Raw genomic sequence first — 55,006 nt, forward strand, 5'->3', positions numbered from 1 at the left:
AAAAAAAAACCTTCATGAATTTGTTTTGTCTCAAAGGTATTGAAAACTCTAGAGGTAGGATGGGTGGCGGGTTTGGATCCACAATCGCTTTCTTGATTAGCATTAGCGTCGAGCACTGCTTCTTTTTCTTGGCTTACAAACCCAAACCCCAATCTTGAACCGAAAAGGCAGAGCCCATGACCTTTTCTTGCCCAACCATTGCCCTCTGTTTCTTGGTTTCCAATTCCAAACTCCAATCTTGATCATCCACATCTCCAAATCTTGGTCTCTTTTGAACAGCAACGCTCTTGACCTGGGTAAAGATTGGCTTCTTGAGAGCCTTCTCTTGTATCAATCTTGCAAACTAGTCAAATTTCTCTATTTCTACAGATGCAACATCAACCAAGGCGTCAAAAGAGGACCAAATGGGAGCAACAGGATTAGTATGACCCTCCATGTCATGAATTATGAGTGAGGCAGAGCAGGAGTGAGGAGGCTTTTTGGGTGGGATTATTTTCAACCGTTTGATCTTGTGGGGCTTTGGATTTTCATTAAGATCAGAACCCACATCCAAATGGGGTTTAGCGTTAGCAAGAAGATCTGGCAGAAACCCATAATCCCTCTTCCTCTTGAGATTCAAAATTGGAATGTGGGGATCAGAATGGGATTGAGATTGGGGTTTAGAATTAGATGCAAAGTTTGATCTTCTTCTATAGGCACCCCAAATGGGTTTGAAATTATACCCAGATCTGAACCTGGATTGGGAGTCGATGAACGGAATTCTGAGCAAAATTTTAGACACCAAAATTTCTTTTTTCTCCATCTCCAGAGAGAGAGAAAAAAAAAAAAAAAGGAAATTTGATTGACAAAGAGAAAGAAAGCAGAGACACAGAGGGAGAGAGGGTTTGTTGAATGAATTATGAGTGTTAGTGAGAAGCAAGAAAATGTAAAAGGGGGGATCATCGTATATATATGATTATGGGGGCTGAGGCCGGTGGCACTCTGTCAGAGTAACGGCTAGTTGAGTTTGAATGAAAAGGGTTGCGCTGGGTTCAAGTCCATCCCAGTTTCTCCAACTCTGATGAGTCTGAGAAAACAAAACAGAGGGAGTTTTATTTATAAATTCAAAAATCCAAACCCTAAAAACTAACGGTTAGTTGGTATTTGGGAAGTGCTTCTCACTACTCTCAGCCTATTAAACTCGGTTTCTTTAGTTCTCATTAAGTTTTCTAAATGAAAACACTTTTCTTTTTCTTCCTTTTCTTCCCCATTTTACCCCTCTTTTTTACTTTTATTTCTCATACTTGCCCTCTCCCTTCCTGACATTCTTTTTATCTTTTCATTTTATCAATTCAAATATTAATTTTGTTTATTTATTTATTTTTAATTCAATTACTATTTTGTCTATATATAAATAATTAAAAATCAAAGTCAGGAGAAAATCTAAATAGATTGTAATTAAAAATTAAAAAAAAAATGTAATTTGAATTCCAATTGTAATCTAATTTTGTGCCATGTGTCTCTTATCTAAGTTTTAAAATAATTTTTTTTCTAAATGAGTTAATGTTGTACAAAAGACAAAGAGTTTAATATAAATAAATCATTAAAACTCAAAAAGAGTAAACTCGTCTATATCCACAAAAAAAGGAGTCTAACTCATGTATAAATCTATGACTTATAAAATGCATATCTTTTACATTAGGTATAATTTGAACTCATATATATATATATATATATTTATATATATATATATGTAATTGTGATTGTTTTTTATTCTATCATGCATATGCACAAGTTATACACTAGTATATAGTAATTAAAGCCAAAGTTGAGAAAAAATCCAATTAGATTCTAAATTGGATTATAATTGTTGACTAATTTTGTGCTATGTGTCCTATCTAAGTTTTTAAAATTTTTGTTCTAAGTGAGTTAATATTATGGCAATTATGCAAAAGATGAAGAGTCTAATATAAATAAACCATCAAAACCCAATAAACCAAAAAAAAAAAAAAAAAAAGAGTAAAAATAGTAAACTCATGTGTATATCCAAAAAAAAAAAAAAAAGTAAAACCTATTTATGACTTAAAAAATGTGTAACTTTTATATCAAGTATAACTTGAACCCATATATGTATATAATTATGATTGTTTTTAATTGTACTGTGCATATGCACGAGTTATATATTGGTTTGTATAATAATAAAAAGAAAAATTAATAAATGATGGTGATTGTTTTAAGGTTTAATTTTTTGGGAAATGCTAACGAGTGCTCTTAGGACACTAGTTAATAATTCATTTAAAGAAAGTTTTTATGGGAAAAAAAAAAGTAATTAATATTTTGACAGCTTTTTTTCATTTTCCATTAAAATGGTATCAAAAATTTCCTAAAATGATTTATTAATGAGTGCCCTAGCATGACCCTAATTTTTTTTAGGGATAATTACACATAACCCACCTGTGGTTTGGGCGAAAATCACTTTGCCTACCCGTGGTTTGAAAAGTATCACTTAACCCACCTGAGGTGTGTTTCCGTCACTCTCTGTAACCCACCTCAGTCTCTGCCGTTACAAAAACACCTTTTAACCCCAAAACAGAACATAACGCGAATCAAAACCCCCAAAACTCAAACACTTTTTGAGAGAGACACCCAAGGTGCAATCAGGCTTGTTCTTCGCGGTTTGGAGCGTGTGGAGAGGGAGAAAGCACTTGTTTTGCATCATCGAACCTGGGCAAGGTATGTGTGATGTTTTTTCATCTGCATTTGGGTCTGTTCCTGATTTAGGGTTTCAGATTTTGTTCAAGTGTGAACTTACTGTGTGAAAGTCTAAATCCAGGAATCGTGTTATGTTGAGATGTCTTCATCAAGTGGTAATTTCTCGGGTTCATGTGGACATATGTGCAATGAGCAGACTTGTGTTTTGAGAACAAGTTTGAGTTTGCACAATTTTGGGAGGAGGTTCTTGGGTTGTAGCCGTTATAAGGTTGGTCCTAAGTGTCCTTTCTTTGTTTGGATTGATAACCCAACCTGTCCTCGTGGGAATGAAGCTGCACCTTTGGCTCTAGAGAAGATGTCTAGGTTTTAGACTGCTCTCCAACTTGCAAATGAGAGGGAAAGGACAGCTCTGGAAATGGCAAAAGAAGCTAGGCAAATGGAAGAAAAGGCTCTTGAAGAGGAAGCCAAAGCCAAGGAGAGGGAGAGAAAGGCTCGAGCTGTCTGTGCAAAAGCTAAGAAAAAAGCCATTCTTGCTGAAGAGAAGCAAAGAATGTGGAAGTCTACATGCATTTTGTCATGGATCTTTTTTGTTATTGTTATGTTGTTGTGTTTTGGCTCAATTGAGTTCTCTGGAGTGAAGAGACCTAGATTGTTGCCCCTGAAGTAGTTAATTGGTTAGTAGAGATAGTTATGGCAATGGTGTTAATGAATTTGCATTGTAATAGTACTAGCCTACTGATGTAATGTTTTGATGTGTCAATGAATGAAGAATTGGTCAATTCTTGAGTATTTTGTGCATATCATAACAACCATTCAATGGAAGAAGTAATGGTCAATTATCAATTTGGCTGTGCATACCATAACAACCATTCCACAATAAAAACTTTCATACACTGTATTAGAAAAATATACTTGGACATAATTTGTAGTAGCAATAAATAAACTTCCATATAATTTGGCTGTGCATACCATAACAACCATTCCACAATAAAAACTTCCCATACACTCTATTAGAAAAATATACTTGGACACAATTTGTAGTAGCAATAAATAAACTTTCATATAATTTGGTTGTGCATACCATTCTACAATAAAAATAATATACTTGGACACAATTTGTAGTAGCAATAAATAAACTTCCATATAATCTAGTTTGGACAAATATTGTTCCATACAAACTGTAATATCACAACTTCCATATAACAACCTGGAGTGTATTGTACCTTAATTACAAAAAAGCACATTCCAAGGCCAGCAGTGATTGTTTTTTACACTAATTAGTAATTACAAAAAAGCACATTCCAAGGCCAGCAGTGACTGTTTTTTACACTAATTGATAATTACAAAAGGCCAACAGTGGTCTTCACAAAAAAAAAAAACCAAAAAGGCCCACATGTTCCCACTAGCTTTACTCCCAATGCTGGCATGCGTACCCACTAGCTTCATTCATTTCTTGCCTTTACTCTTTCCTCTTTCCACCCACTGGATTCATTTTTGGTGGCCTTTGTGCAGCAAGCTGTCCTCTAGTCCTCACACCACCAGTGCTCCCACTTGCATGTGAAGGCTACAAAATAAAAAATAGATCCACTTGTTAAAAAATATCCCAAGCTACACAACCATCCAGGACTAAGTTACCTGTGAAGAACTTGGTAAGGTATCCCAGGTCTCCCTAGGTGTGTGAAACTCTGGTTGTGAGGAAGAGAACCATCCTGCTCTCTTGTGAGATGGCCTAGGTTGATTTCCTTGCTGTGAGGATGAAGGCTGAGTGGCAGACATCATGTTGTAGGTCTGGGTAGGCTGCTGGGATGGTGGCTGAGGTGCAGGCTGAGGTGCAGATCTAGGTGCAGGCACCCCTTCCCTTGCCTGCAACAAAACCCAGTTTCAATACAGTGTCTATTGTAAGTTTAAAAACAAGTTTTTTTTGTTTTTTGTTTTTTGCCATTTAAATCCTAATTACTTACAGCTTTTTCTCTTTGAAGTCTCTGTCTCCTCTGCCATGGTGTCTCCCCAGTGATGCCAGCCTTGCACCCTCTTGAGTTATGCCCTTCCTTTTTGCATTTCCCACATCTTACAGGTCTGTTCTGTCTACTTGCTTTGTAAGGGTTCCTAGGCTCATCAGAAGCCCTCTTTCTTTGCTTGGGTGGTCTGCCTGGTGGTTTGTATATGTGAGGTGCCAGGGGAGCAGGCTGTCCAGTCTCAGCCCATTCTGACTGGCCAGGCATGGGAGGAAGTACCTCCTTGTATATCTCCATGTAAGTTTCTTTGAAGTAGCATGGGTGGGTATAGTCTTCTGGTGTCTCAATGTTTGTATAAATGGCTGTTATGGCATGTTTGCAGGGAATGCCATTTAAATCCCAAGACCTACAGCTACATGTCTTCTTCACCAAATCAACTACATGCCTCTCATACTGACTGCCTACCTCATAAAGGAAACTACCAGCTGGGGTAGCACTAAATGCCTTACTTTCAACCTTCAATTTCTCCAACCTATCTTGTATGCTTGGACACAACTTTCCAGCATACTTCTGTATCCCTTCCCTTTTTGTGTAAAGTCTAGTCATAAGTCTAACCCTAATCCACTCCAACATTGCCAAGATAGGCTTGTCCCTAGACTTCAATATCATTGCATTAAAAGACTCACTCAAATTATTTACCAAACAATCTGTTAAGGCCCTAGGAGTGAAGTGTGACCTTGTCCACTGTGTAGGTGCAATGTTTGCAAGATACTCATATGCCTTTTCATCCAAATCCCTTATGTACTGCATGCATCTCTCAAACTCCCTTACTGTTGTGGCAGCAGCACACCTCCACAATGCATCCTTCAGCTCCAATCCCTTGTGATCAACTTTGAAATTGTTGTAGATGTGTTTCACACAGTATCTATGCTCCACGGTAGGGAATAGTGTCTCTATTGCAGGTATAAGCCCCTGTAAATAAGCAAGCAAACAAACAAACAAAACAAGTTAGTTCAGCAAACAAAGTCAACTATTCAAGTGTAACTGAACAAAACAAAACTTGCATACCTTTTGCCTATCAGAAATGAAGACCAACTGAAGCTCCTCTGGCCTCCCTATATCATCAGCAAAAATTTCCAAAAACCATATCCAAGACTCCCTGGTTTCTTGTTCCACAACAGCCATGGCTACTGGAAAAATGTTGTCATTTGCATCCTTGGCAGTGGCAGATAAGATTTGCCCACCAAATCTGTGCTTTATGTGACAACCATCTAAACCTATAAATGGCCTGCATCCACCTAAAAATCCTACCTTCTGAGCATTGAACCTAACATACATCCTCTTAAATTTTGGCTGGGAAGTCTCCTCAGCCATTTCTGTCTGCAATATAACCCTACTCCCCTTGTCTACAGTGGTTATCATTTGTGCATAGTCCCTAAGGACACCATATTGCAGTTGCTCATCTCCATTTATCAAATCCTTTGCCTTTCTCTTTGACCTATACACTTGGTTTACACTTAGGTCAACAGATAAATTTTGCATCACATGGTTGTGTACACCACTCACCTCCCAATTTGGATTTTTGCTAAAATCCTCAATGAACCTCTTAGCAACATAAGCTGATGTTGCTTGGCTGTTTTTGAAAGACTTGGGACAAGTACAGTCATCAGTCAAGGTCTTAATTTGAAATGTTAGCTCTCCACTTATTTGAGATGCATAACATCTCCACCCACACCATTCTTGCAGTGAACTGATATCTTGGTCTTCTCATTAAGCTTGAATTTGATGTCAATAGGTTTTTTGATTGCATACTCCCTCAAAGCAGCTCTAAACACCTTTGCATTAGGGAACTTCATCTCCTTCTTCAGTACAACATTTCTCATGTCACTCTTAGCATTAAACTCTACTTGCTCAGGTATCTGCTCATCATCAGACCCATCCATGCTTACCAGGTCATCCTCAAGGGCTGGCTCAGCCCACTCAGGGTCTGTGTGGGGTGCATTGCTTGATTCTGGGGCTGTGTGGGGTGCATTACTTAATTCTGGGTTTGTATTGGGAGCAGAACCTTGTGGAGCTGAGTTTTGAGCAGCAAATACATCATCACCAAAGCCATCCCCCTCTAGGCCTTCATTTAGCCAATCATCATCATCATCATCATCATCTCCTTCAACATTCTGTTCTTCATCTCTTGCATCAATGTCAACATCCTCAACATCTTCTTCATCATCACTCTCATCATCATTCTCATCATCTTCATCATCATCACTATCCAATTCTATTTCAACCCTTGTTGCATCACCACTTACATCACCACCTGCATGACCACCTACACCATCTGCCACTCCCCTTGCATCACCACCTACACCACCTGCCACTCCCCCTGCCACTCCCCCTGCATCACCACCTACGCCACTATCTGCCACTCCCCCTGCATCAGGATACTCAACTGCCAATGGTTCCACATCTATGTCAGTATAGATTATGATTTTTTCAGCATACCATGCCTTATGAAGGTTAGTCATGTTTACGACATCTGTATCTGTTTCTATGTCTCTTAAATCATGCTATAGATCACCATCAGGAATTAAATACTTATATCTCTGTGTTCCTTAGGAGCACCAACTAGATGGCATAAATCCCGAATTTCAAAGTAACTCAACTTGCCAGGGTCAATCTCTGTCAGTAAACGTACAGACCCACCCACATATTGTATGGTTGGCTCCTCCACAAAACATCCGCCAACATGAATTTCAAGGTCAAATGTGACATCATCCATCTGCAATTAAAATAAGTATTTTGTTTACACACACTGACATGCAGAAAGTGAGAAGAAGCCAAAAGAGACAACAAGACAACAAGCCAACAAATTGACAACAACACACGGACAAAGGACCACATAAAACACATGCAAAACCAGATTCCCAACAAATTCATAGGGACCACACTACCCACACTTCACAAACAAGTGCAATCATTGACAAATAAACTTGATTCCTTCAGGTTTATGAATTATAGAAACAACAATAGCAAAATGCATATCCTAAGCGATTCTACACATAAATAGCAAAATGCTAATTTAACATACAAAAAAATTTTTACTGTGCAGATGAACAGCAAAACCTAACTACGTGAGTGGGTCACCATAAAAAAATGACATCAAGAACCCAAATGCAGATGAAAAAACATCACACATACCTTGCCCAAGTTCGATGATGCAAAACAAGTGCTTTCTCCCTCTCCACACGCTCCAAACCGCGAAGAACAAGCCTGATTGCACCTTGGGTGTCTCTCTCGAAAAGTGTTTGAGTTTTGGGGGTTTTGATTCGCGTTATGTTTTGTTTTGGGGTTAAAAGGTGTTTTTGTAACGGCAGAGACCGAGGTGGGTTACGGAGAGTGACGGAAACACACCTCAGGTGGGTTAAGTGATACTTTTCAAACCACGGGTAGGCAAAGTGATTTTCGCCCAAACCACAGGTGGGTTATGTGTAATTATCCCTTTTTTTTAAGAAGGGGGTTTATTAATTTTGATTCTATGGTTTTATCACTTAATAACTCATTTAGCACAAAAAATTATCAGAATTAAATTGGACTCTTTGATTTTCGTAATGTAAGTAAATAGTTGCAGAAAATTTAAGAAATTATATAGGACATATGGCATAAAATTATACTCCAATTTTAGATTTAATTTGATTCTCTCCCACCTTTGGTTATATATTTTTAGATTTAATTTGATTCTCTCCCACCTTTGGTTATATATATGATTATTATTCATTAAATTTTATCTTATAAAGAGAAAGAATAATATTTTGTATAACAAACTTTAAAACTCTCTCTCTCTCTCTCTCTCTCAATTAGATTTTTGTTCTCGTTGAGATACTATCTTGTTAAATACTTGAATAATATTATTCAGTTATTGCTGAAAACTTGTTTGATTTGAAGAGATAAATTTATTTGTAATTTCAATTTTTAATTATATTTATATTAATGAGACAAGTTTTATTAAAAAAATTGTAATAGTTGTAAGGCAAATTATAATGAAGTAAAATTTTACAAGATGGAGCCCCAATGAGAGGGGATGGAGTAAGGAAGTTTTCCATGTCACTAATCACTATTAAGACTAACTAGGGAAAATATCTTCTGCACCAAGCTTATGCACCCACTCTCTCACTAACAAGTGGATCCCACATGCATATGAAAATTTTGCAGTTTAGCCATCATTTTTTCCTGTTTTTGCAGCTTCATGTCCAAGAGTGGCCGAATACACAGGTTTGATCGCCTTTAAGAAACTGATCATAACAACAATAGTTCCTCGTGGTGGACTGACTATTAAGGAGGCAAGTCTGGATTTGTAGTATTTTCTCTTGCAAACAGATGAGTCATAATTTAGTTTGATTTACAACTCTTCTCAGACTAAGCATTCCATATTTGCCTTTTCTTATAGAATTTTCTCGTTCTTGGAAGCAGGCTTGGTGTACTACCACTTGAGCTTAAGAAGCTGCTCTAGTTATCGTTGTCTTGTCAGTGGCATTAACTCCATTGCTCAATGATGTTGGAAGAATGGCTGCTGAATTTATTATGGACAACTTTGATGCAGAGAATGTATATATGTTACTACCGAAGGCCTCAGCAAATGGTTTAATAAACATAGAAATCGTGTTAGTGTTAAAATGTCTATTTTACACCCTCACCACGTTCAGAAACTTAGAAAGAAGTCACCATTTTATTTCAAAAAACTGGGTGTATACTATGTGTGTGTGTGCGCGCAATAGACATTTAATGTATCTTGATTCTTGTCAATGATCAGTTTCTTATTGTCCCCATTACGGTCTAACTACTATGGCCGACGAACTAGAAGCTTTATGGCAAAAGTTAACTTTCACAGAGGAGGAAGATGAGAGCTTAATGCTGGGAAACAGCTGCACTAAGGCAGCAACAGAAAGAGGAAAATATTGCCTGGTCATGAGAGTGCTTTCTCGCAGATGCATTATTCTTGACGCGTTAAGAAAGAACTTGAGAATCCTCTGGAAACCAAAAAGAAATGTTAAGGTTTCAGAGATAGAGGAGGATTTATTTCTTGTGGAGTTTGACGATGAGAGAGACAAAAGGAAAGTTCTAGATATGTGTCCGTGGAATTATGAGAAAAATCTGGTACTCTTACAGGAATTTGAAGGCGACAAGGTTCCTAAAGACCTAGTGCTGAAGTGGTCTCCTCTTTGGGTGCAGATCCATAGCCTACCTCTTAAAAGTAGAACAAGGGAGACTGGTTTGGTTATTGGTGCCAGTCTCGGCGAAGTCCTTGAGGTGGATGTAATGAAGTCTGGAGTCCAGTGGAGTAAATATCTCCGAGTCCGAGTAAAAATAGATATTTCAAGGAAGCTGATTAGGGGGAAAAGGATTTCCATCGAGGAAGGTACGGCAAGGCGGGTCAACTTTAAGTACGAGCGTTTGCCCAACTTTTGCTACTGTTATGGCATGTTAGACCATGACCTGAAGGACTGTCTGGTTAGAAAGGAGAATGGTATTATTCCAGCCATTGAAGACCTTCAATACAGCACTTGGATGAGAGGTGAACCTATAAGGAAAGCAAGAGGGGACTCCACCAATTCGAGAAACAAGGAGAGGTTGGAAAACAGAGAAAGTGCAGAACCTAATAGAGGAATGAGGACGGCGAAGGAACCTCATGTGTCGCAGGGGACCTCGTTAGTCGGGGTGACGTCAAGGTCAAACCTTTTGGGCTTGGGAGACCATAACATAGAACATACGACAAGGGAACTAGACAAGTTAGAAAGTAAATCTGAGAATTATCAGGGGAATGGAAAGATCGATTTGTGTGAGGAAATCCCAGAAAGTTGTATGCTTGTTTTGGGAAAGGGGGATGCAGACGTGGTGCAGTGTCCAATTAACAAAGGCGAAAGTATGTACTGGGAGAAAGCGACCCATCAGGAGGAAAGTCCGAGGTTCGAATTTGCTTTGGCGCCAAACTTTAAGACAAGCGAAAATAAACAAATGGACTGTTCTGAGGTGGGCCCGATGGCAATGTGTTGTGATAAGGAGATGGGTTGGGTCACTGAAAAGTTGGGCCCAAGCAGCAGTCACTGGAAGAGGATTGAAAGAACGGGCAAAGCTAAGGAGAAAGTGGTTGATGCAAGCCCAACAAAGCTAAAACGGGAGGGCCCAACCCCTATAGATGAACTAGACACAAACATCATTGATCTGAAACGCAGGAAAGGGAAGACTTAGGTCTTAAAAACCCCAAAAGGGGAAAACGTATCGGATGGCAGAGAGGCGGTGGCTACGAGGCAGCACCGTCGAGCTCAATGAGCTTACTCGCTTGGAATTGCCGAGGATTGGGATCAACCTCGGCCGTTCGTATCCTCATTGATGAGGTGAAGGCAAACGATCCGACCCTTGTCTTCCTAGTGGAGACAAAAGCGAGCACGAGCAAAATGAAAGGGCTTCAATGTAAGCTTGATCTGACCCAAGGAATCATTATGCCATACGATGGACGAAGCGGCGGTCTGGCCCTATTGTGGAAAGAAGGAACGAATGTGGAGTTTAAGAGTTGCTCTCACTCACATATTGATGTGGTGATTCACAAAGGGGGAGGGAAACCACCATGGCGAGCAACAAGATTTTACGGCCATCCCGATACAGGTATGAGACACACTTCCTGGAAACTTCTTGAAGCTTTACGTAATCAGTGTGAGTTACCTTGGATTGTGTTTGGGGATTTCAATGAAATCACCCATTTGGATGAGAAAATTGGCTAGCTTGAGCGAGACTTTTGGCAAATTGAAGGATTTAGGAATTTTTTGTCTAAGTGCGGGCTCACCGATCTAGCTTTTGTAGGGCTGTGTTTCACATGGTGCAATGGCCATGAAGGGGAGCAAAAAACTCTTATACAGCTGGACTGGATGGTTGCCAATGAGAAATGGTTGGAGTTATATCCCGAAGCCAAGGTCTATCACAATTCAATGTCGACATTGGACCATTGTCTTCTATCTTTATGGCTAAGGAAAAGACAGCCTTCAAGACCAATAAAGAAACGGTTCTTCTTTAAGGCAATGTGGACTAGAGACGAGCGGTGTAGAGGGGTGATAGAATCAACATGGGACCCGTTGAATGGGAACCCAAAGGTTTCGTTTCAGGATAGATTAAAGCAATGCCAATCTCAGCTCCAAACTTGGAATCGGAGGGTCTTTGGCAATGTTAACAGAGAGCTGAAATTAAAGCAAAGGCACCTTTAACATTTGGAATCCTTGAACCAACTCCATGAAACAGCGAAGGAAATCCAAGCACTTAAGAGGGAAATTAATGAGATTCTTTTCAGGGAGGAAATCATGTGGAAACAGAGGTTGAAAGCACTTTGGATAAAAAGCGGGGACCGGAATACGAAAGTTTTTCATGCAACAGCTAACCAGAGGCATAGAAAAAACAGGATTGAAAGGTTGCGGGATGGTGATGTTCGGTGGAAAGACGAGCCTGAGGATGTAGAAAAGATAATCCTAAATTACTTCTCGAACATTTTTAGCACTGACCACCTCGAGGACTTTGAGGCTAGCCTAACTGCAGTGAACAGTCGAGTATCCAATGAGATGAATGATTTCCTTCTCAAGGAGTTCAAGGAAGATGAGGTTTGGAGCGCTCTAAAGTAAATGCATCCCACTAAATCCCCCGGCTTGGACGGTATGTCTCCAATCTTTTTTCAAAAATATTGGGATATGGTTGGCTCTAGTGTAATTAACTGTGTTATCCAGACCCTCAAAACTGGTATCATGCCTGGTGGTCTTAACAATACTTATATTTGTTTGATCCCAAAAGTAAAATGCCCCCAAGAAATAACTGAGTTTAGACCTATCAGCTTATGCAATGTGGTATATAAAATTGTATCAAAAGTGTTGTGCTTTTGTTCCAGGGAGGCAGATTACCGACAACGTTCTAGTTGCCTTCGAAACTATGCATCGCATAGACCAGAGGAGGAAAGGAAAAAAGGGTTTGATGGCTATCAAATTAGACATGAGCAAGGCGTATGATTGGGTCGAATGGTCCTTCTTGGAGGGGATGATGCGAAAAATGGGTTTCCATGAGAAATGGATCTCCTTAATGATGATGTGCGTGACGACGGTGTGTTACTCGGTCCTCATCAATGGTGAGCCAAAGGGCACAATAAGACCCTCAAGAGGTATTAGACAAAGGGATCCAATTTCCCCCTATCTTTTTCTCCTTTGTGCGGAAGGATTATCGGCAATGTTTAGAAGGGAAGAGAATAAGGGCAGAATCCGGGGTATCTCAGTGTGTCGTAAGGCCCCTCAGGTTTCTCACTTAATGTTTGCGAATGATTGTATAATTTTCTGCAATGCTACGAGGGAGGAGGGTGCTAGAGTACTTCAAATCTTGGAGGATTATGAAAAGAATTCAGGCCAGAAACTCAATAAAGACAAGACGTCTCTTTTCTTTAGTAAGAACACCAGTAGTGAAACGAGGGAAGCCATTAAAGGAATGTTTGGGGCACATATTATCTAGCAGCACGAGTGATATCTCAGGCTGCCTCCTTTGATAGGGAAAGGGAAAAGGAAAGTGTTCAACAGAATAAAAGACCAAGTGAGCCGAAGAATTGCAGGGTGGAAAGGAAAGCTCCTGTATTCTGCAGGGCGGGAAATCCTAATTAAGGCTATTGCTCAAGCAACTCCCACTTATACCATGAGTTGTTTCCGGCTCCCGGACTCTTTATGGAAAGAATTGAATTCCATGGTTAGTGGTTTTTGGTGGGGTCAAAGAAATAAAGAGAAAAAGATGGTGTGGGTAGCATGGGAAAAATTGTGCACTCCAAAATAGAAGGGGGTATGGGGTTCAAGGACCTCAAGGCATTTAATCTTGCTTTGTTGGCTAAGCAAGGTTGGAGAATTCTCACTAATCCAAACTCTCTCAGCCATAAAGTCCTCAAAGCAAAATATTTTGCCGAAAGCAACTTCATGGAAGCTCAGCTTGGACATAAACCATCGTACACCTGGAGAAGTCTGATGGCTGCTAAGGAGGTGATTGGCAAAGGTCTGCGTTGGAACATTGGTAATGGTAGAAAAGTCAATATTTGGGCTGACAAGTGGATCCCAATTCCTGAATCTTTCAAAATCATTAGCCCTCGCCCCCCTAACACGTCATGTGAACTAGTTGCTAGCCTAATAAACTCTGAAACAGGTGGCTGGGATATCCTAATGGTGAAGGAAATTTTCATCCCTCATGACGTGGACACGATACTAAGCATTCCAATCAGCCCCTACCTACCGGATGACTCGCAGATTTGGGCTTGGACCCAAAATGGAAACTTCACTGTAAGAAGTGCTTATCATGTAGCTCGTAAATGGTTGCTGGAAGGCCATAATAAAGCTGACAGGGGAAGTACATCAAACAGCAAAAAGATGAGTGAGCTGTGGGGTCCATTTGGGGATTGCAATGTCAAAACAGAGTAAAACAATTTATGTGGAGGGCACGTAAAAGTATTCTTCCAACAAATTACAACCTCAAACTCAGAAAAGTGACCACAGAGGATAAATGTGTAGTTTATGGCAAACCTGAGTCTTCGGGTCACATTCTTTGGGATTGCGTGTTTGCGGCTGACGTTTGGAAGGAAACTAGGCTCAATCTCCCAAAGTTTCAGAACCCCCAGCGTGACTTTATTGATGTGGCTTGGAGGTTGAGAGATGTTCAAAGTGAGGTGGTTTGGGAAATCATTGCTACCATGGCTTGGTGCCTTTGGAAAAACAGGAATTCAGTCAAGTACGAAGGGAAGGGAAAACCAACAAAGGCAATAGCAAGGGAGGCAAAAACTGTGGTTGAGGAATTCCATATGTTTAACTCCACAATGAGTCAGGAATCCAATTCCAGGAGACGTTACTGGACACCTCCTTTGTCCGATTGGTACAAGGTTAATGTCGACGAAGCAGTATTCAAGGAGATCAATAGCTATAGCATTGGAGTTGTGATTAGGAATGATAAGGGTCAGTTGATGAGGGCCATGAGCAAAAAACTTGAACTGCCCTTGGGTGCGCTGGAAGTTGAAGCAAAGGCGGTGGAAGAAGGTGCCATGTTGGCAAAGGATCTCGATCTTAGCCACATCATCATTGAGGGAGATGCTCAAACGGTTATGTCAGCCCTCGCAGGCCATACATCTCCTCCAAGCACAATTCAAAACATCATTGCAAGAGCAAGACAACGGACCTTAAACTTCTCTACGTGGAAAGCGACCCATGTTCGAAGAAATTGTAACCAAGCAGCTCATTTGATGGCAAGAAATGCCAAGTTTATATCTGAGAGTATAATATGGGTGGAGGATACTCCCCCAGTTATTGAGACTCAAATTGCTTTTGATGTAAGATGGTTGGGTAGTTGCCCAAGTTAATGAAATTATGCACAAGTTCACTATCCAAAAAGAAAAAAAGGTACTAGTCTTTATTCGAGTGGGGAAAAAAATCCCTCATTCCGCTATAGGATTTTTTCTATTTGTTCTCTATAATTTTGGCCATACCATGTGATGGGCGCATTGAATGATACTGTGCATTCTAATATTCTATGGACACGTTTGGAAACACTGGCCTTATAAGAGCTACTAATTTGAACTCCAAAATCTAAAAGCAACCCCAAAACAGAAACTACAGGCGTTAATAAACTACAGAAGACAATGCCAAAGTGATCAATCATGAAATCCTGTATCCAAATATCAGGTGCATTGAATTCTTGCTTCTTGTTCTGGTCCAATAAAGTTCAATATATCATAAAAATGTCACACGCAGTGCACAAAATTCCAACTTTTATAGAGGTTAGCCTTATTGTGTCCTATCATACAATAAGTATAAAAAATAAAAATAAAAATAAAAATAAAAAGTGATTAAATAAGTAAAAAAACCATATTGAATGTCCATATCGAGCCTTCAATATCACCCCCAAGAAATAAAAATAAAACATCCTCAAAAGAAAATGAATGCAAAAAGATTAGAAGACAAATCACAAGACAATATGAAGTAAGAACTCAAACACTACTTTGTTGTTATAATTGGACACCTGGATCTTGTCACTTCCTGCCACAATAAAACAAGAAGCAGTCTTTTTCCCATCAAAAGGCCCTAATGTCATTCAAAACTCTATTCAGGTTGCGTCTGGCAGCACATTTACCCTAGTACTCCTTAGATCTTAGTCCACTGATGTGCACGGAAAAGCTCGCAGTTTTTTCATTTTTTTTTAATTGATGCATCCTTTTAAATGTTCATCCCTTTATCCCCAGGTGATGACGGATCAGTTCCTAAAAGATATCAATCCATGTGTCAGGGACACCAGGTAAGCACTAGTGCATGGAGTCCTGAACCCAGATTGCCACTGCATCCTTCTTTCCCGGTCAAATTTCTGGGTGTGCATCTGCTCTGAACTCACTCAAATGAGTCTGGACAAGCCATTGAATCTCTGTGCCCTGCAAAACTTATCAGATGATTCAGATGTCTTGCTTCTTTGTTCACATCATTGTTTTTGGGATCAAACCACAGGTAAAGCTGCCCAGGTATCAGTAAAAGGATGCGGAAGAGAAAAGAAAGACTCAACTTTTTTCTTTTCATTTTTTCCGTTGGAAAAATGTTAACTTTAACAAATGTACATATTGATTAAATTTCAAGCCATGACAAGAAATCAAGATTTGGCTTGAAATTTTTATCTATACCAGTTTAAGACGATGGCAACTTGAAAGAAATTATAGCCTACAGGTATTGGGAAAGTGCAGGCTTCTTGAATGATTTTAAAATTGACATGATCAACATTGGTATTGCAAAACAAATTGAAATGGTAGTTAAGAGCATTTTCAAAGGTTGAAACTAAACTTTTTAGTCTAAATTCCATGTCTATACACCGTAATCTCCCACAAAGAGAGAACAAAGTAAGCAAAATTTAAAGCAACCAAGTCCAAATATGCGTGTTTGAAAACATGCAATTCCATGAGAAAGCACAAACAAATAACCAAAAAAAAAAAAGGCCACTCTGACATTTTCACAAAGCACTTGTTAATGCACTTGAAATTTCAATTTTTAGTTAGTTGCAACCAGATTTACACCTCTTCCTTTAAAAAGCAATTGCTTTTGACTTTTTCTTTCCCCTTCTTTCCTCCAACGACCTAGGCAACAGGGAATATTGTCATTTATCAATCAAGTAAACGAAAAGTCATATATTGCAATCAACTGGAAAACTAGAAAAATCTAATAAATTTAATAAATAAATAAAAAAAGAAAGGGGTTTGCAAGAGCTCTAACGACTGAAGAGCCAAAAACTTATTTATCTAGTTTCCGAGTTTATGCTTAGAATGCTATAGAATGGTCCCCTCCTTTCTCAGATTCTATTACATCGTGCGAGTTGTGATGGAAGAACAGCTAAAAAATCCTTGATTTTCTACTTCTAGTCTCTCTATACTTCCTCTCCCCTTTCTTTATTTTCTCTATGTGCTTGAGTAGACTAGATAGCAATCCCTCGATTTTGCCGGCAGTCCCTGGATTTTCGTTGGAAATCTCCTCATACTAGTCTTTCTTACTTTCTAGACTCTATTTCTGTGTTCTCTATATCTATTGCGAAAAAGTGTGAACGAAAAGACAAAACAGTCCCCCACTCCCTTTAAGTGTAAATACATTTCTAGACACAAACATCTTACCCTTTAAGCTTAAAATTAACCTTATCTCTCATGTAGTATATAATAAGAGATTTATTACCTTCCTCATCTAATCCCCACTCTTTGTCTCTAGGGTTTTCCTTTTGGTGTTTTTATGTTCTGCTATTCTCTTCTCTCCTACGGTTTGTACTCTATCAAATGTAACCCTTTAATTTGATTACACTTATCTCAAAATTTAGGATGGAGTAATAATTAGGAGTTTTTGGAGCTCAAATTCAATTTTTTTGTTGCTTGCCGTTGTTCTATTTGTCTATCCATTCCCGATTAGTTGCTATGGTCAAGAAAGATTCGGCGAAGTCTAAACGGTTGAGGGAAGAAGAGGAAGATGGTGAAAGAGAAATATTGTTTTGCTGGAAGCTACTAGAACTATCATTCTTTGAATGACAGAGATTAAAAGTCTTTAATCAGGCTCTTAATATGGGTGTTATGTGTGCCAACCATATCAATGTAAGTTTCATATCATCCTTAATTCAAATTTGTACGTCTTTGGTGGTGTTAATTCGCTTTCTTTACCTCCGCATCGGGTAATAGCCCTTACTTCACCTCCAAATCCAATAACAACAATAATCAACTTTTATAGTAGAGAAGTTCTTAGTCTTGATCTTAACCATCCTCTTACTGGTCTGAAGAGTAGGGTTGGTATTGGAGACATAAATATTCCTAGATGCAACCCTCACACAACTATGCTGGACGGTAAAATATATGTGTGAGGCAGTTTCCATCTTGATTATTATCCATAAACTTCTAGATGGATATAGGTTTTCAGGCCACTCATTGCAACATGGTACCGTTTGAAAAATCTTCATGATAAGATTGACCTACCACTCAATTAGATTTACAAACTACTGTACTCCTCGCCAAAAAGAAAATTCTCAATGTAGCTACTTTTGTGGATTGCGTTTCATATAAAATCTATTACTTTGAGGTTGGGTTGTGCCAATGGAAGTTACGAGAGTACTAGCAGTAGGTAATACTCTGTATTGGCTTAATACTTCTCCTCTTCCTCACCGATGCTATAAACATCATATTCACATCGAAGGAATAGACTTGAAAACTCGTTTATAGCTCTATGGACAGCTCAATACTCATAGGGTTTATGATCAGAGCATCATTGACACTAGCGAGGAATTTTATCATGTGAATCCACAATGTTTTCTTAATCTAATTGATCAAAACTTCTGCATTTTCTTTTACATTTTCATCCTTAAAAAGGGCACTGCTAAGCCATACATACTTCACCGGCTCATCCTTGACATCTCCCATAACGGAAATGAAGATTTGAAAATTTCAATTGTGTCCTACTAATGGTAGGAATGCAATATGTTTCTGCCTATTCGGGATTGTTTGATGCAGTAAGTTTTCTCCATGTTTTTCTGTGTGCTTCTTTCCTTATCTATTGTTTAGGCTAAGCACTATAAAGTAATCTAGTCTTTGCATAATTTGATCTTACAAAAGCTTAGAGAAAGAGAAAGGAGAGGCGGATGAGAGAGAAAGGAGATACTAAAACGATTTCTCAATTTTAACTAAGCTTTGTAAGATCAAGTTATGCAAAGACTAAATACACATTCATGTTTGTTGTTACTTGTAAGTGATTAGCCTAAACACCATATAAGGAAAGGGGTATCGAGTGAAACATGGAAATAACTTACCTCAACAAACAATCCAGAATAGGTAAATTTAGACCATGGGTAGGATACAATTGAAAATTTCAAATTTTCATTCCCGTTATGGGAAATGATGAGGATGAAGTTGTAAAATCTGTATAGCTTAGCAGTGCCAATTTTTGGGATAAAAGTGTAAACGACAAGGCAAAATTTCTAATCACTTAGATTAAAAAAATATTGTGGATTGATAAAATTACTCACTGTTATCAGTGTTTTGATCATAAACCCTATAAGTATCAAGCTGTCCATAGAATTGTACATGAGTTTCCAAGTCTATTCATTTGATGCAAATATGACACCGACAACATCAATGAGGAAGAGAAGAAGTATACAGCCAATATAGAGTACCACCAACGGTTAGTTCTCTTGTAACTACTGTCGACACATCCCAACCCCAATTCTCCTATCTTCAACTGATATTGGTAAAGTCAAAGTAATGAAATTTACATGAAACGTGATCCACACAGGTAGCAACAATGAGAATTTTCATTTTGGTGAGGAGTACAGTAGATCTAATTGAGTGGGGTCAATCTTATCAGGAGGATTTTTCAAACGGTAACATGTTGTAATGAGTGACCTAAAAACCTTCATCTAGCCAAAAGTTTCTGGATAATAATTAGGATGGACACCACACCACACATATATTTTACCGTTCAGCACGGCTGTGTGAGGGTTGCGTCTAAGAATATTCATGGCTCCAATATCTACCCTACTTTTTATACTAGTAATAGAATTGTTAAGATCAAGACTAGGATCTTCCCTACTATAAAAGTTGATTGTTGTTGTTATCAGATTTAGAGATGAAGGTAAGGTTGTTACCCGATATGGAGGTAAAAGAAGCGAATTAACGCCTCCAAAGACGTACATATTTGAATCAAGGTGATATGAAATTTACATTGATATAGTTGGCACACAAACACAATTAAGTGACATATTAAAAGTCTAATTAATGACTTTTAATCTCTATCATTCAATGAATAATAGTTCACGCAACTTCCAAAAAAACAATATTTCTCTTTCACCATCTTCGTCTTCCTCCCTCAACCCCTTAGATTTCGCCGAATCCTTCTTGGCCATAGCAAGTAATCGAGAATGGATAAAAAAGAGATCAGTAGAACGAAACAAAAAAAATTGAATTCGAGCTCCAAAAACTCCCAACGACTACTCCACCCTAAAGAGAGGAGAGGCGAACGAGAGAGAAAGGAGATACTAAAACGATTTCTCAATTTTAACTAAAACGACGTCGTTCCACTTTTTTCTTTTCTTTTCCTTTTTTTTTTTTAATTTAGATACCAAACTGATGCCGTTTTGAACTGAATATTAAAAAATTTTAATTGGTCCAAAATGATATCGTTTTGTATCAAATTTAAAAATTAAAAAAAAAAAAAAAGAAAAGAAGAAGAAGAAAAAGAAAGAAAAGAAAAGAAACTTAAATGAAACGACATCATTTCTAACTCACTTAATGTAAACCCTATTTTTCCTTCTTCTTCTTCCTTTGCCTCTCTCACTTTTCACGTTAAATTGGTTCTCTCTCTCTCTCTCTCTCTCACACCCCATCTTCCTCTTCCTCCCTCAACTGAAACTAATCGGGAATGGATAGAAAAGAGAACATTAGAACGAAACAAACAAACTGAATTCGAGCTCCAAAAACTCCTAACAACTACTCCACCCTAGATTTTGAGATACGTGGAATCAAATCAAAGGGTTACACTTGGGAGAGAGTACAAACCGTAGTAGTCGCCACCAACCATTGAGATTCTAAGGTGTAATTGGTCACCTAAGTCTAATTAAATTTATTTCCTAATTTTAACTAAGACCCTAGGGCTCTTAAGCTAAACTAGAAAATAAAAAGATCATGGTTTTAAAAACTGGATCGGGGGCAAAATTGTTTCTGCATCCAGTTCTCGATTTTTTATCCATTTCAGGGGGTTTTTTCAAATCGGACTAGTGCCCGATTGTCGGTTGAACTGGCCAAACTGACTAGTTTGGTCCGGTTTTTAAAACCATGAAAAGGATATCTCAATCCAAAAGACATGGATTCAGAAGCTAGGTTACATGAGGAAAAGGTGTTAGGCACCCCACAACACCTATCTAAAAGGATAGTACCTCATTTCGAATTTAATTTTAAAACTCACCATTTAAATAACAACTAAAATACTTGACATTTGGTTTTAAAATGATATTCATGTACATTTGAAAAATGAAACAATGATCAAACTTATCCTAGGATGGGATGTAAATGAATGAAATGTACAATCTATTCTAGTATGACATGTAAGAAATGACATGTATCTATCCTAAGATGGCATGTATAAGAATGACATGTAATGTATCCTAGAATGACATGTGGGTAATGACATGTATCTATCCTAAGGTGACATGTGAATGCATGACATGTATCTATTCTAAGGTGACATGTGAATGCATGACATGTATCTATCCTAAGGTGACATGTGAATGCATGACATGTATATAGGAATCCTTCCTAAGATGACACAATAATGACATGTATAATCTACCCTAGGGTGACATGTGAATACATCACATGTATCTATCCTAAGATGACATGTGAGAAGTGACACATATCCATCATGAGATGGCATGTATTTATCCTAGGATGACATATGGATGCATGACAATATCTAAATGCAAGGGCATGTGAACTATTTATTTTATAACAATATGTACTAAGTATATGATAGCATGGCATACGCTAGGAATGTAAATTACATAAGGAACTAAGTATAGCTAACCTTGTTCCAAAGCATAGCATACTAATTGCAATTTTGCGAATCCTTTTCCCAAAGTATCTTATCTCATGCAAGAGACACAAAGAAATGACAAGAAAATAAATATTAGATTTCTAAGAGATGCTGAAACAACGTCATTGGCAAATTATTAATCTTGAAGAAATCTTTTTATTTTGGCAAAACAATGGTTAAAGATGAACTTTTGGAAGTTTAAGGTCAATTTGTGATTTCAAAAAGTTTCAAGGTTGAAATATAATTTGGAAAAATTTTGGGTCAGATTGTAATTTTGGAAAGTTTCAGATCACAATGAATTTGGAAAAAAACTTGGGGTCAAATTGCAATTCAGAAAAGATTTGGGGTTGAAATGTATTTTGGAAAAGCTTCAGGTTAAAAGTTTAATTTTACGAAAGGTTTTGGGGTTGAAAGTTTAATTTTGGAAAGTTTTAGGGTTAAAAAATTAATTTTGTGAAAGTTAAAAAGTCAAAATGTAATTTGAAAAAGGTTTGGGTTGGTTTATAATTTTTGAAACATGCTTGACTTGTGGATCCGGATTGGGCCCTTGTGGTGGAATGGATTTAAAAAGGAGCTTGATTTTTGGGCTTGGCTTGACAAAAGGCTGGTGGGCTTGTGAGTGTGATTTTTTAGATTGGATCTGGGTGAAGCTAAACTTTAATGTGGGCTGGAGCTTAGAGGAATTCGGATTGAGCCTAAATGGGTCCAATCCGGTCCAAACCCAAACTTCACTTAAACTATTAAAAGAAATATCTATGGACCAATGACAGAACACCACCTCACCATCTTATCTTTTCTCTTAGGCCTTTTCTTTCTATTTCTATCTTAAACTTAAACGGTAAACCCAAATCAGATTAAGCCTTTAGCCTCTCTCCCTCTCTCTCCTCTCCATCTCTGAATCAAACCCGCGACCTCCACGGCCGGAGCTTCAAAGCTCAACGCAAGCCACCAACACCGTGGCTCTCTCCTTTTCTATCCTGGCTCTCTCTCCCGATTCCTTTAACTCTCTAATCTTTTTATTTTTCTGCTGTTGTTCTTTGATTTATGGCCTGTTTGTGGGTTTGGGGATTTGGTTTTTATTTTTTGGGGTTTAATGATTTGGAAAAAGAAGGGATTTTGATTTGGGTTTGGGGGTGTTAAGAAAGAAAGGATTTTTGTTTCGAGTTTTGGGTGTTCAAAAGGTTGGGTTTTTGGCTTGGGTGTGGCTATGTTTTTGTGTTGGGATTTCGAGGCTTCGGGTTTTCTATGGCTGGATGTGTTATGTGTGTGTGCTGTGTTCATGTGATGGTTTTGCTATGGATGTGTATGTTTGTTTTATGTAATGCTTGTGAACACGAGTTGTGTGTAAAAATGGTAGCTTGTGTGCTCTGTGTCTTGTGAACATGTAGAAATAAAAATACCCTAGGTACCTAAACCTTAGGCAGATCTAGCAAACACTTAAGAAAAGAATGGATATTACCCTCTTTTGTGTATATTCTGCTTTTACTCCTGGTCTTGTCTGTGTGCTTTGTTGATAGCTGAAAAAGGAACAAGCTTTGAGTTAGATTAGGAGCTAAAAATTGAAAAGAAAGATGAGAGAGTGAGTGAGAACAAAGTAAGAAAGATATTATTGGGATGTCTCTGCTCTGCTTTTTCTTCTTCTTCTCTTCATTTTTCTTTGATACTGATCTTTGTTGTTGCTGCTGTTTGTGCCTCTTGTTGAAAAGGAATGACCTTCAATGCAAAAAGGAAGGAACTTTCTGTGTGAGAAGAAAAATTAGACATTCTGATGGGGGTGTGTTTAAAGAGTGGGTGTTTTTTAAAGTAAAATAAAATAGACGAAAATTTTAAACAATGCTCTTGGTATGAAATCTAAAGAAAAATAGGAAGGTCAGAGCACAGCACGGAAGTGGGGTGGGTGGGATTCTCAGGACTAGGGATTTGGTTTTGTGCCTCCCAACCCAAGGCTGCTGATTGATGCTGCCTCCCAGGGAGCATAATAGCATATTGTTGGTTTGTCTTTGTGAATAGGAGAAAGAGATCTATTTATATGGGCTCTCCTAGGGTTGAAGGCTATACAACTCTTAACTTACCAAATTGGACTGTAGTGCACTCAAAAGAATTGTGTCATCGACTTTAAATTAGCACTAAATAATTTAATAAATTTTCACATCCCCTTATATCATGTGTTAAAGGAGCTTCAATGGAAGGAAATAAATGCATTTATTTAGTATCACATTTATGTTCAAGTTTAAATTCTTATTTGTTAGCATTAATTTTTAATTTCTCCAATGAATTTCCTAACTATTCCTTTCTTAGCTACTATTCCTGTAGCTGTTATCATAAACATGTGACACAGATTCAATGCTATTGATATTAAACCTATCACAATTAGGAATAATGGTATAGTTGGTTAGATATTGTATATTAAGTTTTCTAATTAAATTCAAATACATGATGACATTTACCAATGGAGCATAAATAATGTATATTTTTTTTAATGACGACCATATTTAATTCAAGGGTAAATCGGAATTCTCTTAGGCATTTGTTAAAAAATAATTCTGGAAAACTTTTAATACCACTTTTATGAGAAATATAAAAAAACTGTCAAAAAAATTAATTACTTTTTTTCTTTTCTCATAAAAAGTTTCTAAAAATATTTCCTAATCCAATACTCTTAAGAGTATCGATTGACTTTTTCCTTAATTTAGTTGTGTTTAAATTTATTTGGAAAACCAAATATAATGCACATAAGTTTTACCCTATCATCAAGAAATTAATGTGTTTATATTTGATGATAAACATGAAAAAATTTTAATGCCCACAATACTTATTCAATACTTATTGCTTATTCCTCTCATATGAATAATAGGTCATAGGTCCTACGCAGGACACATCATTCATGTGAGAGGATGGGCCACTACCTTTGGAGTATTAAATAATTTTTATAATCTCTTTATGTATGGTAGGACCAATCATTCATGTGAGATAGAAATGAGCAATTACTATTGAATAATTTCACTTGTGAATTAAAATGTGACAAAGCCAATCACGAGTCATTTCAACCCTTAGGAATTGTCTTATCACGTGAGAAAAACGTTTATTTTGAATAAAATCATAACAATTTTATTTTATTCCAAACTTTATAAGTTCAATGTAATAATTGAAAATTGACAAGTAAACCGCATGGTTAAATTCAGCCCTTAGAAATTGTCTTATCAAAACAGGCTGTAGTCATAAATAAACCCTTTATAAAAGTCTACTTATGGACAATGAAAAAACTCGTGTTCCAAAACAAAAACTATAAACCACGCCATGTTTTTGTGTTTTCAACGATGGCACCGATGGCTACATTCTTTCTCATGATTTTTACCAATATATAAAGTTATAAACATGGAATACAACCTTAAACTGATGTGTAAGAAACAATTAGCCATTTAACATCATGTAAAAATCAATGTAGTTTTTAACCATTAACAATTCGAACGTATAGAAGGTCATATAGTAAGACTAGAAGGAGAAAGTAGCAAATAAAATCACTAATTCGACAAGGTCGAACATGAATAGGCTCTCATAACAAGTTTTCCAGCTATGAAAGGACTAACCAAAATATAAGCACCTTTTTTTTCTTCCATGTTAAAGTCGAGAGGAATTGAGTTGATAAGAGAAAAAAGAAAAGTAGAAACAAGCTTAAAAGTTGTTTGGCCCAACAGACCATACCCATAGGCAAAAACCCTTGACGGCTACGTCAATACTATTGAACTCATGTATAATGATCTAAATATAGGGTTTATTTACTAGAAGACCCTAGGCTAATCCTATGATTAATTTGCCTTTTTTTACAAGTACATGGATCTATAACAATAGGTTGGGCCGTTGGGGTTTGGTCCTCTAGGGACATGATATATCTCTAACAACCCCCGGGCACAGGCGACGTACACTGACATAGCTAGAGCTGACATGATGGTACCCTGATGCCATGTGGTGGCTTTGCGATGATCATGTGTAGAAGCACCTAAAATAAAGGCACAGAATTTTCATATCATCCGGCCGAGAAAAGAACCCAAATCGACAATCACCACATCAAGCTTCATGTACATGGCTTGAGCCTTCTTGACACCACCTAAATTATCTAGTTCCATGACCCTCTCTTGTCCCAAACATATTGCCACACCACACATCTGCAACCGCCGTTTGAACCCTTTTTACATTTTTTGCCAACTCATTGAATTCTTACATGCAATATCCCCTGCAGCCAAAAAATTTATTATTATTCATTATCATCAGCGTAAGTTATTTATATAGCTAATTTCAAAAGAATCTCCATCTTTGCTTACTATTTCAATGAACAAAAGGCTGAGAAAACCTTTTCGATATAAAAGCTGAAATACCAAAGGGTATTTAACCTTCTTAAGGATGATTCAGTCACCCTCACCCTCTAGAACATGGAATTTATAATTCAATATAATTCATAAAATTTAAAGCTAAATTTCAACACCAAATACAATTGAAGAAGACCTAGTTATTCTACCAAAAAAGAAAAAAGACAACCTAGTTTGACCTTCAAACTTCTTTTTTTTTTTTTTTAATTTGACCTTGAAATAGAAAGAATGGATCATTGAAATAAGCAGGGGTAATCAGGACCAATACACCTAACAAATATTTGCAATCAAGCAAGATCAAATGGCCAAGATGAAAGCTTGAAGAGATTAGACAAAACAACACAAAAGTTCGACCTAATAATTTTGATTGGTGCTAATGAACATTGAGACTTTTTAGGCTAAAATTTAAGTTGTTTCTATTTTCATTGACAATGATTTATTTTCTATAGTCACTTGATTATGAAGTTTTTTATTTTTATTATGCAGTTATTTTCTGTCCTTTCTTAATGTAACTTGAAAACCCTGTTTAAAACCCCAGGATTTATTAATGTTTCGTTTTGCTTGAGTAATAATTTTTTTTTGAAATTTTCCCCCAATAGATTAGTGTTGATTTCAAGCAATCCTAAGAACTGACTCCCAAGTTTTAGGTATGTTTTTATGCTTGTTACTAACTCCAAGCAACCCTAGATGTTGATTCTTAGATTTATTCCTTTTTTGTCTATCCATAATCTCTGAGAATTTTGGTTCACTTCGCTCTGTTTCATATATCATCTTTGGAACCACAAATTTGTAGATCAACAGATTAAAGAAGTTGCAACTGGATTAGAACAAAAAAGAAACAGAGTACCTCACTTCCTCTAGGAGTTAGGAGATGAAGATATTATTGGAAAAGCCAGGAGAGCTTAAATATAACAATTTGAGAATAAAGTGTAAGGAGTGGGAATAATTGGCAGTGCGTTGTAGGAGAGAAATGCCAGTTGTAGTAATGGCCAATGCAGTTAGACTCCTAGGAATGCTCTACTGGTGTCTGAATTGCTCAAAGTTTGTCTAGTTGTTAAGTAAACAAGCTTGTATGGAAGAAGTATGACCTCATCAACAATTGGAAAGGCCATGAGTATATATATTGATGACATTTGAAGGGGTGAGTTGAGGAAAACGGATAAGGTATCAGGTCATTGCTCATACGATTGGACAGGTTTTTCATTGAAGAAATGGTGAAATTCAGTTGGAAGAGTAGAAGTTCAAATGGTCTATAATTAAGCAAATGACTCAAACATTACTTGCCTGGATACTCTGTAGTGACCATGCTAAAATAGGTGCAAGTTACAACCATCTATAATAATTGCACCTAAAAAATGAAAGAAACTTGAATGTTTTTCAACAATGAAGTTTATTAAAAACCATTTTACAGCCAGTCTCTAAGCTGTTTCAGAGATTAAAGGAAATGCTCTAAGCCTGCTAAGTGCACGGATCTTGTCAAATCTGAATCAACTCAGAGTTATATTTTCTTAATGAAGAGAACAATTCGGACTTAATAGTACAGCTGCCATAAAATCGTAAATCTCAGAAGAAAATAAATTTTAAAAGCTAACTGACCGAATAATATATCTGAGAATAAACTCTAATACCAACTATAATAAGGTAGTGTTCCTTAAAGTGAGATTTATTGACTAAAAGAGCATTGTTTAATAACTATCTGATGATTTACCAACTATAATAAACTATTATTGAAAGCAAATCTCTTTATAAAATTCAAAAAAATAAATAAGATTTTGCAAGGTGTTTGATAAATTTTCCTTGGTGGCTTAAACTATCTTGCATTTCTATATAATTCCCTAACAGAGATCAAACAACATAAAAACAAGAAACTTCACCCATTATTAGCAAACATTATAGTTATGTATATAAAATTGAAACCCAGCCTGTACATAGATAAACCGTGCCCAAAAATTGCACAATTTTTTGCAAAATCAATTTCTATAAAAATAAATGTTGATCTACACATCTTGCTTATAATATTTGTGACTCCTAGTATGTACATAAAGCTCTTCATATCTTTGCAAAGTAGCATTTAAACATGGAGTACAGAACTGTTACCACTCCAAATAGTCAGGGCAGGATAGGAAGCTCCTCTTCATTAAAGGAAAAGAAACTGACTCGCCCATACTCTACATGACAAAACCGCAAAGGAATGGCCCCACATTGCCTCTCAAGGACTTCAATATCTGCTATGGATGGTAGATCACCCCTGCAAGAGAAGGCAAGTATAAAAGATTCAAAAACTTCTTGACCAGATATGCATATCAATAAATAAGTCATAGATCTCTTTCAAAGCAACTGAAGAGAACAAGTTTTGATGGATTAATGAAATATAATACCAAATTTTACTGATCTTCTTCAACCAAAAATTACTTTTACTTTGGGGATTATTACTTAATACTTTTCAGAGATTATAAGTCTATCTTTGCAGAATGCCAATTTCCACTTAAAATTTAAATACGATTTTAAACCAAGTAATAGAAATTAAAGTGGTTGATAACCAAGGAGTAATTAAATCATTAAAATATGATTGTAAACGAAGATATAGAAATTTTCTGGGAGAACTGTTGGAGCCTTTTCAATTTCACCCTCTTTAGACGTTAATAGATATTATCTTCATACTAATTGAAAAACAAAAACAAATGTTTGATAGTCAAGAGTTGAAAAATCCTACCATAACGTAGTTATTTTTTGTCTCATATTTCAAAAATGTTACAAACAGGAATTATATGCATGTTTCACATTATACTAACACAAGTATGTGATTATAAAAGACAAAAACGCCTTCTACCCACGTTTCTAAGATTGTCAAAAAACAAAATTGGAAAACATGACATTTTAAAATATACTAATAAGTAATAAACAAAAAAAATCATACTAACTAGTACAGCATCCAAAAATTGAACAACATTTAATTTCCATAGAAACTAATAGAGAACTATTCTTTCATGCCTAGTAAATGAGTAAGTTAATACATTTCTAAAATTAAAAACAAAGTACAGAATTCCTTTTCTCCAATTGGTAAAATATGAACTTAATACCTATTCTAAAGCAAACCCCCACCTAAGTCAAAGTCTAGGGGCAGAAATCTGATTAATTACGTGACTTCATTTTATGATGGCCATCAATTTACCACAAACCTGCTCATTTTTTTGGGTTTATGACCGGTTATGAGCAAACTATACAACACTAAGCACTGACACAGACGGAGTTTATATAAAATAACATATTTGTATATACATAAGAAAAACATAAAATCTGGATGCATATGCTGTAAATCCTTTCCCAACAAATTCCTCAAGATATCAAAAACTAGAAGCTAACAATAGGATTGTTGCAATTAAATTTTTTCAGCAAAAGATAATCTGAAAAAGAAAGTGGTTTATCCTATAAAGTGCTTTAATATAAAAGCACATTTCATATGATAATAAGATAAATAACAATTTGCAATCAACCACCAATAAGAAGGTTACTCATTCTTAGGAGCTACCAAATACAATTACCTAGTTAAGCAGATCACAAAGCTTGGATCGCCCGGAGAAGATTTTCTAAACTTGCTATCTGGGAGATAGACATCAAAAACTGGCCTTGCTTCATTAATATGCATATTATTAAATGATCCAACAATGGAACTCTCATCTTCTGATTCTAAGTTTACCACTTCACTGCTTTGTGGAGAGCATTGAAGAGAAACAGATTGACAGTTACTCTTAGCACCCTTAATAGACCAAGCAATGCCATGCCGCCCAACAATGTAACCAAGAGATTTCAAGTGCCTATAAACCTCAAATAGCTCCCAAGAACCTCCACTAACCTTTGCATATATATCATTTAATGAAAGACTTGTACCATTGTCATCCAAGAGAAGCAATGCGCCTATTTCCATCAAAAACCTACAAAAGTAAGAAGTTACACTTCACAAATGATTCCATCTCAACATATAATGAAAAAGGACACAAATACATAGTTACTTCTTTTCAAAAACTTATAAAGAAATATATTTATAAAAAAAATAATTGCTTTTATCGGTTACTTACCTAATACTACCTTTCACTTACAACACTATGTATAATTTTGCAAGTGTCGCTTAAAACTATGGATAAGGTTGAAATTTCAGTTATTGAAAAGCATTGTTTGAAGTATCTCTCTGATACCTCTTTGTCCTTCAACTTTTATATAGGGTAATCCATAATCTCTTACCGAAGATACAATATGAAATTTCAAACTAATCTGCTCAAAAAAAATTCAAAAGTCATATTTTTTGGGGACAACCATATAAGTCCAGCTCTGCTTTACAATATGGAATGTTTAATTAGCAAAGGATTCTTCAGAAAATTAAGTGTCCCTCAAATAAAGATACCAAGATAAATAAGTGACAATAAAAGACACTATGAATAAAGAACAGTAAGATATATTTAGCTCTAGATTTGTAAATACTGGGTTTCATAATATCACCAAAAACAAATAATTAACTTATTCATTAATTCCTTTGAAAGAAAAACCAAGAAACAATAAGAGATAAAAAAAATCATTAAAAAAAAATGTCATTTCACATACAAAGTTTCCTCAATTGAGTAATAAATCTTGCCACTACGAACTACTCCCATCGTCCTCCACAGTTTACCCTTGTTTTCTACAACCTCAGCCATTCCCATTTCGTTAATCCAATGAGCCCTGGATTTATCTTTCCTGAAAATTGTAGCCATAACCCAAAGTTACACCGCTGTGGGGAGAGGGGTTGGGGGGAGGGGGGGGGGGGGAGAGAATATTTATAATATCATAAAGAGTCAATTTTATGAAAAATTCTATACCTAAACTGCAACTTGGATATAAACCCAGATGTAAAATGGAGTTCCTCATCATCCTCATATTTTGTATCTTGCAAATATTCCTCAGTATCACTTGATACTCCTGAAGAATTTTCCCAATCCACAGCCTCCATTATGCTACTTATCCAAAAAAAAAAAACAAAACAATAAAAAAAAATTTCACACTTATGTTAAGCCCATTTCATTACTTGAAAAAATGCATATAAAAAAACTGCAACCAAGAGTTTAGCTTTCTTAACAAACATACTCACCAAAACAGACCTTGGTACAGCCTCAAATCACTTTGAATACCAACTGTTCAACACCTTTCTTTTACTTGGTTGTTAGTGGTGGCTCTAGCTTCTTCTGTTCTGGTCTAAGGAATGAATCCTGCAATTTGAAATATGTGAAAGAAATTTATTACAAATCACAAATGGTCAGCATAATTTAATTATTAAAAAAAAAAAACTCGCGGTCGACATAATTAAAACACCACCTAGCATTAATAAAGTGGCAATGTAGACATAGGCGAACTTCACAAGATAGAGATTTCAATTATGATGCAATGGGAATAAAATTTCAAGATTTTTATACATTTGTAAGGAGTCACAACAAATTATTACTGTTACAAGGAAAGACAATATACTTATCCATTGAACGACACCTTCGTCCTAAATTCATCTTTTAGAATTCCCCAACCAAAATACAGCTAACTCTTCTGGTTCCCCAACTGAAAATTTTGAAAATGATTGGGGAACACAGCTAAAGATAAATAATTGTATCACGAATTTGTCCAATAAAAAAATACGGCAAAATACACTATTGGACCCTAAACTTTAGTCTATGAGCAATATTAGTCTCAAAAGTTTAAAGTGACTGCTTTTAGTCCCTAAAAATCTTAAAGTCATCGATTTTAGTCCCAAAAACACACTTAAAGTGATCACCTTTAATCCCTATGGAGTGATGACATCTCATTTTTTAGTTTGGTCACGTCATCTAAGGAGTAAAAGTGATCACTTTAAATTTCAAGGACTTAAATTTTCAGCTGAAACATATAACACCACATTAGCTAACCCAATGCATCTCACCAAATCACTAAGACATATCAATAGGTCACATAAAGAAGATAAATGAAAATGAAGCAAATTAAATTTTAAGCAGCAATGACAAGTTTCTCATCTTTTACAAGTAAATTATCAGCAAACAGAGCTTATAATTATTCCAAATAAAATTTTAATCGAAACCACAAAAGTTAAATGACCCAACTGGAATGAAATTCAAGGAAAATAAGGAAAACCCAGCAAATCAAAGATCTGGGTCTCACTGAAAAGGCTAAAGGGTAGGCTCTCTATGTGAGGAAATTATAACCAAAGAAAAAAAAAAAAGGGAAATCCAGTAAGAATGAAGAGAAACAGACTTACCATCGCTCGATTGGAACTGTAAACGGGTTGCAAAGGAGCTCGATAGTGATGAGTGCTCACACAGCAGTGTGTGTGTAAGAGAGACATAGACAGAGACAGAGGTTAAAAGCCTAAAACTATGGAAGAAAAGGATACGTTTCACAAGGGATACCGGTGCTAGAGATACTAGTCGCTAACCCCTGCTATGCACCTAAAAATTATTGAAAATGAAATCTAACAAATGCTTGTGTTATTTCTATATTTTAATTGAAGGCGATTTTTTATTTTTTAAAATAAAATGATTATTTTTTTAATATGAAAATGTAACATGCTAATTAGCAATTATGAAAAATGAGATTTAAATTAAGAGGCAAATATAAGTGAATGCTGCTATCCCTAACCATTGTGTGCCTTTGGCTATCCAAGATACCGCTTGACATTCAAACTGAGCTCTTACATTTATTTCTAAACTAATAGCATCTAAAGCTCACAATACAAGCATATTAAATGAGGCCGAAAGTCTTTGCTCAAAAAAAGAAAAAAAAAAAAAAAAAAAGGGAGGCCAAAAGTCTTTGCAAGTCCCACTTAACCTTGAGTTCCTAATACAAAGTCCACATGTTATTTGCTATTGCTTTTGCAATATGAAGAAACTCTTCACATTGAAGAAAGTACTCTGACAGTGAAATCAGTCTGTTTACATCTTCACATGAATAAGTAATTAAAATGACCCAAGTAATTAAATTTAATTTCAAGATTATAATTAAATTTAAGAAGATTAATCCAAAAATTTGAATCAAACCAAAAATTAGAAACATAGAAACAAACTACCAAATAAACATGATAAATAATCAAATAAACTATAAATTTAACATGATAAATCACTATTTGTACTTTAGAAAGCAAAAATTTACAAAATTAAAGTTGGCTTACTTCCTAAACTTGTTTGTATCCTAAAATAATAAAACACATACTAACAAATAAAAGAAACTGATGTCATCTTACTTCATTTAAACCAAGTTGGCATAATCAACAGAAACCCAATAAACTATCAGCAAAACAAATCTTATTCTGGGTTGGCATGAAAAGAAACAATAAATTATCCAAACAAAAACGAAGGACTTTCACAAAACAGACATAAAAAATTTAACCAAGAAGATTATAATTTCACGAAGACATTTTGTCGAACAGTTGATGGGGTTGGCCTATCTTTTAGCATATAGAAGCCTTTTGTTTCATTTAATACGTGCTCAAGATGAAATCTAACGAGAATGCTCATTTATTTCGTGCTAGTGGGTACTTGTGAAAAAAAAACCGTGATTCTCTTAAACATATTTAATTGGGTTTTGATCAACCCCAGACATGTTTATATAATATAGAAAAATTGGATTGAACAATGTAAGACTAAGATGATAAAATCAAAAAGGAAAATTGAAAAAATCAGATTGCCTTTTGCTTACCAAAGCGGTCTGCAAAGGGCGGAGACGCAAGTCACCGGGAGGAGAGGCGTGCAAATCTTCTGGAGTCCAAGCTGGCCTTTCGACAACGAAAATGGACCTCGCTCCTCCACGAACGGTGGCCAGAGAGTCAATGAATCGTCCTTAGACTTTCTGGTTGTGAATTGGAACCGCAATGTTTTCTCCTTGGATCTTTTATTTTAGTAACAACTTTTTCTTATTTGAATTTTTCTCGAAACTAGCCTTTTAAACTCTAGACGTCGCTTGAAGAGGAAATGAAATGAAATAAAAAGAATAATATTAGAATATTTTTTCGTTCTTTTATTTAAGGGTTTTAACGGAGGGGATGAAAATTTTTTTTCATTGTTTGAGAAGAGAGAATGGAATAGGTAAGAAGAAACCTTCGTTCCTCTCTATTTTTTTAAAATCTCAAATTTTCATTCTCCCAAAATTAAGAGGAATAGGAGGAAATGAAATTAGATTTAATAGTTTTTTTTACTAAAACTATCAAAATATCCTTATATATTTAATCTTTTATTTTAAAATAGGGGTCTAATAGTAATATTGTCATAAAATAATTTCATTCCATTTCTTCCATGTTACTCCCAAACAAGATTACTTATATTCCATTCATTTCCATTCATTTTCATTCATTTATTTTAAAACATCCAATTAAAGTTACTTAACTCAATTCTATTTCATTCCATTCCTTTATAATCATTCCATTTCATTCCCTTATAAACTCCCAAACGGAGCCTCAGCAGCAAGAAAGGAAGGAATGAATCTCGATCGGGTTGGTAATAGAGAAATTAGGGCCCATTTGGTACATGCATTTAAAAACTGAAAATTGTTATTTGAAAACATTTGTAAAAATATGTGTGAGTAAAAAAGTATGTGAAAATACGTGAAATATTGTTTAAAAACTAAAAATTGTTGTTTGAAAACACAAACCAAACACCCCCTATATGAGTGTTCTTAATTCAAACTCTGAACCTGATTTGCCTATCCTTGATCATCATAATCCAACTAGTAATCCTTTGACGTAAATACACTTTTGGTCTCTATATTTTGGACTATTTCTCGATTTGGTCTCTAAATTGATTTTACTTCTATGTCAGTCCTTGAAATCAGAAAATCGTTTCTATTTTGGTCTCTGCCGTCAACCCACTAACAGAAAAATCCTACGTGGCTAACAGATGACATAAGTGGCATGCTAAATGCTGACTTGGCTAATAATTTAATAATAAAAATATCATGTCAGCATCCATGTCAGCATTTAAATTAATAAAAAAATGGTAGGTCATAACAAATTAAATATTAACATTAATCTAATTAAAATATTAAAAAAACAATTAAAAACAAATATATGAATTGTTAAAAGTTATAAAATTATTATCAGTGTCTAAATTAAAAAATAATAATTTATCAATTTTAATCAAATAAAAAAGAGGAAAACAAAATTAAAAATAAAATCAATTAATATATGTGTTCATCTTGATCATGAACACATAAGAACAACAACCCAGAATATTCAAACATAAGAACAAAATAATAGAAACCCACAAACAATAGCCAACTTTTTGTAGATCTGTGTTCATCCAATAACCCACAAAAAGAATATTCAAACACAATAACAAGAACAAAAGAATGTAGAGATGTGGCTTCGCCATGGGGACTGACTTAGGCTTCACAACACCCACAAACCCACTACCTGAGGCTTCACAACACCCACTACCTGAGGTTTCGCCGTTAGAAACAATCTGGGCTTCGCCATGAGGACCGATCTGGGCTTTGCACTTGAGGCTTCGCCATGGGGACCATCACTACAACATAACACACCGATCCTTTGCAACCACCACCACCACCTGTTTGGGGTTTCACAGCAACCCAACACACCCACAAATCCATAATCCACAAATCCAAAACCCACCACCCCAAACCGATCCTTCACAACCACCACCACCACCATCGGTCTTGGGTTTCATTACAGCACAACACACCCATAAATCCACAACCCACAAATCCATAACCCACAAATCCAAACCAACCCACCACCTCAAATCGATCCTTCGCAACCACCACCACCACCACCGGTCTTGGGTTTCACTGCAGCACAACACATCCATAAATCCACAACCCATGAATCCAAACTGACCCACCACCCCAAACCGATCCTTCGCCTCCACTGATCCATAAAACTCCATGGTTGAGCTTGAGAACTTAATCCACAAAACCCCATTTCAAAGCATTCAATCGGCTGGGAGAGTTTATCAAAAAAAAAAAAAAGAATCAACTGGGGAGAAAGATCAAAGAGAGGGAGAATGTGAATCGGCAGAGAGATCAAAAAGTTAATAATTTAACTTTTTTAATTTTAATTTAGAAACTGATAATAATTTAATAACTTTTAACAATTCAGATATTTGTTTTTAATTGTTTTTTTTAATATTTTAATTAGATTAATGTTTATTTTTAATTTGTTTTGAACTAGCATTTTTTATTAATCTAAATGCTAACATGGATGCTAACGTGGTATTTTTATTATTAAATTATTAGCCACATTAGCATTTAACATGCCACTTGTGCCCTTTGTTAGCCACATAGGATTTTTCTGTTAGTGGGTTGACGGCAAGGATCAAAATAAAAACGATTTTCTAATTTCGGAGACTAACCTAGGAGCAAAATCAATTTAGGGACTAAATCAAGAAATGGCCCAAAATGTAGGGACCAAAAGTGTATTTATGCCTAATCCTTTTTAAGTACATCCCACTCAAAGTCACGTGCCACCCCCCACCCCTCTTCTCCAACTCTAGTCCACACTCCTATACGTGGAGGTGGAGATATAACAAATTCCGCTATCTCTTATAACAAATTGAATCCCAGATCTCTTATTCAACCATTAGAGACTTTTCCAGTTGAGCTAACTGAAACCCATAAAAATCACACATTTTAAAGAAAGAAAGATGCGAATTACTAGTTGTATTATGCAAGCTTAATGATAAAGTGATTCTATATATGATAAAGTGGCTAAATTAATTAATAAATAATACTCGCAATAATTTTTTTTTTTTTTCAAATAACTATAAAAATATTAAACATGTAAGACTACGCTAAAAAGTAATTTAGTTAGATTGCCCATTTTTTTTTTTTTTTAAATTCTAATATTTATTAACTATTTTTTTTTTTTTTATATATAGGATTTTCTTTTTTTAATGTAGCCTATGATAATGAAGGCTTTGTATCATTAGGCCACGACGCAACGCCCCACAAATTACAAATTTACATCACTATCATGTTGATTTATTATTTGAAGTCATAGATTTGCAACTTCAAGAGCTTAATAATCGTTTTTTAGAGGCGACTACTGAGTTGCTACTTTGTATGGCTTGCTTGAATCCAAGTGATTTGTTTCTGGCTTTTGATATAAAAAAATATGACCCATCTTGCAAAGTTCTATCTATCTGTTTTTTTTGAGATAGATGTATTGGCACTTGATAATCAGCTTTACCCTTACATTGTTGATATGCGCTCCAATGACGAGTTTTTTGAGCTTAAAGGAATTGGGGACCTTGCTAGAAAGATGGTGGAGACAAATAAGGATGTTATATATCCATTAGTATATTTGCTTGTGAAGTTAGTTCTGACCCTTCCTGTTGTGATTGCAACAGTGGAAAAAAGTTTTTCAACAATGAAATATATCAAGAATGAACTGCGCAATCAAATGGGGGATCTGAATAATTGTTTGACTGCGTACATTGATAAAGATATAACTTATAAGATTGATAATGAATCTATCATACAACGGTTTCAAAATATGAAACCTTGTAGAAAACAATTGTAGAATTTCATTTTTTTTTTTTTTTTGGTGATATTGATATATTCAAGTCTCTTTTGTTTTAGATTTTATACAACTTGTGTTTCTTATTGGCCCCCCAGACAAAAATCTTGGAGCCACCCTGCTTTACATAATATGCAGAATAAAAAGACTAGGAAGTAGGGATACATGACCATGAAGCTAGATATAAGCAAGGCATATGATAGGGTAGAATGAGTTTTTCTTGAAAAGTTAATGGTGAGAATGGGTGTGGGCATAAGCACCCATAATTGTGTATTTGTGTTTCCCCAAATCTATGGGAAGTACACCATGGCCTAGGGTGAACCATGGCGAAGGGTGTAAATAGAGTCGCTACCTAAATTATATCTAGGAACTATAATTATAGCGTCATTGTGGAAGGACCGATCTTTACAAGAGCATGTGTCCGGAGTTTAGGTATGAAGATGGGAAGGTGTTAGGCACCCAACCTTAGTCACCCCATTTGTCGGCCTCCACTCATTATATTCCAAATCCTAATCCCATCAAAGGGTCCTCTAACATGTTATTCTAAATTCACACACATTAACATACGTCTAACATCTAAACATGGCTTATGTCCCACACTCATCCATAGCATAAAACCCTATCATTTATTTAATATATATCCAAGGGCAGCAAGCACATCATAAAACAATATCACCAATCAAGAGAATTAATCAAGCATATTCATCATGTTTATTAATCAATAAAGTTCATCATGTTCATCAACCAAATCAAATGCATCTTCATGTAATTATGCATGGCTTACCTCACTGCACCATAACACCTTAGCACCTATGCATCAATGCATGTTCAAGTTTTCGTGAATGTTCATGTGGTTAATCAAAACATAAACCCTAATTGTTAATTTATTAATCCAAGCATGTGAAACATGTTATTCTACTAACCTTAGACCTAAACATGTGAAAGCTAGACTCAACAAGACCTAAACAGAGAATTAAAACAAAACAAAACAAACAAAGTTGCAAGAACCCTAAATTTGAGTTTTTGGGCATGAGTATGCATACGTATACATAAAGCATACGGACACATACATGCCCAGAAACACAGTTTTAAAGCAACAAACAAAATAGCAATTTAACAAACCCTAGCATACTTCTAATACACAACTAAACAACCTAAACTAGCAACAAAGATATCAAAGATAAACAAAATGAAAATCTATTCCTAAACATGTATTGGATCTAACAACAAATAAGAGCAACACTTAACATATCAAAACATGTTCATCAATATATCCAATTATTCAACTCTGCAATCAAAATATGGTGAGCTACAACAAACTTAAACCAAACAAAACAAATCATATTTCTAAGCATGTATAACATATAAATCAATTAAGAACAACAAGAACACAAGTTATAAAAGATCCAAATCAAGAAAAAGCCATGAAGAGAGACACACATTGCTTATGGAATACAATTTGGTGGATATTTTAACTGGTCCCTCAATGCCTACACAACAAGATTGAATGATAATCAAGAAAATCAAATATATTAATAGTCCATTAGTAATCATAACTTAAAAATTAAAAGATGTTCTTGAAAACTTTAGAAAGAATCTTTGAAAAACATTTCTTGGAATGAGATAGATAGTTTCCACCCTAATGAGTGATAGAAAGAGGTTTTGAAGAGCCAAAAACGTGCTTAGTGGTTGTGAGTGCAAAATATCTAGAGATGAGAGTGTTCTTGGATGAGTTTAGGTCAAAAATCAACTCTCTCTAGCCAGGGTTTGAGTTTGGAGGCATAAGGTTGTATTTATATGTTTAAACTAGGATTTTTGTGGCCTTTTAGACGTCTTTGGATGTTCTCAAGAGTCTAGGGGCCGACTCACATCAAAGAATGATGTTTTGGCCCCCTAAGGCTAATGTTCTAGAATCCAGAAAAATGGCATATGCACGTATGATCGAGGCATGTGTACACACAGTGACGATTTTAAGAATTTTTTTTAGGATGGTCACTAAGAAATTTAAATTACCACAATATTTTTATTGGTACGATTTTTTAAATAAAAATGAAATGAAGTTTTTTTTTTTATTGAATAGGTTGAACGAGTTACAAATTTTATTATTTTGTTTTATAATAGGCTTTTTGTTGAATAATTTTTTCACTTGTTATTGTTTGGTCTTGTCTTGATTTTATTTGGTTTATATTTGTTGTTATTTGAGCTAATATTTATTGTTGTTATTTAAGCTTTAAAAAAAACAGTGATTAAGAATTATGTTTGGCGGCAAAATTAATTTTGGAGTATTGCTATGTCCATAACATTTTTACAATAAATCTTATGCAAAAAACTGTTATTGGTGAGTAAAAAAATAATATTAGTATTTGGCCTAAATTAGAATCAATAACAACTAACTACATTAGATTTGTTATAAAATTATTGTAAAAATGTTGTGAATGTAGTAGCGCTAGTCTTATTTTTGTTAAACTCAAATTTTTATAATTCTCAAGTTAGGGTGTTCAAAATTTTTTTAGGGTAGTCACAATAGGTTAGTTTAGCACATAATAGTTTTTTGGCAAGTGTATATATACATTTTTTTGCAAGTCACGGTGATCCTATGACCACCCTAGCTTGCATGTAGAGCTGCCATTGTGTATGCAAGCATGATTCATGCATACCCATGCTCTCCAAAAACTCTAATTTCGACTGCTTAATTGACCCAAATTCAAACAGTCATAACGTACTTAATTTAAGTCCAAATTAGGCAAATTTTGTATTCAAATTAAAGCCTAGGATGTCTACTTTCTAAAGAAACAAACCTCACTAAAAAATGCTTTGTGGATCAAAAGTTATGGGTAAAATAGTGAGAAAATGTTATTTTTCAGCATCGTTTTTAAAGTGACTTGAGCACTTTTGAGTTGTAATTACTTCCAAACTATCAAAATAACTTTAATTACCTTTTGTAGACATGTAAAGCTCATTATTGGGACCGAGGTTTAAGTTTATTAACTGGGTATAAAATGAGGAGTTTACAATGGGTTTTTCATGAAAGGTTAAGTTTATTAACTGGGTATAAAATGAGGAGTTTACAATGGGTTTTTCATGAAAGGTAGATATGTTTGACCATGGAATGCATCAGCATAGTATGATATTCTGTACTTGTCAATGGCGAACCACCGGGATTTATTCAACCTACCAAAGGAATCAGGCTCCTTTGCCCCCTATTTATTTTTGATATGTTCTGAGGGACTTAATGGACTACTTCAAAAAGCTATCAACTGTGGTGATTTAAAAGGTTTTTCCTTATGCAGAAAATGGTCCACAGATTTCACATCTTTTCTTTGCCAACGGTAGTCTTATTTTCTGTAGGGCTAAGATGGGGGGACATTCAAACCATTTGAGCAATTTTAACCTTGGTGCCTAGTTTAATAAAAAGGAAGAAGCTTGGCGTGATTTTTTTTCCTCTCAGAGAGAGAGAGAGAGAGAGAGAGAGATTTAATTTTTCCATTAATTGAAGGAGGTGAGGAGATATGAAATGTTTGGAGAATAAACGGAAAGGCAAAGAATAAAAAGAGAGGAAGATAGAGCAATGTATAGGTACACCAAAATAACTAAGGAAGACAAAAGATTCATTTTGACTTACCCAAAACAAAGCACAAGCACAAGTGAATCAATTTTTTTTTTTAATTGAGAAACAAAACACTCACAAGAAAGAGAGTTAATCAAGTTCTAAGAGCATTCACATTAAAAATGCTAAAAAAATTTCTTTAGCACCTAAAAAAGCTACTTTATGGAAAGGTGAGAAGCAATTGACCGAAGCCGCAGCAAATGAACCATAGTTGGGGTGCACTAATGCCAGTGCAGTGAAGTGATCGAAGATTGAATTTGAAACCGATTTGCATACCGTAGCCTAATATATGTATTATGATTTTTAAAATTTTGATACAAGGCAAAATGGCATCGTTTAACTAGGTTTAAAAAATAGATAGTGATAAAACATTACCATTTTAGGCTAAATTGACAAATTTTAGTCCCATATAAATACCCTCTTTTCTCTAAAGTCCGTGGAACTCTCTTTTTGCAAAGATGGATAAAATTATCCACCTCTGCAAAAAGCTTTTTAATTCAAAATTGTATTAATACTCACTCTCTCTCTCTCTCTCTCGGCCTCCATATTCCATAAAAATCCAGTCTCCAAAATTAAAACCAACAAGAAATACAATTTGAACCCAGTGAAACTAAAACTAATTGACCCGTTTTTCATGCTTTAAAAGGAGGGTGTGACAAGTTATAAATACATAAACAAATACAAATGCTTCATTTGGTTGGAATTGTGGAAGAGTTGGGAGAATAAAAGAGCTTATGTTTTTCCACCACAAATGATGAAATTATCATTTATATGGTTAAGAAAAATTGGAAAATGTAAAAAAGTAGCTTATATGGAATTCTCCCTTTGTTTTGAGCGATTTCTCTCAAAACTAATTTAGAGAGAAGCTTTGTCTATATATAAACTATAAAAAGTAATTGAGTAAAATTTGATATAAAAAAAATATGTAATAACATAATGCAATTGACTAAAATTATATATCATGCAAAAAAAAAAATAATAATAATTAATTTTAACTGGTGGGTGGCTACTAGCTACTACGTGGAAACATAGATAAGACCTAAATACCAAAAAGGACAAAGTTTTGAACAGGACAATCGATTGTCCTGCCATACGAATATCGTGCAGCAATGCAAAATTGAACTCCTTTTTTCATGTATCAAGATGAAACATTGATGCTAATAAAAACATAGATACCATAGAAATGACATATATCCTAGAATTCAAATAGTTCCAAGTCTCCTAAATAACATATTAATAGAAGAAACCAAACTAAGAACCACTACAATACTAGTCTAATTTTAATATCCTTCCTGACTGTCAATTTGCATAAAGGATCCGTAAAGAAAAGGAAAGAACCAATAATTAGATAAAATTGTTCACAATAAAACAAATAACTTCTTGAAAATAAAGATAAATGTATATACTAGAGGCTTTTAAATTTAAATATAGTAATAAATACATTAAACAAAAAGTGTTTCCCAATATCATAATAGTATGTGAACAAAAAAATGATAATGAATTCGAGAGAGCTAAATGATTAATAAACTAACCAATTAGAGAAATTTAGGAAAAATCTATAAGAACTTCAAATTGATCTGAGCAAGGTTATAAAGAGAACACAGAAATATAGGAGAAAATTTGGCTACAAACTTTAATGTAGTCTAAAGCTATCATGAATACATGAATACATATTTTGAAAATCTGATTATTGGATTAACTGCATGTCTTTATATTTTTACACGTTTCAAATTTCGTGTAAATCAGATGTTATTTAATATTCAATCTATAAACTTAATTTTTATGCATAATTTTAAACTAAAAAGCTTAAAATTTAAATATTTAATTGATAACATAATTAATGATCTTTGATCCTGCAAGCATAGATAAATATAAAAGGAAAATGTAATCTAATTATGAATTTATCAAAATTCAGATCTAATAAAAAATATATTAAAAAAAATTGTAACCTTAGTAGATATTCAAGTTTGTAGCCAAACATTGTTTTAAATATAATGTTGTTATTTCCAAACTCGTATCCCAAATGAGCCATAGCCATAGTACAATTTACAATTTCTAGGAAATCAAAGCCAATTTTCAACTTATACATGCATAGAAAATTGGATCTAATGAAACCATTAATGTTTATTACATATCCAACATCTCAGCTTTACAAGGGACACTGTTAATTTTGGAGTACTTAATTGATCTAATGAACAAACTAGTAGGGAAAGTCTTAGGAATAAACATGTTCAAGGCAGGTATGTAATTGGTCAGTGGGTAATGGAAAAGATTTTCTAGATAAGCGTGGGTGCACTGTACAAAGAGATATCATCAGTGTGCCCGGCACTGTGGCACAGTACTGATAATGCAAGAGTAATCAAACTCATCAATTAAAATCCACACTAGACGTGCGCATTTATATTTAACTAGCTAAAAACGGTAAAGCTACCACCAGTTTTACCTTTAAAAAAAACTTACAAACTATGTTATTGATATCATATCAAAAGCATAAAAAAATAAATTTCATTAGTTTTGCCTTTTGTAATTAAAAGTACACTAGTTTATAAGGCTAATTTAGTGAAATTAACAATTTATAATAATTTAAATTAGTAATAGAACCACAACTAGCATATTTTAATTTTAGCTAACTCCTTCAAAATTATTTTCTTTTTTCTTCCCAACAAGGTAGCCTAAACAAGTAAATCACTCAACAGAGCGATTAAAAATAAATAAAGAGGAAATAAAAAAAGAAGAACTTGTTTCTTTCTGGAGAGGAGCTCGTTCTTTTTTCTTGAACCTGTTATGACCAACAAAATTATAAATTATCATAATTTCAATTATCAAAAGGCTAACACAATTTGTATTGATGAATAATTAAAGGAATCACAAACTTAAACTTCGGAGATAAAGATACAAAGTAATAAAAAAATTTCATTACTAGTATCGAAAATACAAATATATATAAATCAAAGTTAAAGTTCTAACCTCGTTAGTGCAATTGGTGCAAAAATCCAAAGGGCACCTCAGTTAAATACTTAGTAAAATAATGATCTTTATCTTCAACTTCAACGGTTCAACCCAAGTTTCATGGTAAGTTCTTATTAAGGCATCAAGAACTTTGGCACATATGCCAGGAAACCATTTGTTTATTTGACGATCCCCAACTTCATGCATGCCATACCATTATTCAAAAAATCAAATTTAAGTAGTGACAAACATATATAATAATGGATAAAACTAAAAAAATAAAGAAAAAAAGTGAGAACAAAGCAAAGAGATTATCATACATGTTTCTTAAGAAAATATTGGACATTTGTTATGTACGATTTTGAGTCCCATCAGTTTATAGGGGCATATTGAGTTGAAGAATCAAATATAACTTGCATGGATCCTCTCGTGTCTCTTTTGGTAGAAGTTGAGGAAATAGATGAACCAGAAAGCTACTTTGTGAGTGTTTTATTTTTATCTTTTATTTTTTTTGTATGTATTAAATTTTTTTTTTCTATCTAATATAAAATTATAATTATTTTTTTTCAAATGTTTGACCAATTCTTAAACTATGTCGATGAATCAATATTTGTTATAAATGAAGAACTGGTTGGCTTCATCTTAACAATTGGTAAGATGTTCCTTGAACTAGGGCGGATAATTGTTGGATACCACTAAAACAATTAATTTATAAGGAATTTAATGCGCCATGTTAGAATCTCTCCTTTTTGGCACATCGGATTCCATTTGATGGCGTTTCCAGTTATAATGACAGTGATTTGTAAGTCGGAATTAATTGTGATGTTCGTCACCTTAGACAGATGGTAGCTTCTTTAATAATGAAATTCTTCCCAAGAATGAGCAACTACTCTGCTTTTGTGTTGATGCAAATAAACCTGTTCTTCTCTCCGGTCTATTTTAATCACTCTCAAATGCATTCTACATATCAATTTCTCCATCGTTCTTTAACTTAGAAAATCGTATCAAATTTATTGATATTTTAAGCAGATATAATCATTGGACGGAGAAATTGATTGTATCAACTTATTGATCATATCAATTTATTGATCGTATCAATTTGATGACTATATTCTCTTAACACCTCAATAAATTTAATACGATCTTCTGAGTTGAAGAACATTGGATGAAAAAATTGATATGTAAAATGCATTTGAGAGTGATTAAGACAGATCAAAGAAAAGAATAGGTTTATTTGCATCGACACAAAAGTAGTAGTGGCTCATTCTTGAAAATAATTTCATTATTAAAGAAGCTACCATCCGTCTAAGGTGGCGGATATTACAATTAATTCTTACTTCCAAATCACTATCACGATAACCAGCAATGCCATCAAATGAAATACAAATATGCCAAAAAGGTGAGATTTTAACATGGTGCATTTAATCCCCTAAAAATTGATTGTTTTGGTGGTATTCAACAATTATCTGCCCTAGTTCAAGGAACATCTTACCAACTAGTAAGACAAAGGCAACCAGATTTTCATTTTCAATAACAAATATTGATTTATTGACATAGTTTAAGAATTAATTGACTGTTTGAAAAAAAAAAATTATAACTTTATATTAGATAGAAGATAAATAAAAAATTAATACATACGAATAAAATAATAAAGAAAGATAAAATAAAACACTCACAAAATAGCCTTCTAGTTTATCTATTTTTTCAGCTTCTACCAAAGGAGACATAGAGGAACAAGCACACCTAGAGACATGGATAACTGAAAGGCTTTCTACTTTTTCTTTTCTCTGTTATCAAGGTTCTGCTTTTCACTCTTTTCTTGTACTTTTTACTCATCTTCACCTCATTAAAGCTCCACAACAACTCATATCTGCACCTCCTCTTCAATTGTAGTTATAGGAATCAAATTTGATGACAACAGAAACAATGCAACTAAGAGTTAATGAACTGCCTTGATACTGAAGAAAGCACACCTAGAGAGGTTTTATTAAAAAAGCTGAGGTACGGTGGTTCAACTATGAGAATAAGCCTAAATAGCTAAAGCAAATATCTGTGTGGAATTCTAAAACACTTTTGATCCAGCTGTTACGTTGCATATAAATCGACTGATGAACTTTTGAGCAAATTATTTAAATGAAATTTTTTTTTAAACCCAATTATGATGTGGCCTATGGTGGATATCACATTTTGGCCTCACTTGATAAATGGTTAAATTACTTCCAGAACTAAAAATTAAACTAAATATTCATGTTTACACGTACAATTACTTGAAGGTCCTACTCCTATCTGTTTGATAACAAGAAAAATTCACAAGTCATGTTAATGGTGTTAGCTACATAATTAATATCAAATGAGTTACATATTATATATCTTCAAAGGACTCCATCTTTCAAATATTTAAATTAAGGCAGAAATACTATTTTCGACCCTCCATTTTCACCTCATTTTCACTTTGATCCCTACTTTTTATTTTACTGCATTTAATGCCTAAAATAAAAAACATGTTCCATTTTAGTCCCTACTGTGACCTCACTAACGGAAATCGTCTACGGGGAAAATGGAGTATACAGTTGGCACACTAAATGCTGACTTGGACATTAAAATAATAATAATAATAATAATAATTTTATTTGACAATGCCACATCAGCATCTAAATTTTAAAAATTAATTTGTCAAATTTTAACTAAAAAAAACAGAATTAAATACAAAAAAATTACATGAATTAAGATCTAAGTTTATTTTGAACAAAAACAATAATAACACAATCCCAAATTTAAGAACACAAAATTAAAAACCAAAAATCACAAACCCAGAATATAAGAACACAATATTAAACTTCAGATCCACATTAGATTAAACATGAACGCATTAGAATTCATGCCAACAATCTTGACAAACCCAGATAAAATTGATAAATTAAACATGAACACATTAAACATTTGAGCAAGAACACAAACCCGGAAAATTTAAAACCCAGGAAATTAACATCAGATCTACAATTCTTAATTCTTAGTACATGAATATTACCATTTACCATCTCAATGTTTTCCAAGATTCTTTTCACAATATCAATTAACCCAAATCTCTCGTGCTAGCCATTCAAAACACAGTCATTCTCATTGATTGATTTTTTGGGATTTCTTATTTTCAAGCAAAAAATGTGGATAACATGTAAGGAATGGCATCTGAACTTACAGCTTCCTATAAAGTAAAAATAATAATCAACCCCATGAAAAAAATAGAAACTTTATCAAATATGAAAGAGCAAAAACAAGAACTTCAATGATGAGAAAGCAAATAAGAAACAAGATAGGAATATGAGATGGAAAGGAAACGAACCAGCTCGACCCATTGACGAGAATCATCTGTCCACTCAAAAGCAGAGTCTTCGAGGAGCTCTAATTTCAGAACCGAGTATACCTTCAGAAATGCTGACTTCAGATCCACCATTGACACCCCCACAAAGAGCTTTCACAGAGAGAGAGAGTGTCAAAGAAAGAGAAAGAAAGACTGAGGAAGAACAGACAAGAACAAAACCCAGAAAATTCAAAACCCAAAAACATCTAATGTGCGATGAGAGAAAAAACCCAGATTGAGCAGAAAAATAAAAACCAGATCGTTATTTTGAACGAACCCAATAAAAACCCACACTTCTTCAATCGCCAAAACCAATTTGAAACCCAGAACCCGACCACCACAGCTCTTAAATCACTCCCCCCATTTGCCCACATGTCGCCGCCAGCCATGCCGCGACAGCAACCGATCTCAACATCTCTCTCTAACCCAGATCAAACCGACTCAGCCTCTCTCTTTCTAACCCATATCAAACCCATCAAACCAAGACTTCCACTCTCCTCATCTTCTTCTTTTTCCTCAGATGCACACAAACACACCCACACACAAACACATCTACACAGAAAATTCAACACAGAGATACACTTGCTTAAAAAAAAAAAAAAAAAAACAGATACACAAACACACCCACACACAAACAAACCCAAACGGAAAAACAAAAAAGAGATAGATCGGTGCTTATCGGAACGATCGGAGCTCGTGGGTATGGATCTTGCCTGATCGGAGCTAGAGAGATCGGTGCTTGTGGATCGGAGCTAGGGAGAACTGAGCTGTGGATCGGTGCTTGTGATCGGAGCTGTGGATCGGTGCTTGTGACCGAGAGGGAGAGAGATGGGTTAGAGAGATAGACCGAGAGGGAGAGAGTGGGTACAGAGAGAGAGAGAGAGAGAGAGAAGAGAGAGAGCAACAAATCAGAAAATATGGTAGAGAGAGAGAGAAAGAGCAACAAAGAGCGTATAAAAATGGGTAAAATTGGTTAGTTGAGATAAATAATAAAATAATTGAGGAAATTATTTGTAAAAATAACGGTGTAAAATAAAAAAAATAGATTTTGTGTTTAAAATAAATAGAATCTTTTAGATGAATTGGCGTTAATGCTTGATGTTTTGGTGTCATGTGAGGGGTTTTATTTTGGATTTATTTATGTTTAATTAAGAGCAAGGTCAGTGATGTCAGTATGTCACTGTCCATGCCAGTCTTTTTCCATTTTACACGAAAATGGTTGATTCTTTTCTTTATGATTCATAAAGAGCAAGTAGTCCTTTTATTAAAATAATGAAGAAAGGTACCAGAGTAAAAAAGAGGTTCTGAGACATTTCAGGGCTACTAAAACTAGCCTGACACCCAAGACAAAGACAGGCGCAGAAACATCAAATCATCTATCCTCTCAAACACAAATTTTGCCCGTTGGTTTTCCACTAAAGCCTCAACTCCGTGCACGGAGAAAAAAATCTTTACGCAGGAAAGCTCAAGGTATGGTAGCACTCTCCGTGTAGTAGAAGAAAACCTTTAAGCATTAATGTTAGAATTTCAATATCATACTCCTGTTTTGAAGATTTGTGGATTGAATGTGCCCATAATTTATGAAATGGTACGGTTAAGGATGTCTTAGAACTTTTTTTTTAATTAACTATTTAAAAAAATTTATACTACTTTTATAAGTAATATAAAATATATATTAATTAACTATTTTAAGAAATTTTTAAACCATTTTTATGGGAAACATAATTTTTTTTTAATAAAAAGTTTCTAAAAGCATTTCTTAAATCAATACTCCTAAGACATCCATTAACAAAATCCTTTACATATTCTAATTACGTTTGTTATTCTAGTGACAACATTAATATATCATTAGGGCATCCGTTAACAAAATTCTTTATAAATTCTAATTTCATTTGTTATTCTTGGGACAATACTAATATATCATTATTAGTTCATCACAAGTTCATGTTTTATGTTTTCTTTTCTAATTATGTTTCCTCAGATCTCCCAATTCTTTTTCCAAATTTAAAGCCTCCTAGATTTGGTTTACTGGCTTTTTGTGGTCCATCACTTTCAAATAGGGTTATAAATGAACCGAGCTATTTATGAACAGCTTGAGCTCGACTTGGGAAAAAGCTTGTTTTATGTTTGATTTTTTAGAAAACAAGCAAAGTTCAACCCTTAAGTTTAGGCTTGATTGCCTCTCAGGAAAAAAAAAATTAGGCTTGATTATTAAATGAGCCAAGCTTAAACATAATGATATGTTCGTGAACAAGCTCATGAATATGAGTCTCGATTTAATTTTATATAATATAATATTTTTATATGTATACTTGTCTAAATATATATATATATATATAAACTTGAAATTAGATTGTATAAGTTTTTCAATAGGTTCATAAAATCTTCTTTGGTGATGAACTCGAGTTCGACTCCAAGGCTGTAAATGAGCTAAGTCGAGTATTAAATGTTCAGGCTTGTTCATTTAAATTTTTTTTTTTTTTTTTTTGAACACGAGCCGAGCTCGTGATTATTATCAAACAAGATTTTATGTTCAAACTTTGCTTATTTTCTTGTCAAGCAAGCTTGAACTTGTTTACGACCTACTTGATAAACTTTTTTTTCCTATATAGTGTGAAACAATAACTAAAATGTTTTACCTTTTCATAATTTTATGAATTTTGACTATGAATAGACAATTTATATCATTAATAAGCTACATACAATAGTTTAATATCATATGAACCTATTGACAAACTTATACAATCCAATTTCAAGTCTATATAAAATTGTGGTGGCGTTAGCCCAACAACCCTGGGCTGTTTGGGCCCAAACCCCAATTTATTAGTATTCTAGATTGGTTTAGCCCACAATGGGAGATCCCAGAAGTGGGTTGTACTGTGATGGACGATATCCTAGTTCTACTTTGGTAATGGGCTACTTTAAATTCAGCCTAGTCGAGAAGGTTTTCAAACAGCCAAGCTCCCTTTCTAAGGTCTGAGTAGGACTTCTTTGTTCCCAAGACTATGTTCTCACTTTTCTCTCGTGCGTGTCTCTCCTAATTTTTGTTCTAACTTTCAATTCTTACCCCTCCCTTCCAATTTATACCCTTGTTTTAGTAGGTCTACCTTCATGAGGGAATATTTTGCCTGATAGTGGGTCCCTCCACCCACGGAGTTTGGGTGGCTTCTTAGGTCTTGTTCACAATTTTATCATGCCTTATCATATATCAGAGATAGTCCCTAATGTCTTGTCATTTAAGTGACACTTTAGTAAATTGTGCTCAACGCAGAATCTTGTGTTCGGTGGGCGGATTCCCCTAATGCATTACTTTATATTCTCAGCTTATATGGACATTTGTTGGAATATTTTGTTGAGATAGGGTCCTCTACCTAGGACATTTCATTATCCACTAGGCTAGGATGGGCCTATTTTGGGCCGAGACAACCCTGAGTGGGCCGAAATTGTTTTGGGGATGGGTTGACCCTTTTTTGCCCACCCACAAATATATTTTTATACAAGTATGCATATAAAAATATTATATTATATATAGTTAAATTGAGCCTGTAAATATATATATATATATATATATATATATATATAATATTAGATTGATGTTTGCAACTAAATGTGGTATTACATGCATCAAATACATGTATCCACCCTCTTATATGAGGTGGTGGACCCCACACTTTATCCCATTCATGATAGATTTTCTCTTGCAAATGTGGTGGATTCATAAACAGGATATGATAGGCAGGCTTAATAAACATAATGGAAGTCTTCTTCTGTTAAATGCATTTCATTTATGTCAATTTCCTTTAGTTATAGAGTAGAACAAGAACCCCTCGCCCGGGGGGGGGGGGGTAATAATGATAATATCAAAGAAGAGGAGAGAAGGACAGCACATCAGCGACAATAAGGGCCCACGATGGGATATGGGGATGGTTCCCCAAGTCTTACAAAAGGAGGCCCAACGGGCCCAATTGTGAGCCACTCTAGAGCAAAAAGAATATTTGAATAACAAGGGAGAAAATTTCCTATAGCTGCAATAATGGTTTGAAACTCCCAATCCAAATGAAGACTTAAATCATTAATGCAGTCTATTATAATTTTTGCATCTCCTTTGAAGTGAACATACTTGTAGACGAGGAGAGCAGCTGAGGATACAACAAGCAGGGCAGCTACTGCCTCCGCTTGAGCAGGGGAGCAATAGATGGCCTTGGTTGTATTGACAGCAAAGATGGTGCCACGGCCCATGGAAGTCTCTATAGGCGGAGGCTAGAAAAGCTTCTTGGTTGGAAAAGGATGCCTCAAAGTTGATTTTCATCCATTTATTTGGAGGGGACCAAGAAGATTGCTGCTGGTTTGGGAGGGTAGAGATCCATCCGCTTGAATTTAGTTGTCTTTAACTTGAATTTCTAGACTAATTTGATAGTTTTCTAAAATCAGTGCACTCCAAGAAATGGTTTTATTTTGCACTTACACGAGAATTGTTGCTTGCTATTTTAATTGACGAGGAATTGGTCTTAGAGCACTCACATCCTTGGTACATAAAAAAAAAGAAAAAAGAAAAAAAGAAAAGTAAAATTGACATAGTTTTGCATGTATCAATCATTGTATAATTGTGTAAATTTATAAGTTAGCTAATTTACACTGTTCATTTTGCATTTTGAATCTATATATTAAATTAGAAACAACAAATTACAAGTGTTCTTTTCAATTGCTTTGAAACTTTCGCTTTTAAAACTTCTGTAAAAAATTAACTATCTTCCAAAATAAAATTGTCATCTTTTGATACCATTTAATGTTGAGGAAGACGAAGATTTTGTGGGGAAAAGGGTTGCTTGGTGAATGGGGGAAATGAGGTCATTTGTAATGCTAGTGAGATTTGAAGGAAAAGTTCAATCATTGTGAGTTTTGGGGTAAATGGGTTAGTGAGAATTTGATGTGGGAGAGTGGTTCTTAGTGAAAGTAAGGGAAACCAAAGCACAAGGGTTGATGTATATAACTAATTTGTGAAGATTATTATGGGCGACCATAATTCTTAGTAGTGCCATAGCTTTTTATAGCAAAGAAAAATACAATATGAAGAAGACGAAACATGGTTAAACAAATGAACAAACCCAATGGCCCATTTGATTTCAACAGAGAGAGAGAGAGAGAGAGAGTATACCCCTGTAAATAGCCCCTCACTCTTTTTTTTTTTGGAGAATGTAAATGGCCCCTCACATGCTTGTATGTGACTAATAACTTTAAAAAAAAAAATAATAATAATGTAATCTGACGTGGCAATATTGGTCAGTCCATGTGGAAGTTAAATAATATATTATTTTTACTGTTAGCCAAATCAATATTTTTCATTCATTATTCATAACAAGGACCATTTTGATACAACACCAAAATGTTAAAAACCAAGTTGACACATTTAAAATGTTAATGATCAAATTGAAATTAGGTGTTAAGGTTAGAGACCAAATATTTATCATAAAATATTTTAAATTGAATGACAAAACTCAACCTACTACACTAGCACTATATTAATTATTAACACATACAACCACACTTATCCATATATAAATAATACAATAAGTGTCTACTTAACCAATTAAAACAATCACTAACTTCCCCCTCAAAAAAAAAAAAAAAAAACAATCACTAACTTTACTATTTTTTTTACTTGAATCACTAACTTTATAACAAAAAGTTATTATAACATGATAACAATACACACATATATAACAAACCATTTATATTTCCTAATTATTAATTTATATAAAGTTACATTATATTTATATTATGCATGCACATGTTCACACACATCACAATTCACACATAATAATAATAATAATAATAATAATAGTGCACACAATTAATATCAGACATGCACTCATACACATATAATATAAATTTATAATAAAGAGAGAAGCACTCATAAGTCAAAAACACTCACTCTTTACTCTTAGAGTCGAAGACAATGAGAGAGAGAGAGAGAGAGAGAGAGAGAGAGAGATCTGTGATTTGTGATGTTATTTGGTTTTGGAATGAGCTGATCTATGTTGTTGTTTAGTTTTGGACTGCGCTAATCTATAATCAAGGCGTGCAAAATTTAAGCCAAGATATACAAAAATAATTTTAAAGGTAAATTAAACTATTAAATATATTATATATATATATATATATATATTTATATATATATATATATATATAAATATATATTTCAAGTTGGGTTTCAAATAATCAAGGTGAACAACATATAGTGCCACTCGTGATTACAGTCCTACCATACAATACACACTACTATATTGACTGAAATCGTGTTTGCAATTAAAATTCCGAAAATATGTTTTGAAAACACAATTTCAAAATGGAGTGTGCAATAACATGTGTATAATAAAATTTTCCCAATAAAAAACAAAACGACTTTTCTTACTTTACACAATATCAATTCACCAAAATAAAGTTTGGTTACAAACGTGGAGACCGCAACCAACAGTAGATATATTTGTCTCCATCATGCGTGACAAGGACAAGTGCAATAGTGGGTGTATAATTATTTCAAGTGAGTCATGCGCTACAAGGACTCATGTCACACAGAGAGAGAGAGAGAGAGAGAGAGAGAGAGAGAGAGAGATCTGTGATTTGTGATGTTATTTGATTTTGGGGTAGGCTGATTTGTGTTGTTGTTTGGTTTTGGTCTAGGTTGATCTATGATCAAGGTATGCAAGATTTAAGCTAGGGTATTCCAAAATAATTTTAAAAGTAAATTAAACTATTAAAAAAGATAATATATATATTGTAAGGACTGAAATTGGATTGGTCAAAAAACCGGATTGGGCTCAAAACTGGATTGGGCTCAAACTCCAGCGGCCCAAACAATAAATTTGTAGAGCGTGGATAGAAGAACTAGATCTATCCCAGAAGAAAAACGATTAGATTTAACGGTTCAAGACTGTTTGACACAAGTAAGATTAGAAAATCTATCCTCGGAATAGATTAAGTAGTTTGTATCATATGGTTTTGTTAAATAATAAAATTGTACAAGAGTTTCAGTCCTTATCCTTGATTTCTTCCTCCTTTTTCCTTTCAGTACATCTTTCCATGTTATATATTCCAGCCTTGGTGCCGTCCCTACCATACAAGTGTAGGTTAGATTAGGAGAACTCGTTCCTGTCCCATCTAGCACTTCTCAGAACTATTAACTAGTAGCTGTAAGGCTGCTTGGTCACTGTTTAGGTGTCACTTCCACATTAATGCGGCCAGAGAGTTGGTTGGGAATCATTTAATGCAGAGGTAGCAGTTTTTTGAAGATATTTGTTGCCCTTCTCCTTTCTTATCCTTTGTCCGACGTCTAACCCTTAGTGATGATGTAAATCCAAAGTAAGTCTGTGATGATATGACACTCAAATCAACCTCGGATACATGTTGCTGAGAGGGCTTTTGTCCT

The 55,006-nt window shown here is 34.8% G+C and overlaps 4 protein-coding genes and 2 long non-coding RNA genes across 8 annotated transcripts; 1 reads left to right on the top strand and 5 right to left on the bottom strand.

The window, feature by feature from the left end:
* Positions 1 to 4,138: 4,138 nt before the first annotated feature.
* LOC115966252 lies at positions 4,139 to 5,336 on the bottom strand. Its single transcript, XM_031085505.1, has 3 exons — positions 4,653 to 5,336; positions 4,327 to 4,554; positions 4,139 to 4,255 (listed from the first exon to the last, which is right to left on the bottom strand). The coding sequence occupies exons 1-3, from the start codon at positions 5,313 to 5,315 to the stop codon at positions 4,151 to 4,153; spliced, it is 996 nt and encodes a 331-aa protein (XP_030941365.1). The 5' UTR covers positions 5,316 to 5,336; the 3' UTR covers positions 4,139 to 4,150.
* A 1-nt stretch (position 5,337) lies between these two features.
* Positions 5,338 to 6,350, bottom strand: LOC115966634. Its single transcript, XM_031085832.1, has 3 exons — positions 5,715 to 6,350; positions 5,427 to 5,618; positions 5,338 to 5,364 (listed from the first exon to the last, which is right to left on the bottom strand). Exons 1-3 carry the CDS (start codon positions 6,186 to 6,188, stop codon positions 5,338 to 5,340), a joined length of 693 nt encoding a protein of 230 aa, XP_030941692.1. The 5' UTR covers positions 6,189 to 6,350.
* Positions 6,351 to 14,121: 7,771 nt separating this feature from the next.
* Positions 14,122 to 15,042, top strand: LOC115966635. Its single transcript, XM_031085833.1, has one exon. It carries the CDS (start codon positions 14,122 to 14,124, stop codon positions 15,040 to 15,042), a length of 921 nt encoding a protein of 306 aa, XP_030941693.1.
* A 464-nt stretch (positions 15,043 to 15,506) lies between these two features.
* Positions 15,507 to 23,901, bottom strand: LOC115968354. The gene is made up of 3 exons (XR_004086735.1): positions 21,758 to 23,901; positions 16,667 to 16,794; positions 15,507 to 16,104 (listed from the first exon to the last, which is right to left on the bottom strand). It is a non-coding gene; the product is annotated as an uncharacterized LOC115968354 (long non-coding RNA).
* Positions 23,902 to 25,473: 1,572 nt separating this feature from the next.
* Positions 25,474 to 34,114, bottom strand: LOC115969589 (tRNA-splicing endonuclease subunit Sen54-like). Of its 3 annotated transcripts, XM_031089273.1 has the most exons (7): positions 33,835 to 34,114; positions 31,250 to 31,367; positions 30,981 to 31,115; positions 30,727 to 30,858; positions 29,673 to 30,062; positions 28,228 to 28,378; positions 25,474 to 25,997 (listed from the first exon to the last, which is right to left on the bottom strand). In XM_031089273.1, exons 3-6 carry the CDS (start codon positions 31,109 to 31,111, stop codon positions 28,240 to 28,242), a joined length of 792 nt encoding a protein of 263 aa, XP_030945133.1. In that variant the 5' UTR covers positions 31,112 to 31,115; positions 31,250 to 31,367; positions 33,835 to 34,114; the 3' UTR covers positions 25,474 to 25,997; positions 28,228 to 28,239. The 3 variants fall into 3 exon arrangements, with proteins under 3 accessions (XP_030945133.1, XP_030945135.1, XP_030945134.1); XM_031089275.1 differs by lacking the exon at positions 25,474 to 25,997 and having other exon boundaries at positions 28,015 to 28,378; positions 30,981 to 31,080; XM_031089274.1 differs by lacking the exons at positions 25,474 to 25,997; positions 33,835 to 34,114 and adding an exon at positions 32,399 to 32,566 and having other exon boundaries at positions 28,015 to 28,378.
* Positions 34,115 to 44,237: 10,123 nt separating this feature from the next.
* Positions 44,238 to 48,341, bottom strand: LOC115969130. Its single transcript, XR_004086874.1, has 2 exons — positions 47,563 to 48,341; positions 44,238 to 44,419 (listed from the first exon to the last, which is right to left on the bottom strand). It is a non-coding gene; the product is annotated as an uncharacterized LOC115969130 (long non-coding RNA).
* Between the last annotated feature and the right edge of the window lie 6,665 nt (positions 48,342 to 55,006).

Source organism: Quercus lobata, chromosome 11 (assembly GCF_001633185.2).
Source record: "Quercus lobata isolate SW786 chromosome 11, ValleyOak3.0 Primary Assembly, whole genome shotgun sequence".
Lineage (NCBI taxonomy): Eukaryota > Viridiplantae > Streptophyta > Magnoliopsida > Fagales > Fagaceae > Quercus > Quercus lobata.

Excerpts from the sequence above, each read along its gene's own strand:
- LOC115966252 (XM_031085505.1), bottom strand. The coding sequence starts at position 5,315 with ATGATATTGAAGTCTAGGGACAAGCCTATCTTGGCAATGTTGGAGTGG. Across the intron at positions 4,555-4,652 it reads GACTTCAAAGAGAAAAAGCT|GCAAGGGAAGGGGTGCCTGC; the intron begins GTAAGTAATTAG and ends GTTTTGTTGCAG. Across the intron at positions 4,256-4,326 it reads CCTTACCAAGTTCTTCACAG|CCTTCACATGCAAGTGGGAG; the intron begins GTAACTTAGTCC and ends TTTATTTTGTAG.
- LOC115966634 (XM_031085832.1), bottom strand. The coding sequence starts at position 6,188 with ATGCAAAATTTATCTGTTGACCTAAGTGTAAACCAAGTGTATAGGTCA. Across the intron at positions 5,619-5,714 it reads TCATTTCTGATAGGCAAAAG|GGGCTTATACCTGCAATAGA; the intron begins GTATGCAAGTTT and ends GCTTATTTACAG. Across the intron at positions 5,365-5,426 it reads TAAGGGATTTGGATGAAAAG|GGCCTTAACAGATTGTTTGG; the intron begins GCATATGAGTAT and ends CTTCACTCCTAG.
- LOC115966635 (XM_031085833.1), top strand. The coding sequence starts at position 14,122 with ATGTGGAGGGCACGTAAAAGTATTCTTCCAACAAATTACAACCTCAAA.
- LOC115969589 (XM_031089273.1), bottom strand. The coding sequence starts at position 31,111 with ATGGAGGCTGTGGATTGGGAAAATTCTTCAGGAGTATCAAGTGATACT. Across the intron at positions 30,859-30,980 it reads ATATCCAAGTTGCAGTTTAG|GAAAGATAAATCCAGGGCTC; the intron begins GTATAGAATTTT and ends TACAATTTTCAG. Across the intron at positions 28,379-29,672 it reads TTTGTGATCTGCTTAACTAG|GGGTGATCTACCATCCATAG; the intron begins GTAATTGTATTT and ends CTTCTCTTGCAG.